The sequence below is a fragment of the Spea bombifrons genome, chromosome 6, assembly GCF_027358695.1.
Source record: "Spea bombifrons isolate aSpeBom1 chromosome 6, aSpeBom1.2.pri, whole genome shotgun sequence".
In the NCBI taxonomy this organism is placed as follows: Eukaryota; Metazoa; Chordata; class Amphibia; order Anura; family Pelobatidae; genus Spea; species Spea bombifrons.
The window spans coordinates 28,003,657-28,075,745 of NC_071092.1; the positions used below are offsets into that span (position 1 = coordinate 28,003,657).

At 36.5% G+C, this 72,089-nt stretch overlaps 1 protein-coding gene across 2 annotated transcripts; it reads right to left on the bottom strand.

The window, feature by feature from the left end:
* Positions 1 to 12,408: 12,408 nt before the first annotated feature.
* NR5A2 (nuclear receptor subfamily 5 group A member 2) lies at positions 12,409 to 58,600 on the bottom strand. 2 transcript variants are annotated; one of them, XM_053468936.1, is made up of 7 exons: positions 58,352 to 58,600; positions 45,180 to 45,298; positions 43,551 to 43,692; positions 40,113 to 40,759; positions 26,538 to 26,657; positions 24,355 to 24,502; positions 12,409 to 13,937 (listed from the first exon to the last, which is right to left on the bottom strand). In XM_053468936.1, exons 1-7 carry the CDS (start codon positions 58,413 to 58,415, stop codon positions 13,690 to 13,692), a joined length of 1,488 nt encoding a protein of 495 aa, XP_053324911.1. In that variant the 5' UTR covers positions 58,416 to 58,600; the 3' UTR covers positions 12,409 to 13,689. The 2 variants fall into 2 exon arrangements, with proteins under 2 accessions (XP_053324911.1, XP_053324910.1); XM_053468935.1 differs by lacking the exon at positions 58,352 to 58,600 and adding an exon at positions 49,390 to 49,888.
* Between the last annotated feature and the right edge of the window lie 13,489 nt (positions 58,601 to 72,089).

Below are 72,089 nucleotides of genomic sequence, written 5' to 3' on the forward strand. Positions count from 1 at the left end.
CTCATTTTTGTTGGCATCCTATAGTACTTTTGCTGACGAGTACCATGGAAATAACTAAGCACTGCTTGAATGGCTCATGCAGCTTTAGTTTGTGTTTCCTATAAACAGACCAAGAAACTGTTGAAGTGTGGTTGCTGTACCTATTGGATGTTCATTGTAATTCCTCCTTTGACTTATCTTTTACCACGACTGGACTGGGGAAGAAAAGACTTGGCACATTACGGCCAGCTGCAGCTAAGTGATGTACTGTATGTCCAGCTGCCGGCTAGACATGCACAGTTGTACGCTACATCTATATACGTCCACCGTTTTTATACTTTTGCAGCTTAGAAAGATAGGTGCGCTGCAATCTTGGAATTTGCCCTAATGTGTCAGATGACCAATCCGGGCCATCATTCCAGCTGCTGCTTCAAGTTGGAAAACAGAAAAGTGGCCACGGCAGCCATTTTCAAGTTCACATATACAATTCACATGGTGCTACCCCTGAGATGTATAAACTCACAAAAGTGTATCTGTAAATACACAGCTAACAAAGACAAAGTAAAGACAAAGGGATCTCATTATGTATAGCTTGGAGAATGAAGAGCAAGATGAAAAGTACAGGAGTGAAATATTAGAACTAGTGGGCAAGAAGCTTAGGTGTAACGTATGGAAATTTCACTTTACTGAGAGGAGGGTAGATAAATTGAACAGCCTCCCAGCAAAAATGGTAGAGGTTAGTACAGTAAGGGAATGTAAATATACACGGGGTAGGTATAAGGCTATCCTGAATATAAGATTAAGCTTTTATATCATGAAAAATGGACAGACTAGGGCCAAAAGGTTCCTCTCTGCCTACAAATTCTATGTTTGTTTATGATAAAAAGCAAGATAATACATCGTCAGAGAAGCAAAAACATATCTCAGGTGCTTAAGGTGCTGAAAATTTGTATCTTTTGCTTCATGTATTAACAACCTCTATAATAGCTACATAATGCTTTAATAAATATGTTGTGTTCCCAAGTGCCTTCATGTACCCATTTTGCAATTACTGCTTGTTATGAGATAAAATGACAATTGTCAAAGTTTACTTTAAAATATACAATAGTATCTGGGGAATGCACTAAAACTGCAATGTAGTCTGGCATTTAATTGTAACATCTTGACAAGCATGTTAAATATTTAGTCCACAATGAATTTCACTACTGTTACAATTCCTACTTGCCCCCATAGACTTAGCACTATAACTGAATGCCAATTCTCCAAGTCTGCCACTAGAGGGTGCACATTCACGAAACATGAATAATGTTTAGGTACGATAAGGCATTTTCATTGCTTGAGATTTAAAGGGTCATTGCCCCCACTGGAGGGTACATATAAAAATACTTTTGCAAAGGCTTAATTTTATAAGCAGGTGCTCAGACGTCGAATAAAAATATTTTATGAATGCAGACATTGTCTGCATCACAAATCCTTTTATTTGTTTTCAAAGAAACAGAATTGTGAAGTGTATAATGTAAAATACTCATACATAAATACTAGAAATTACTGCTAAAGTTCCACAAAAGATATATTCTGTCTCCGGACCTTCTCATAGCGCTCTATCATGGAGGGTTTGGAAGAAATAATACTTTCTTTATTGTATTCTGCTCAAGAGGTTACTCGGTCTTGTCAATAACACTATTACTGTAATCTAAACCAGAACCTTACTGGTGTTTATATTTAGGCTCTATATAAGTATTTACGTGTGCATTCTTCACATGAAATTATGTTTTTTGTTTCAAAGGGGAAGGGCTCATGTAATAAATCAAGGTGCAGGTTTTAACTTCTGTTAAACAGACACAAGTGCCAAAAGCTGGTCATCAGGGGACATCACTGTTTCTAACAGTAATATATGGGTCCTAATGGTATAACCCTTTGCATTTTGGCTTAGGGTGGCAGGTCCAGGGGAGCGGCAGACTTGGATGATCAAGCCCCCCAGTGTCCTACTGGACAATAGGCTGAATACAAGGGAGATCTCTCCAACCAGCCTATTCACCATTTTAGACTTCATTAAAACATGCTGCGGAACTTTAAGATACAACACACCAGGATATGATGTCATATGCTGGAGCTCCGTTTATTAAAGGCTTGCATCACCTTTTGATGTACAGGATACGTTGGCCATGGAGGTGGAGGAGACTGGGATTGCTACCCTAGGTCATGCCTACGGTGGCCTCAATGGTAAAAACAACACTAATAGTAGGCCCTAAATTTTTTTCACCTTTGATTTTTGGGGATATTCTGACAGCAAGCAGGAATCCTATCACGTGGCTACTTTCAACCTATGCTACTGCAGTGGGAATAGATCGCACTTTGGCACCTAGGTGAATGGAGATTCTTTTTCCTTTAACTGGCGTGAAGATAATGTCCATACCAGAGTCTGACATATAGCTTCTTGTTTTCTGTAAGCATGGGCAGATAATTACAGTTGCAAATTCATACTTCATGCTGAATTGGTAATCTACAATTGGGAGATTTATAATGAGCATTGTTACACTTGCCTCATGGGTATTCTACTGGAATATAGGGGAATTTGTTAAGGATATATTCATTGTATCTGTCAGCAACAATATATTGATCACAACCCAATTAACTGCCCCTCATTGTTCTGCTACCAATTAAAATAATCATGTAGTCCCATCTTACCCCTTCCTACAGATGCCCATAACCAAAAATGAAACTTGTGCCTTTTGGATTAGGAATTGAACTGGTTGCTGATGGCTGTCAAATCAAATGTTTCTGTTAGACTTGGGTGCTGGCGGAAAGTTCATGTTCGTTTTCGGGGGAACAAATTCTTCGTATTCCCTAATCTCTGTCTTTGTATTAGATGAAATTCGTCCAACATGTTCCTTTTCGAAAAGCCCATTTGTTTGTCTAGGTTGCCATGGAAACGTGTAGAAGAAGTTGAATTCAAATGTTGAGATTCTCCTCCTCTTAGTGTAGTTAAAATGGCGGCCGCAATGACGAACGGATGAATGGACGAGGATTTTTCTTTCATCCAATGTTGCATTAAATGCGTAAGTCTAGTTAACATATTTATGGGTTGTGCTCCCTCACACTACTTTAATCTTTGTCTTGTTGTAACAAACCTATAACCATTCCTTATATGTAACATTCTTAAAGGCTTTGTTGTTACTGGAGTCTAGCGTGGCTGCCAACTGACCCTTTTAAAACCTGAACATTTTCTAAAACTGGTCAAGCTGGTGTGGCCTTCAAATAGACCCAAACCCAACACTTGTCTTTGCCGGCTCTTCAGGAGGAGAGGTGCAAGCTGTGTCCTTGCAGACATTCACCTGTGTATCCAGAGTTATGAGTCAGGCTTAAGTGTGCTTGGGATTAGTTAATTGGTCTGACTCAGTTTGCGTCTTGGTACATTCAGCTAGCCCACCTCTAATAATAATAATAATACATGATGCCTAATAGGGTTTCTGGTGAAAGCTTCAGTGGAGTAAATATTTTTAATAACCATTATTGTTTACATTGGCCATAAGGGGCACAGGTCTATCTGGTATTCAGGCACATTTGGCCAATGCTCAACAACGCCTCTCACCTACTTTAAGAATCCAGCCCAAATCTGTAAATGTGTAGCGTGGAGCTGAATGCATGTGATTTACCTTTTATAATAATATATGCATGAACAGAAGGTTAACATATATGTCTCACATACTACATGACAGCACATTACATTTGCTTCTCAACTGCATGTGCAATGAATGCATGTCTTTTCTAACACAGCAAACAGAAGCCAGCAATATTGAAAAGTTCTGGGAAACATAATTTAATAATTGTATTTTTTTATGCATTATTACATTAATCATAGGTTGCTCTAATTAAAGCTAAGGTTGGAAACATACATCTTTCTGGGATGTATGTGTACTTCCAGTTTACTGATTTGGTCATTAAGAGGGGGCACATTAAAGAGGTGTGATTCTCCTTTCCTCTTTAAATCAAATAACACAATTCTCACACGGTTTGTAGTAAAATACTTGTGTTAGTAGAGTTTTCTTTTCCTGTATAAATGTGCTTAGAATGGCCGGTGTATCCCTTTAATGTTCTTAACTTTTTCCTTAATGTTCAGCAGGGGAAAAGCCCAGTATTCCTGGTATATCTCCGAGAGATGTTTCCTTACTGAAAGTACACAATACCCCCTCTTTTATGAATACAATACATTTTCTGAATGCCACAAGCATTTGGCTGCTGTCCAGAGAGGATGCAGCATGTCCCATATACTCCCCTAGGACCCCAAAGCACAGTAATCACTGCATGTGTGCTCTCTGTATATCAACAGTCACCAGGGCACACAATGAGGATGTCCCGCTGAGATCGACATGTCACTCAGATTGTTCACTGCGAGGGAAACCTGTTGTATCAACACTAAGGGTCTTGCTGCAGAGTTTACATAATGTCACATGTGTGAGATACGGATAATGGATGGTGATTCCAACCCCCCCTTCCTAAGTTGTCTTGTTCGAACATAATAGGGATTGCTTTTATAGTAGGCAGTAAGGTTAACCCATTTACTGACATTGGCAATTCAATATGTAATACAATGTAATACTGTAATTTATTGCTTGGCCAATTAGTGGCACATGTAGTGTGTAGTGTGCCTTTGACTGTCAACATACCTTTCTTTTCCATCTTAAAGTTTACATTTTCTGAGAAGGTTAGCAAGTTAGAAATTGAAGCATCTTTTCTAAACTGTTACTTTTCCCGTGATTTAACTATCGGTGGCAAAAGCTTCCTATCGCTATTGCGTGGGATGAGGATTGTTCTCTGTTAGGTATCTGCACAGATCTGGGCTTCCTTACGGCTTCCTCCCAAACTCTGCGTTGGAGGTGTTTCCTCTGGGGTCACGTTAGCTTTTTAAGCAAGGCACAGTATGCAGATATTGTGTGGCTGAATGTGGAATCCCATGGCTAATTGGTCATGTGGAAAAATAATGAGCTAGTGCCAAAAAGGGGTTTATTCACTAAAGCAGTTGGCAGGAGAGTTATGTTTTTTTACTCCTTGATGTGCAATGCATTATAAAGGGGTGATCTATGGCAGATTTCTCTGCAAGAAGAGCTAAGGTAACCCTGGATAATGTATAGTGCAATCAGTGAGTTGACTTTCAAGAAATCCCACTGATTTAAATATGCTTTATACAGAGCCATTCAAGCTATTTTAGTAGTAGAAGCTGTGGTTGGTCCTTCATAATAGAAAGGGAAGTCATTGAGATGAAACTGCAACTCTCCTGCCAACTCCCTCTTTAATGAATAAACCCCAAAGTGAATTAAGGGTCAAACACACGAGACAAATGCGATCGAATGACGATAACATTTCACAGTGTCAGTATGTAGGTTAGAGGCATTCTCATCATTGGCCATAATCTGTTTTTTAATATATGATTTTTTTTAACCAGTGACATACACCATAAGCACGATGCCACTAATTTGGTGTCTATAAACATAACAATTAAGGGTGTAATGGATGTGGAACATTGATTTAAGAAGCAATGTTCTAGCGGAGAATGAAAGGAAAGTGACCTTACCACCTCTGATCCCAATGTAAACATACTAGAACCATTGTCACACTTCAGTATATTTTTGTTTTGTGTTTTCTTTTTCTTTACCTGACATGGTGAGTGAACTCTGAGTTTGGCGGAGATGAGGCTTTGTGTGCCAGGTCGTCAGAGACACTTCACTCCGCTTCCTGTTTACTCTCAGGTCTGAGTAACACATCCTCGGCTTCCTGCAGGTTTTTCCCGCACCTCTGTAACCCATTTACTGCCAAGGGGCTTCTGTAGCACTGCTATGAAGGCCCTCTGGCAGCAAAGGATTCAAGTCTATATGAATAGGTTTTTAATCAGCGAACATATCCATCTTGCCAAGACATTGTAAAAAGCCAATTAAAATCTTTCCACCGTATGTTTCTCAAAGAGAATTATGCATTGTGTGTTTCCACCAAGCTGATGGGTTATGAGTAATGGCATGTAAATGAACCCTCCTAGGGGTCAATTCACTAAGCCCTGTGTTTTAGCTACTTGTTTAGCACGACCTGTGTTTGTGTGAACACAAAACCCTGGACTTGAGTGGGTAATTAATTTGCACCATATTTGCTAGGGGATGGTCATTTGAACTTAGAATGTTTAAAAATATATACATACATTTGTTCATTCTTATATAAAATTATTAGCAGCCAGGGTCAGGCAGCACGAAGGTCCCAGATGCCGAGTACTCACCAGAAGGAAAGTTGGGCACTCCCAACAGCTAATTCCATCTACAGGCGCACCAGTGATGCTCATCAGGAGGCAGGGTGTACCTGGCGCTGGATTTAAAAATCTTAAAATGCAGTTCCTAGTCACCCTGTTGTGGTCCTGTTATGCTGTGTTTGCTGTGAGACTGTTATTTGTTCAATCTACCTGTGTACCATTTCTGGCTTGTCTGACTACCTGCTCAGTGAACCAACGTTTGGCTTGTATGACAACCTAATTAGTGTACCGAACCCTGCAGTTTGCCTATACAGGTATCTGGATTAGACTTTGCCTATAACGCTCAGTACTGAACTTTTCCTGCCTATACCTGAGCTTCCTCACTGTTGGGACCTAAGTCCCTGTCCCCTTAGCTTTAGGCTCAACCCCTTGTCATGTGACACAAAAGCCAGCACTGATAGGTCATTGCCATTGAAAAAAATGGCTTCTTAAAAGCATATGTGTTATTTGTATGTGCTTAAATCTTCAGATTAAGTGACAGATCAGCTAAGCTCTTTGCTTAGTGTTAATTAATACTGTTTAATGGAAAGGCACCGTTAATAGCATAGAGCAATGGGAGCCTCAAGATCACATATATATATATATATATATATATATATATATACCAAGTGAGGCCTTTGTTTTCTAGCTGCGATCTGCGAGACTTCACCATCCTTCCATTTTCATCTTTTCAGAGACCTTTCAGCTTAAGGTCTCCTATAAATTAGAGCCCTGCACGGGACTGTTTTTTTTTAATCCTGCTCCTGCTGATTTTGTAACCACTCCCGCCCACTCCCGCAACATATGTGTCTAATCCCTCCCACTCCCGCCACATATGTGGTCAATCACGCCCACCTCCTTACCTGAACTGCAGATTTCACGTGCAGTCCCGCAAGGCTGCTTTCGCGTTGCTCCCTCACAGCGTCTCTTCTCTTGTTCCACCCAGGAACACAGTGGAGTCACGGGAAGTGACATAAAATCACATGACTCCACTGGGTTCCTGGGCGGAACAAGAGAAGAGCCTTGTGGGAGTGCGTGGGATTACCGGGACCCGCAAGGTGATCTCCATCCTGAAGGGGTAGTGAGGTGCACTAAGCTCCAGCCAGTTCAGGTAGATTAGTAAGTAAATAAATAACCCGCTTATCTTCATACAGTTACAACCCAACTTTTTGTAGGAGATAAGTTTGGCTAAATATTGGCTCCAGTACAGGTTTGTGCAAGAATTCCAGAAGGTCTAGCAAAATCTACTAAATGCATTCTACTTTTATACCAAGCGGACAAAACTGTTGCAAAAAGTGGACAAATGAAGGAGTGGGTTTCACCAGTTAATACTTTTTTTCTTACAGGCAAAGAATGCATATTAATGCATTTAACATAAGTTTTGTATCATTATGCACTTGAAAAGCAAAAACTACCCAACTTCAGACAATATAACCTTGCATAAGGAAAAACTTTCTTTAAAAAAAAAAATGGAAGGCATTTCCAAATTTACACAGAATATTGCAAAATGTTACGAGCCAATTCAAGCAGCAACAATGGAAAAAAAGATACGCTGAAATCGCTCTGCCTGAGCAACTCCAAAACATCCATTTAGGGTGAAAACATATAACTGAAGGATGTCATATAGCAGAGCAGGGGATCCCATCTGAAAAGCTTTCAGAAAATGTCTTCCTGTCATCCGCTTGTCGCATTGGAAAGAGAAATAGCCACAGATTCAGGGAGATGGCATGAATATACGGCCGATTCGACATTACTATGCTGGTTATTGTTTGATAAGTGGTTCAGATGTCCGCTCACTTTATGTCTCCAACTCTCCGGACGGAAAATTAAATGAATCTTTTTTATTTGAAGCGAGACGGACGGGTGAAGCTTTAGGGATAATGAAGTTTTGTGATAAATGATTTTTATTTTTTGAAGAGCAGAAGAAAAGAAGAAATGGCGGTCACATTTATGAGAAGATGGGAATGATGTATTTTTTTTGTGTCTTGTCCATAGTTGTTAGTATATATAACTCCTTAATTCCTGTGGAATTAAGGACAAAGGGAGCAAAAAGTGCCACTTATGCGATGGCTACCGAGGTATAAAGATAGCTGATGCTTTCATCTTAGTATGAAAATACCATTGTCTACATTCAAGAAGGCAAAATCCACACACGTACATGACGAAAGGATTCTGGGAAATAGCAACCATGACTGTACTTATATCTATATTTAATAAAGAAGTGTCTGTCTTATTTAGAAAAATAGAATTTGAAGGCAGATAAGGGCCATTCGGCACACAAGTTCATTCTCTCAGGTGTTTGAGCTTAAACGTTCCCTTTGTCCCTGGTGACATACCCAGCATTTCCCTGTCCATGCTGTTGGAATGGAAGCCTTTCAAACAGGCTTTGCCAACATAGCAATGGAGGGGGTACCTTTTTAAATGTTCCTCATGGAAACAAATATGGTACATGAAATATAGATGGCTATTTTATATTAAAAAATACATAAATAAAATGTAATGACTAGTTTTTTTAATGTCTATTATTCTATTTAGCTATTTTATTTTTGAATTTCTTACATCTTTAGATTCTGGTGGGGAAAATATCCAAACATCATTTCATCAGGGGTTCAGAAAACCTTTTTTATATCACTTGGTACATCTGACCCTCATGACAGCTAGTGGCCTGCCTTTAAGGCATCCCAACCATTCTACACGTAGGAAGATGACCTAAAGGATATCCACATCTCCTCTCATGTTTCCAATCTTTCCAGTCCACACAACCAAATATACGCTTTCTAGCTCACCCTTTCATTTTTTCTTATTTTTCTTGTTTTAGTTTTACTTCCCCTGAATTTGCCCCTTTTCCCATGCTGTCTTCCGTACTTACATGTTAACGGTTTGCCCTCCCTGCCGGTGGGCTGAAGCTAGATCAATGTGCTGCTCTCAGATTAAACTGTCTGTCTGATTTAAGTGTTTATACTGTATGTCATATGTTCCAAATTAAATGCCGGTATCTGGCATATTAAATTAAAAACAACAGTTGGTGTAATAATAATAATAATAATAATATTAGCAAATGGTCATTAATTCTAGGATCCATAGAAGGTCAATTCTTCTATTTCCCACAAATACCTATGTTTAGGAAAAAAACAGGAAACCCCCCCTTGGTCCTAGAAGTTTACAGAGTAATATGTAAGGGACCTAAATTTATTCCCATTTCAATTTTTTATTTATTTTTTTAAAGGACAGTAGCCTTGAACCAGAGAATCTTTGTAGAGAGATTGTCCCATAAATACATCAAGTTTGTGATTAAGTATCCCATATGGGACACGCACATAGGCCTTACCTTTCCACTATGAGCTGTTAGCTTAAAGATTTCCTGAAATGTAATACAAAATCACAAACCATTTGACCCCGCTCTGACCAGAACACAATCTCCAATTAAAAGTGGGAAACCACTAGTTTCACAAAGATCAATTTAAAAATGTACCATTTTGTTCTTAACGGTTTAGTGCCTGAACGAGACTGTTCAATATTTATTCATATAAATTGTCCTATTTCCTTTAAGGCTACAGGAGAGGCATTTTTTTTGCATATACATATATACTGTATGTTCAGAATAATCAAAACTTTCAGCAAGATGCTATTTTTTATGCCTCTTTTCCACCCAAGGCCATTTTTACCCGTGACAATATTAAAACAATTCTAGGGAACAACTATATGTAAAATAAAACATAGAAACCAATATAATATTTTCTCTGATTCTTCCTGATACATACCCCTTTGTTTATAAAGTCCCTAATGTTTTCTTGAATTGTGTATTGTGAATTTTAGGTCACTGTAATATCTTGACCTGGGCAAATAATGAAATTTAAAAAGAAAATGGGATGTTTTAAATATCTCATAGATGAAATACAAGATGAAACAAGAAACTTTATATCAATAAACATATGCAATACAAAGACATAAAACAACATTTATTTTGTACTTGTTGTATATTTCTACTCGCCTAGAGACAGACAATAAAGTGCCTAACACTATGTGCTTTAGAGAAGTGTTAGAGAATTTAAACATCCATCCTTAATCTAAGATGAGACCAACGGCTGATTAAAGTCAGTCTTTACAGTGTGTGTGTGTTGGGGGGGGAGCGATCTAGATGGGCCGAATGGTTCTTATCTGCTGTAAAATGTTATGTTTCTATGAGGCTTGTGCAGGCCATTGGTACCTTTTAGTCAGATGTCCTCTACACATCCTGGAACTGACTACCCCTTACCCTAGAGATTTCTTAACTGGTGTGACATCACACGGGAACGTAGAAAGTTTCTTAGTGTAGAAACATGTTGAAGTTACCGTACTTAATAGACCCATAATTAGATTGAGGTCTCCCCCCAAAATCATTACCAACCTAAAAAAAATGTTTTTAACAATAGGAACTACTATGACTACGACTAAAGACCACATCATTTTTCCATGCGGACCCCCTTGAAAGTAGTTATTTTTACACACATGAAAAGTATATGTACATAAGTAGATGTAAAAAAGATAAAACATACAGTAAGGTGGTGGCATTTTGGATTCTTTATTATATATCTTACAGGATGATGAAACCATGAGAACAATAAATTAAAATGTGTATTGTTTACAGTGGAACCACCAGTTCCTCAAAAATAATGTGAATGCACATTCTATCCAAATGGCTGTGTGTCTGAAGGACCCATCGCTGGTTTGTGGTGGGTGGCATTCTCTGCGTATTGTTCAACAAAAATATAACCATCTAATATTACTAGCTAATAACCTACTAGCTTGGTATAGGACTGGTTCATGTTGTACTACTGAGTTTAACTCTTTCAAAATCAGATCTGTGCAAATGGTTTCTAACCTTAACTATAAGTCTTGAACTATTTTGAGAAATGATATTGATAATATTGAGAGAGAAGTTTTAAAAAAATGATTTATCCTATTCATTTTTGGGTTTTGGGTTTTTCTACCCCACAGTATTGCTTGTAAAGTGTGCGAAAATAGTGATTGACAAGATCTATAAATATTCAGCCAACACAAGGCAACATCTAAGTTGGTCATATTCAATCTAAATGATTGGTTTTATTCACTAAACATTATTATGGCACATCACGGAGGCTGTACGGAGAACCGGACCCTTGACATTTTGGGGGTATATTTCAAGAAACTGCCATGACATGCTGAATTTGAAGATAACTTGCCAACAACTTGAATTTTTCCATTGGATGTTTCCATTAGTCAATGGAGATGTAGCTAGGATGACAGGAAAAGTCAGAGGTGTTTTCAAACAGTAGTCACAGATAAGCAATGTATGTGAGCTGCCAACTCAATGGAGCGACTGAATAGATAATACAAATTAATTAAAATTATTATATATGCATTACGATGTTACTGTCGTCTTTCTTGCACATCATAAATGTGTTATGATCTTCATACTAGTCAAAAAGTACTTAGTTGCCCTTTAAGTAATATTTTTTATATTAGTCTAATTAGTTTAAATTAAGATGTATAATTAAAGTGTCTGAGATAGACACAAATATAGTATTTCAATGACTAAATTTGGGCGTATTCCTGTTCATACTATACCATATTTACAAACAGCATTTTTCTGGCAAAGCGTTGGGTGCAGTGATACGCCAAATGAAAACTGTCGATTTCCGCCCACCTTTGTGTTCATTAACTTACCGCGGAAGTAGGCAAAATAGACAACTTGAATAGGTGGGGTTTTTTTAGTATTTCTCCCAAATTTAGTATTGGCAGATGGAAGACATGGTAAAAAGTTAGAAATGTATCAATTTCTGTAGTTTTATTTATACTTTTGTATATCATTACTAAGCACTTTATAATTTAACCAGTTTAATAAAAACTGTAGGATTTGAGACAATGTTCTCTGTTGTCTAGTTTCTGAACCAATGTGAAAGATATTTGTTTTTTTAACCCACGTGACCTGCTTTTCTTTCATGATAGCATTTTTATTTTCTCAGAATGGTGGAAAGGCACCTTTTGTAAGCAAGTGGTGTAGAGTGTTTCACAAACTCCCCGTTGAACTTCCCATGTGTTGAACATTGTCATTATTAATACACAACCACAGGAAAAAATACTAATTGGGGCTGTCACAAGTTGGAGTCAATAGTAAAGTTTTAGAAAGCCCTCAAAGCGGGGATTAAAAACAATTTTTATTCAGCAGGAGACATTGCTCTCATTAAAATCTTCCAAGATGGAGTTTTGGGATGTTCATATGCGACATCAAAGAAAGCATGTGCATAAACTGTATGGTCCTACAGAGCTGGGTACATAAGGGACCTCAATGTCATATTAACCCCTTAAGGACAATGGGCGGTCCCTAAACCCATTGAAAACAATGCATTTTGAGCCCGTACATGTACAGGCTTTGTCATTAAGGGGTTAACTTGGAAAAATTGCAGAGTTTAATTACAAAATAGCACTAGAACCTCCACCACAAAGCCCCCTGCAGAACCAATTTCCCTTCTGATGACTAAATAGTCCATTCTGAAAGTCAATTTCTATTTTTCCCATAAGCTCTAATACAAAAAATGGAAAGAATAAGAATTCTTCCTGTAGTGGTTTGGAACACATTAAAATTAGTGGTATTTCTAACCTTTAGTACCTTTTTATGTTTGTATTTAGAAAGTATCAGGTAAGCAGTCTTTAAGTAACATATCTGTGGTAACCAACAGCATGTAACAAATAGAAATTAACACAGTGCAAAAAACAAATAACAGATATTGTATTTTTCAATGGAAACAGAATGCTGCGGCCTGCGAGTCACAGTATCATAATTTAATTTGGTTATTTGTAGCCAGGGGCGGATTAATGACAGAGTTGGTGGGGGAAGGGGAGTAACCAGAGGATATATGTATTTTTGCAAATGGAGGTCTGTTGTCTTCATCATTGTATTGTAGCTTCCACAAAGAGATATTTGCCCAACAAATCGAGAAAGTACTTTACATGCAAATATATATATATTTATAAACATTTTTGGTTTGTATTTTGTGGGGTTTTTTTTGGCTGACCTCAACAAAAACCACATTTGGAAAAGCGTAAGGATACACAATGTGACAGTTCTGCATGTTAAGACAGTGAGGAATGATTGTTCTTGTATCCAGAATTCCTCTCTGATGCCACCCGTGTACCACTAGTTAGGTGTCCAGTCTCTTGTAAGCGAAGATAAACCCATTCTTCAGCATACACAGTAATGGAATCCATTCCCACCAGGTTGGCTGCTTTGAATTCAGTCAGCATGTTCCGTGCAAAATCCTTCAGGAATATGTAATGTCGTTCACAGTTTGAAATACAAATACCCTGATACATCACTTATTGACTATTAAGAATTTTGATTATTATACCTTTTTAATGTTTAAATGTCTTTTAAATAGTCTTTATATTTATCTGTGCACAGTTTTTTTTGTGTGTAAAAGTTAGGCCCTTTTTGCATGGAGCATTTCGATAAGGAGGTTATTACACGGAACGTCCCCATTGAGATGTTTGTAATATAGGTATTCTTCAGCCTGCAAACTTATGGCCCGGATTTCTGGTAATCGTAACAACAGTTGTCCATATTTGTCTGTCTGTTGGGGGTAGTTACATAAAGTATAGTCCAGAAGAGCAGCATTGACTTGTTCTTGAACTCCTTCCACCAGCTGAAAGTTTTCCAAGTTTTTGACATCTAAATATAAGAAAAAAAGAGATTTTATTAATGGCATCAATCAACTATGTTTTCCCTTTCGAAAATTCTATACATTTATGTAGTCTGCCTACCTCTAGCAATAGCCTGGCCAGTCTACATATTTGGGACAATTAAGTGGCTTCACTGGCAGTTTCACCTAGATAAATACATAAATGCATCCCTTTGACCACCGGAAATATTGGTCCTTGCATCAAAATACTAAGGTGTGTACCAAGAAAATGTATGCCTAACAGTGTTGTTTTGTTTTTTGATGGAAACCAAGCTGATTCCTTTATTGGCATGTCTTAAATAGCTTTGTTCTTCAAAAAGCATGCCATGTGTTTACCAAGGCTTTGTTGCACCACAGCGATACACTTTTTTACACCTAACAAACAGGAAATCATAAATCTAGATGAAATACATATTTATCAGATGCACTCTTGTGAGTTCCGATAAATGCAATTATTATTTTACTTCCATGGTTACAAATGCAGTCTCATCTCACTATTAACCTGGGGATACGTGAAATCTAAGGAAAATATTAATATTATTTTAATGATTAATTAAAATGTATTAATAGATATTAAATAAATATTGTATTTTAAAATTGTGAACTTTTTCAATACTTTAATCAAGCACAATCAAGGATAACTTTAATAGAACAAGGTCAAACCCTTTAGTAATATAAAGGTTGTAGATTCTCAGCTAGATGATAATATATAGTCTCCTAATGAGTCTCTGGGGTCCATCTTATCTTTAAACCAGAGTGCTACACAATTCATATCATTCTGTATTAATTTTTCTGACCCAAGGTGAATTTGGAGTCCAGCCTGCCACACCGTTAATTCTAATAAAATAAGACAAGAAGTCTTGTTTCCCTGAGACATTTTTCTAAATGATAGCGAAATCCTAGGACAGGCCAAGACTATGCTAATGAACCATCTGCTACACTCAGCTGGTGAACAGAATGATGTCCTGAAGAAGTCACCTCCTAAAATATGTCTCTGTGACTGATCATCGGTGGAAAATAGATGGACTGCTGGCCTTTGACCTTGCTGAAGATTCTCATGCATTTTTATTTTTATATCGAATAGACAATATATCCTCATCCGAGATATAAAGTGGAAGGTTAAAGTGTTACTCTCTCCTAGGACCAACATGAACCAAGGGCAATGTCATGTTTCATGGCTTAAATACAGTCGATTGGTACATAGTAAAAAGTCTATGGTGAAAAAATCCACTACGAAACAGTTTGATTATTTTAATCACTCATGTTTTGGCTTAATACTATAGTATGGTGGCCTTTGGTGCATTAATTACAATATGTTTACCACCCTGCTTGTCAGATGATTCCTGGAGCAGTCATTAATCAGACAGAAGCAGCTGATCTGGTGGAATTTAGTGTTCTCTCTGTAATGCAGTACATTAATGGCTGCCACGTGCCATTTTACATTTCTAAAGTGATCGCGCCTAATAATTTTTGTGATAAATGAGTAAATCTCATAGCCTTAGTATATCACACACATATCTTTCACCACATTACTGGAGATAGCGTCTACGCCTATGTATATGTGTGCAATATACATCTGTGTGTATATATATATATATATACACACACTGTATATCTAGTAAGACGCACTTGAGTAATGAAGTATATTGTTGCATTGTTTTCAAACAGAAGAACTCTGTCCAAAGCTGTCCAAACCCTGTCCAAAGCTAAATTAAGCTGATAACCTAGAGGCAATTTTATTGCCATTTTGTCCTTATGTCTTTGAGCCCATTTTACTGGCATTATCCTGCGATTAGCCCTTTAGGCTAAGAAACGTTCGCAATGAGAATAAACAAAAGTCAGGGTCAGGCTTAAAGTAAGGTTGGTATATATTTGTCCCAACCTGTATTTAGTCCAGAACAATTGTATGTCATTTTTTCTAGAGCTACAGCTGAACTAGTAGTCAGGGTGAAAATTCTTCATACTCGTACCCTCAAGTAAAACAGTTTATACCCCAAAATGTTGTTTACAAAAAGACTTTATTATCGAAAAGTATTTTGATATGTAAGAATTATAATCCTATCCACTGTGTCTGTGGAACGACAGGCTTTATTATCTAAAGGTATTTCAACCTTTAAGGATGTACAACAGTTTAGCCTTTAATACCTTAAAAGTGCTGTTCCTCTTAGATGAAGGATACGTTATCAGTTTCTATAGCAACACCCATCAGTGCCTGCATTTTGTTACCATAGTATTAAATTCAAAAGAGTATGTGAAATAGCATCTTTAAAGTCTAAAACAAACTGTTTAAAATGGTCAACCTTCACAAACTCTAGCCCTGGGTTTGTAAAGCTATAATTGCCCTTTGTTGTGTGATTTTCTGATGGACACCAAATCCACCTACAACGAGCTTTCAACATGAAATGTTTATTTACAAATAAAAACTTTACATGGTAACATCTTAAGCAAAATTATTCTCGCCCTACCATTTCCCCTCTAATCTATTCCCATTTATTCACTCTGGGATTAATTACCTCTTTTTTTATGAAACAACCTCAAACTCAGAGTGCAGAACGGGTACGTGCACTCCTCTATCGTTATTGAACAGTAGACCCTAAGGTCCTTTTGGATATATTAACATACAGCCAGACAGCGTAGTGATTCCCAACCCGAGCACTCAGGCCAAGCTGAATATTTTATTGTAATCAAGCCTTCAGCTTGCTAATTATACAGCATCAGGGCAGTGTTTAGCTCTCTTAATCGAGTAAAGAAAATAGCGTTATTTAGCAAAGAAGGTCACCAAGTAAATTACGCTAGTCACATATAATATTAACTTTTCAGCTCAATAAGCTCTATGGTTGGGGAAGAGAGACAATTTGTTAAATGTTGTATTATTGCTAAATTATTTTCTTGTTACATAGTCTTTTCCTGTCAAATATTTTAATCAGGGAAAAGAAAAGAAAAAATGTCTCAGGCTAGTCTCAGGCTCAAATAATAAAAATGTATAATATGAGGCCTACCAAACAGGTGTAAGCATGCTGCAAGTACAGTGTGTTGGCTGTACAATGTATACAAAAAACAAAAACTGTCTGCGCTTCTCACCCTAATAAAGTTGGCAACAAATATACAAACATAATATAAATGAGAGGTTTTGGTTATATGAATTGGCCAAAGCATAATTAAGCTCACCCGCAAAATATTTTATTCAACTTTCCATCCTAGGTAACCCTTGCAAGCTGACTCTCTTCCCATTCAACCTCCTATGTTTTACCTCTCATGCATTCTGCTTCCTTCTTTCATTGTTATAAAAGAGTGATCAGGCTCCCTGTTAAGCGGCTCCCTGCCACTCTAGGCCAAGGCGTCTAGGCTAGAATACACCCCTGACTAGGTCATCGCAATAGTGTTTAAATAGTGAGCAGGTCAACCCATAACTGAATTTTTCTGTGCATCTTCTATGCGGTTCATTCAGGTAAATGTATGTTGGACATTACTAGATACTGTATGGTGGTTGTGATGTCTACCAAAAGATTTGGGGCAGTTACATTACTCCATTGTTTGGCTAGGCTTGTCACCTGGGTGGAAAGTTGCCAGCCCTTCCATGATCCTAATTCCGCTCTCTTTTTTTTTGCCTGGCATTTTGACTGTGTCTAATCCAATCTAATCCAATATTGGCACAGCAAATGCACAAACATATAAAAGTTAGTAATGCTTCTAAAAATTGACGTCTGGTACTTGCTGGTAAGTTGGATAGGTCTGGCTAGCGTGCCAAGTACAATACCCTATGAGAAGACCATAGTATGTATATAGAAATGGTTCATTCAAAACAATTCCTTAAACAATGTACACTCGGTTTGAATGGTCCACTGCTTAATGTTAAGTGACTTTATTTGATAGGCCCGCTTCAAAGATCTCCAAATTATCACTCATGGCTGTGATTCTATTATATTGTCCCATTTTGTAAACCAGCCCCAGTGCTTTGACTGCAGCCTGCTTGAAATGCATGGTATCTCTTTTCATACACTCAACGGTAAGCGATCACAATAATACTCTGCTTTCTGATATCAAAGAAACAAACAGGAACATCCCAGTGAGGATAGATTAGTTAGTACTGAACATGCTTTTGGTGAATATACTGCTCTCTATCTGGCCTGAAGGTAAATTCAGAATTCTAGCTAATCAAATGAAGGAAAACTGCCCAGGGTACACCTTCAGGAATGTAGAACACATCCGACTTGTTAGCGGGAGCAGCTGAGGGGCAATGCTGGGCTCCATGGGAAGGAAGCAGCATTTCAATTTAATTGCATGTAATTATCTGGAATTATGACAATGGCTAAAGCTTCACTTTATGTTAAGGATTGTGTACATATTCATGATTTTGACAATTGAATAGCATACGCTTAAAAAACCTGATAAATGATCCTTGTAAAGTATTTTGTCGTTGTTAATGACTCCTAAAGCTCTGATAGAAATCATTTTTTTTAATTTCCCATTGAAATTTCCATAAAAACGATGCGAATCTACTGAGATACACCTTAGTTTCTATAGCTGTCCAACAGGCAACTGATGGGCTGTAGATGTGCGCCAATGACTTGAGACCAGGCACTGATGAAGCATTCTCCTCTCATTGCTCTTGCAGTAAGAATTGCAAGCTTACAATGTAGTTTTGGTTCAAGATCTAGAAAAAGCTGTGTGGCTGCTTGCAGGATCGTTGGCAATCAAATCGCAAAGCAGGCAATGCCAGCTGCCCTCAGAAAACAGCCTGTAACTTCTAAAGTGCAGGCTGCCTTCTGAAAAATGTGGAGGCCTTGAAAAAGTGACTTTGGCTTCTGTATCTATATAGTATATCTATATTTTAAACTCTGCTCTTTCAATTCCCCCGGGCGATTTGAGTGGAGAATTGAAATGAAATATAATGATTACAGAGAAATTAGGAGTAGTATCTAAATCATTCTAAGATAATTTGTGAGTTATTATATTGAAATGTTGGGTCTGGATCCACTATTACCATATTTGTATCATTATATTTGTAACACAACGTCATTCTTTAGGCTTTGTGATATCATGCTAATCAGAACTGTCCTTAATTTCCGCCCCAAAATGTATTACACTTCAATTACCAGGTATTGCATATTTACCAGATAGGAAGTGAAGCAGTTAATATGGTTCACTATGTTAACGCTCCGCAGACATTGAACTGGTAGAAACACAACAATCAATTATTATATCTGAACCGATACAACAAGGCCACCTATTTGCTGTCTATATCAATACTACACTAATATCATTACATGTAATAAACCATCCATTAGCCTGGATTTTGTATACTGTGTGAGGGAGACAGTAAATCCATATTGTAGAGAGGCCTTGTAATTTGGCTGGCTGGAGATGCAGCAAGTGCTGACTGAAGACTTTCTACGCTGCTTTTAACATTCCTTGATTGCACTATCCCAGGACAGTTACGTGTCTGAAACATGCACTACAACCATTGGAAATCCACATAGTTATATATGTGTATTTGAATCGTCATTATACATAACTAGGTGATATTAAAAATAATGGTAGATGTCCCCCCATTTCATCTCAGTGTCCACAGAATGGGTGGATAGGGATGCCAGGACAGCCCAAGCCGATGGAATCCCATAGTGAGATCCAGGTCTGCAATCCCACGCTGCACAGATCAATACTTTATCTGTGGGGCTGTGATGTCAATGTTACAGAGCGTAGACACGGCTTTTATATATACAGTCCCGGACTGGCCATCTGGCAAACTGGGCAAATGCTTGCTGGGCCGCTGACCGACATCACATCACAGCAGTCGGCCGCACTGATGTCATCGGGGCAGCGGCCAGTCAGGCCCTGTGTATATACATGCATTTATATATATATATATATATATACATACATGCCAACATTCTTAATAGTCAGAATGGGACACTAGTCATGATAGGTGGGCGAGATGTTATGTCTTATAGTGACATTATGAGTGTTTTATAAAACATAATCGTAACAATAATAATGATCTTCAGCGTTTCTAACGTATTTTTGATTTAGTATTTTATATATAGTTCTCACAGATGGCAATTACGCTTAAATACATTTCTATAAGACATATAATGTTCAACTTTTTAGGTGATGGCATAATCTAATATCTGTATTATTCATGGGAATATATGCATACATTTTTATTATAAGTACAGTTGTTTGGAGTTAAAGATGACTTTTTTTATCTTACAGTAAACAAAATGGGAAAAAAGTATTAAATCAGAGATTTCATGTTGTAAATATTGCATTTTTTTAATGGCTAGTTACTACTACTTGAATAATGATAATGTTTAATAATAATAACTCGTATATCAGAGACAGGTAAAGATGTTGCTGACCCTGAAGAAGGGTTTCCCTTGCTTGGATCATTAGATCTACAATGAGAGGTGGTCCACATGCCTGATCCTCCAAAGGTTGATGTGGCCCCCAGTAAAGCACCCACTTAGCTAGGTCTTTTAACCAGTATCCCTGGTAAACTAATGGGATAATCCCCATTGGACACTTCTACTAAAGGTTAACATAGTAAATTCTTAAGACACAGAATTTCTACTGTAGAAACATGACAGATCACACTGTTATGTCTAAATAAAAAGGAGACACGCGTAGACATCTTTTACCGAAAGTGGAATAACAGCAATTAATCGTGAGGCTAGCATGCGGCCCGGATGGCTCCACAAGCGGACACTAAATGAAAAGGCTCTATTGATTTTTCTACGGCCGCCTGTAAGTGTTACATCAATACAAAAAGAAAGCAAAATGTTTCACACAGGAGGAGAAAAGCAGGATTACTTGGTGTTTTAGACAGTAACTTATGGAGGGCGATGCCCGGTGTTTTACAACTACAGCTGGAAGAGAAGAGTCAAAGGAAAGGTGCAAATCGTGGAAACAAATATGGTTAGAAAATTTGGGGAGCACAAAGATCCATACAAATAATATACTCTTGCTCCGGGGATTCGAAGGGGACACATTTATCAAGGGGTTAAATTACTATAGAGCAGAACCAAATGTTAAAACTGATAAGATTTCGGGATAAAAAAAATCCCACTTATTTGATATGTCAGTTTGGTAATTGTGTTCAGTCGTTGAAATAGGGAACCGCTGTCATTATGGGGACTGTAAACAACAATTCCCATAGCCTGGATGTTAGTTGGCTTGAACTTTGTGGGGGCTTTTATTAGGGTTATCTCGGTTCATTTTTGGAGAACTGTATTACTCATTATAATTTCTAGATATTTTTTGTTCAGCATTTCTCATTGTGATCCTCATTATTCTCCTCCCCATGGGTGCCTCTACAAACAGGAAGTGTACTTAGGTATGCTTCCTACACGTGTTAAGTAGCACTCCCATTGAAACTAATAGGAGCAGTGGCAGCCACAACATTTTTTAGCTCCTCAGATGAGAACAAATGAATATATTTACAGCATTACATAATGTCTACACTGTATTTCTGATCCATTTTATGTTATTTTAATGAACACATTATGCTTCTCTTTCAAAAACAAGGACATTTCTAAGTCAACCCAAACTTTCGAATGTTAGTGTACTCGGTGATCAGAGTTGAAAACCCTACAGATACAATTCAACATAATTGAAGAATGAGCTTCCGAATAACATGGATTCTTCAGTTCATATTATTTTGGCAATTAACTGGGTTAATGGTAGAACTTGTTCCTCAGGGGTGGAAGACTCATGGAAAGCAGCAAAGAATGTAAACATACAAGGTTGTTTTCCAATCCTTGCTGCCCCATTAAACGATGAGTGGCCCTACCCCTGGGAGATTAAATGGTCAGTGCCCCCCCACATTTAACCGATAAAGGTATAGGTTAAAAACGCTAAAAAAGTTTCATATGGGGGATGTTTGGAAGGGGATACCTGCAGCTTTACATAGTGATTTACATGAAAATACTGTTCAGGGCACAAAAGAATGTTAGGTTAGTAATAAATTGTTAAATGTCTAACCTATTCTCTATCAGAGAACTGACAGGTGAATGATTGCACCTTCTGTTTGACCTCTGTAACACAGATCTGCAATTCTGTTTTCTCTCCCTCTCACTAGAGGTTAAAACGAATGAGTGGCAATCAAAATGTTTTTATTAAGCTAGTTAAAAATACTCATCCTTCTGCATATATTTTACATTAGTTTTCTCTCCTGCTAAACAAATAACTATTGATCTGAACATAAACCTCACAGTGACTTATGATCAATGATCTGCTTTTGCCACACAAAAAAAAATACTTATTATATTCAATTTAATAAAGATGCAAGTCATGCAGAGGAGATGTTAACCCCATCTCTCCCAGCTGTGGTCTGCATAGTTGGAAGTTTTAAAGCGTTGATCATCATATTTGTGTGTAACCGGTCAATTATGCAAAAGACTGGTTCGCTCTATATAGTTCTGTGCAAAACTATATTTGTGGGTTGCCTTTAAACAACCCCCCTCATATATATATATATATATATAATACATATATATATATATATATAATACATATATATATATATATATATATATATATATATATATATACATACATGCCAAAGGTAAATCGATCTCAATCAGCAGTGGTTGTTATAGTACATTTAAGATGTCGCAGATTATCATTTGGTCCCCCGACTGTCTCCTGATAAGTGACCGATCAATACCAACTGGGACTATTATTTGTTCATTGATAAAGGGTTTAAGAGCCCATCTGTCCTAGGTCTGTGAGGGGTCAGATCTTTGGTCATTTTCAATGTAAAAGCTCCTTAAAGAGACACATGCTCCATGTTCCGTTCTGTGCAAGTATAACAAAGTATTTTTAGCGTTGTTTCCAAAGTTTCAGGAAATATGACATATATCATATTTTGCACTAAAATACTTTGAACTGCCACGGTGCCAGGTTCATACAATATAGAATTATAATATTATTTTGTTATTTTACTGTGTTCTTGGTAGTGACTAAATTGTCTGGAGATGAACATGAAATTGCTGCTGCTTTTAATAGTGGAATTTTTATTTCTGTTCCAGATTTAGAGGGGGCATCTGACCTAGATAGACTAAACCGCTGACATCAATCCACAGGGTTAATAGATACAACACAATATACAGAATAGAAGCAGCACACCTTCCCACCCTTTGCAGTTAACGGCAGCAGGTTCAGGATAAGAAGCACAGCAGGCAGAACATCATGATCAGTTTTTTATACTAGACACCTATAAAGTGTACCCGTTGGGGGCCAATCTTTGACAAGCACTGCCCAGCAGTACACTGAATTCACACAGTGAATTCATCTAAAATTCTAGAATATGAATTTCTCATTCACTCTAATAGCACATGAAAATGCAATGCATTCTAAATAATTTATTAAAATAATGTAACCAGAAAAAGTGTAATTTTTCAGTTGAACAAATTAGAACATAATTCATTGCTTGAGTTGTTTCAATTGCATGCGTCTTGCAATCACAATCAACCCTTTTATGTGACACTACAGTGCCCCTTCTGGTCAAAACCTCAAACTGCAATCATGAACCTCATCCTAGGTGCTGAGGTAGAATGACAATTAATATGGGGGGGGTCTTCATTGCCAACCCCACAGAACTTATTCTACTCTGAGGCGAAACCAACCAGAGAACTTTAATCAGTTATGTTTGAGTCTTTCTAACTTCTGACTCGTCTGATGTGTTCACCAAATGTCCTGATACAGACCTTGACTTCTCATTTCTTTACACTTAATTGAGTCACCTGCATTCAAGCAGGCATTTCAAACATAACATACTACTAGCAAAAGCACCAACTGGTAGTATACGATCACAGCAATGTAGAATGGAAGGAGTCAGTTCCAGACTGTGTGACCCTGAGAATCTGCTCTGAATTGGGGGCAAGACTATGAGACTCAAGGGTCAAAACCTGAGAGTTCCCAGGTATGCTAATATGAAGCATAATACCGACAAAACATACTTCATAGGTATGTTCCTGTCAGGCTGTTGACAAATAGCATTATAGAATTTGTTTTAGTTTTCATTGGTGCCAGACTGGCAATGACAAGCTGGTCCTGGGGCTTTATGGCTGATGGCCACCTGATGACATAAGAGAGGCCAATGGATTGATATGTGCAGCTGTACATTACGTGTTAATGCTAATGCACCATGAGAGTGGCAAATCTAGCCTTCAACCACACACTGCAGCACATGGTATACATGGGGTATCGAGTATGGGGTGCCGATGGCCAGTGGCCACTTGCTCGATGGGCTAGATGGTCAGTCTAGGCCTGGTTTTCTTACTATTCCATTTAGACCTTTGTTGCAAAAAAACATTTGATTAAATGACCTTTTTCCTGCTAGGTCAATATTCTCTGTATCTTTTATAAATAGGAATGAAAACAAGTGATAACACATACAGGACTTACCAAGACTGAATAGAACTAGGAATTTCAGACACACAAATTCTCTTAAGTCAAACTGAAGTGAGCGTAGTTTGGCCACCAATTCTTGTGCGTGACTCATTAGGTTGTTTAAAGTGGCGCCTGCCTGTGTGACAATTACAGAGTAATCCACCTGTAAGAGATACAAAGCATTGCTCGATTAGAGATACATTAAATCTATGCGTATTGCTGGCAATTCAACTAGTTAGAGGAAATAAAAATACATTTAACATAAATGACTTATATGACAAAAAGAAGCACAGTGTGGATATATAATATTTGTATTTGTTTTTATATTTTATCATTTTTCCCCAGTTCTGTGGTTTGTTGCACAACCTCCACCCTAGGATATTGAAGGGACCATTGTGGGTTAACCCATCAAACCACCAGCAATCAGTCCAGTTAATATCTGCTGCCCCAGCAAAATATTCCTGGTATGCGTTTCCCCTTCTCTCACCTGCCACTCAGCCAGACGAAGTCAGATGAATTTTTTATACATATTGATGGCTAATTTCCATAATTATTTGCACAAGCCTCTCCCGGCAGCACAGATGAGAGCTGCCTGGAGATGCTCTCACAATTAGCAATTAAAAATAAGGATCACTCTAATTAATAGTTTAATTTTATTTTTAAATGAAGCCAGTATCAAGCATGCAATGCGTATCTGTACATGTTGGTTGGAGATTACTTTAAAGGGGAAAACAACATTTTCTACTTTAGCATGGATCTTTGGTGGGAGTTAAGACAATATCTCAGAACTTCCGAAGGTAGGTGCCCCAGAACTCTCCTTCTCCTTCAGGAAGAAGAAGTGTCTTGGTTAACGACGCAGGACGAGGCCACACTGCCCTGGAGAACAAGTAATCAAGAGTATGGGAATTGCTCTCGAGTCTCGAACATGTGTATCTACATCTGCAGTATCATCAAATATCTACAATGTTTGAGGTAGCTGCTAATATTTTATTATGGTCACACCAGAGGACTCTTTGGAATGACCAAAGCATGGTGGCCCTTGATCTCTGAGTGTGGGGGCTGGTGTCACTTAAACCTGCCTACTTCACACTTGGTATTGAAAACCTTCCAGCCCTTAATAATCTCACTTGCCATTAGCTGACCCCCCGTTAGTCTGGTTCCCCATGCTCCTGTTTTTGGAGGGGCTGTTCTCTCCATTAAATTGCTCTTGTAAATGAGGCTTAGAATAAGCTTTTTGTTTTGCTTTACTTAATTCATAAACTATTGCTTTAACTTATCACACTGTTTCTTAAAATCCAAAGGGAGTGTTGTCTGTGCTTCGACTTCTTTATGTTACAATTCATTCATTATTAATGCCAGACCAAACTGTGCTAACTTGTTAACCCACTGATCATTCTCTTTCACCCTGGCATTGTAGAGGCATTGTAGAACAGTATTGTTTGGCACGGTCACTTCACGTTTCAATAGCACTGACCTCTTCCCCCATTTTCATTAAGTCATATTGAGTTCTGCCTGAGAAATGCAGGCATGAAAACAGGTGACAGGTTGAGTGTATTAGTGACAGCTGTGACAATGTGCACCTGTTTCAGTGCACTGAGCGGTCCAAGAATAGCAATGGGGAGAAGCTCTTATCGTAGATTGTAACTTAACTCTGATGCATGTGAGTGAGTGTGTGTGCACACAGGACAAGGGACGGTGCTAATCTGAGTTTAGGTGGATGTCTGCGTTTGTGCCGTTAGTGTATCAGCATCCACTTGTGCCTCTGACATTTACATCTGCTCTTTGGTGTTGGTAGCTGCATCAGTTAATGAGCCAGATTTCTTTTTTAGGCATTACTAAAGCAAAAATGATTTGCTTCACTGGCACATTTAGCTAAACATGAAATGTTTGCTTCACTGATGACCATCATTAAGCTGAACAATCTTTTGCAGTTAATGTGACGGACATGATGCTGCCCAGCTTCTTCACTTGTGCATAGGGGCGCAGATGTTCCCACTCCAAATTCCCCTAACACCTGGGGACTAGGAGGACTGATATATGTAGTAGCCTTTAATTTAATTATTTAATTATTTGAGAAATACTGAGCAACAGTACAAATGTAATCATTGTTTCAGAGGTAATGGATTAAATAATATAAATGATTTTATGAATAAGTTCATACATGAAACCTTTGCTTCCTGAAATAGTTAAAAAATTACCTGTTGACCGGTAACCAGAAGAATGGAACCTTCTTTCCCGTGTAGAACTTGCCGAAATATGTGATCCAGAATCAGCAGTTCACTCCAGCAATTTTGCAGCAGTTTCATCTGATCATCCACCTGAATAAAATAAAATTAGATTATTATAAATATTACCTATGTATTAACTGTAAGATCCCAGGTATAATTTAAACCTATGTACAATAAATGGTTGCATTAGAACTTAGATACGGGTGATGATATTTGGTATTTGCAAAACACGCTCTAATTTGAATGAAAATTAGAATTTTTTTTAATTATACACAAGGTTTTACAGTATTCATTGCGTTGTACTCTAAAATACATTGATACAATCAATACAGTATGAATTATAATTTAGGGTCAAAAAAAGGAATGAGGAAGACATCTAAATAAATACATTGGAAATATATATTTTTTTAATGTTCTATTTGGTATATTGTCTGGAAAATAGCAAGCTAAAGATCGGTTAAACCAGCTGTGCTGTCCTCTGGGAAAACTAGCTGCTATCCCAACAGCCCCTGAATACATATCTCTCATTAATTACAGGAGGTAGGCAGAATTATCTTGGCTCACCGAGATGTGACAATTCTCGGCACTGATGTTGTGCGCAAGAACAAAAGTCAGACAGGAGTCGTATTGTTAGAGGGGTGAGTGTTCCCAGGGGCAAAATCGTTAATGATTAAAGATATGTCCTGATTTCGCGAAAGAGCAAAAACTTCGGTAAACAAACGAGAAAAATGCAATGTCAAAATATCTGTTTTTCTATAATCAACAGAAATACATTAATCATGATTTCAAATGGACAATTCTTTACATGTACAGCGTATTCATTGTTAATAAAATAGTTAAAATCCATGCAATAAGGAAAAGTCTAAAATATAGGGTTTTGGAAAGCGTCCTTTAAGAAACATCTCTAACTCGCGATTTATCCGGATAAAAAGACATCCATTAAATAAGGAGACCTGAAACCTGGGCTCATAAAATTAAGCATAAGACTTCGATGTCCATGAATGGATGGAAAACGTTTATTTTAGAAGTAGATTTCTACATCTCACTATCTGGAACAATTAAATACGTTATGATACATTTGCTCCAGGCTCAAAAAGCTGTATTGCTTATTTTTTGGCCAGGATTTCAAATTCGATATAGCAGGGGCTTGTCATGGGATACAGCGTCGGATATTTAGGATAAAGCAGGGCTATACGGAGGATGTAACAGCAGAGGACTAAGTCTATAATCGATGATGTTGAAGGGACAGAGCAGGTTCTTCCTGTATATTACAAGGTTTCCTTCCTGTGCTACAGGATCACAGGAGAAGGAATTCTCGTGCTGACACATTGGCTGCCCTCAGATCCAGATCCACATTTACAGAGATGAACAGTAGGAAAAAGACGTTAAACTACGGACTATAAAAGTTACAAAGAAAGAGCCTGATACACTGTACTCAATGATGAGGAGTGTACTTTAAAATGTGAATTTGGGAAAAAGTCATGTGGGGAAAAACACATTGGGTGTCTGTCTTGCATCTTGCTTTTCTGCAGATATTCTCATAAATTGTCCCAAAGACTGGCCTTAATTTAGCCTTTTCAAAACAAAACTTGATTCACTGAAACTATATGTGGGTAACTACTGCAGAAAACACAAACATATATAGGGTAGATGGGCCAAACATGATCCACAAAATTCAACAACCAAAAGACGGTACCCTAGCCAGATCCCATCACTTCCAATTTACCTTTCTCTGTCTTACATTATGTCATATTTAAAATAATTATTTGCATCATTAGAACAGTTTGATGTGGCAGAGAACTGCACCGATCTGGAACCTAATTGGTTAAATCAATTTCCTGTGTAGAAGCAAGAAGACCTAATGCCGTTGACCTGCTTGATGGGGTAAAGGGTCAACTGCATAAAAAATCCTACAGAATTCATGCCATTTAGAAAAAAAAGAGGGAAAATAGTATCTTGTCCTGTTGGACTTTTGAACCTGTGAATGTTCTCGCGTTCGTTTTCACCATTTTGGAATTCCAAAAGACACTGAAGCAGCTATATGAGAACATTTATCCCAATTACTTGTAATTAAGGCAGGAAATGGCATGGCTACTTTGTTTATAATATTGATTTTTTTGGAATGCTGAGAAGGATTGCCTTTTTGAAGCACCAGATCTGTGGTGGCCGTGTTCTGACCCAGAGACTTCTTGCCATAACTCCCTGCTTCTTATTTCATGCCCAGCGAACCGAATCACAATAACCGCCAACATTAGGCCCACAATAGATCAGGGCACCCTGTCACCCAATCTCTCTTTTATGATGTTCAGGGTCAGAAATTTACCCACCCCATATCACACACACGCCAATCAATCCAGCAAGAGCTATACCAATGGATGTGAGATCAATAGCCTAAAACAAGGAAATTGATCTAAGCCCTATGCTAGAACTGAGAAAAAAGGTTTTCATCACTGTGACCTTTGACCTTCCATCCTCCCTGACAACCTCATTCCTAGAACTGAAAATTATAACTTTCTTAATACGACATATATAGATTTTTGGTTGTCTTATATTAAGCATCCTAAGGCATGCCTACAGGGCACATTTTAATTGCTGAATATCAGCATGGTTAACAATTCAAAATATAATTTGAATCAAGCAGAATTAAATTCAATTGCTATTCACTTTTGTTTTGTATCTGCGTACCAAAAAGATAACAAAACACAAAAAAAACAAATTGAAGATGCTCCAAAGCTTTCAATGCTTGAGGCTATGCAATGCCTTCGCTTATCATTTTTCCATTTGCCTGATATACAGTATATATATATACTGATTGTAATTAGGCAGGGTCAAATTTGTTTGCCATAATCTTAGCAGGGCAAACATATTGGCAAACCACTCAGTGGGTTCCTGGGCCCTGTAGGGAGAAAAAACGAGGAACACTCTGATGGACGGCTAATTGGGCTAACAGTAGCCTGGAAGTTGGGGTGCTGGGGAACTTTTAGGGATTCACAAACAGAAGAATTTATCACATGTTCAGGCAGACATGATACTGACTGGCAAAACAGAACCCATAATGACTTTATTTGCCATGTAGATATTTACTAGTTGTAAATACTAAAGATCTAGTATGCTTTTTATTTTAAACATACAACACAACCTGTGTTCTTGCATGCATTATGTTAATGATTTACTTTTAAAGCAGCATCAGATACTCCCTAAAGCCATTTGACGTACATGTTATGGTGCAAAAGTTTTAACCCTATGATGTTCACTCAAAGTCCTGTGTGGCTGAAAAAAGTCACAAATTTGCCGTAACAATCCTCCATACCGGACATATTTGAAGGTGATCCATTGTTCCAGCCTGGCCAAGGTCCCGTTCATTGAGAATGTTGGCAGCTTTACACGCGCAGTGGCCTGAAATGTCCAAGTGCGGCCATGCCGCTGGCATCAAACCGAGCAAGAATTGCTTTTAAGGGTGCTGTTCCACTTTGACAAAACCCTCTCTAATATTTTAGTCATATAAACCTTAGCAAGTCTATTATTATATTTTTCCCTAATAAGGGTTTATCGTATGAAAATAACACCATTTTTTAAGAAGCTTTTCTTGAATTTTTAATGACAACAAGCTGCTTCTGGATCACATGATAATTAAATGTTCCCAGCAAGTATAATGAATGAGACAACTTGATTATCGATTATAGATTTTTTTCATATATATTGCCTCTTCAAAGTATATTTATGAAAATAAATGACTCAATGTTGTACTATGTTTATATGGTTTGCTGGAGCCAGTGTAGCTTAAGGAGTTAAAGCAAAGAAATATGTTAATATGCTAATATTAGCTCTCCCCAAAAATATAATTCCTGGGGTAAAATGTATGAGAATGTGAATACTCAGAAGCTTTGAGAAGCCAGATCTTTCCTTGTTCACACCACTGTAATCCTTAATTATCCCCCCGGAATAAATTAGAAAAGCTTTTCTGTTAACCTCTAGATATATTTCCCTTATATATATTACTAATAAATTAAATCAGCTCAGATACTGACAGGCTGCTGCTTCTACAGCATGTCTAGGAACTAATTATAAGCGTCTCATGATCCAATCAATTATTCAGACAAATATTAGGTACCTATTATCTATATAAACAGCAGTTTAGGATTGTCTGGAAGCAAAACAGAAATTGAACTATAAAGCCCGTATTCTGTAAAGTGTGTCTATGAAAAAGACAGATTAAAAGCATTAAGGCAGTCTGTCGGAGAAAAGCGTAGCACAAAATGGTTTGGGGCCACTATGTATCCTCTTGAGAGGGTGCTCCTTCCTCGTGCTTCTACTGAAAACCTGAAATAAGGGTTTTGCAGAACATCCCACCGCAGAAGATGGCAGCACACCAGAATTCTCCAGGACAGGACCACCATCTGGTCGTTGCCCTGGCCCATGTCCCATTTACCAGACCAGGTGGCAATTCCAGATGCAAAATACATCTGTAAAAGAGTCCGATAAGGAGAATTCTACATACAGAAAGCGTTTAAAAGTGATCTTATTGCCATAGTGATTATGGTCCTACTGGATAATTCCAGAAGTTACAATATTTATAAGACCAGTTTTCAGACCTTGCTCTACAATCAGCTTTTATACACAACCCCCATAGCCTCCGATGTGGAATGCTCCTGTGTCTATGTTCAGAACATTAGTCTATGTATTGTGACCAAAGTCATAGAATTACACACTGACAATAACCTCTTCCTGACAATAGAAATTCCTGTCCCAGAATAACTGATCTGTTATGAGTAACCTCACAGTAATGTCCTGTACTAACTTGACTTAACTCATTATTGCCTCAAGAGGAAAAATTAATATACTCAGTTAAGATCAGTACACGTACCCATCTGGGTATATGGGGTTTAATGTGATGTCATACCACAACAGGATGTTACGTGTTGAACCTCGTCTTCGCCACCAGCCCAGCGGTTTCTGGGCATAAAGAGTGAAGAACGGCACTCAGGTGGCAACCCTAAGTGAGTGTATCCACCAAGAGGTATATTTAGAGAATCAAGGGGCTTTCTGAAGACTATTAATAGTTCAATTAACCCATTCATAAGAAGAACACTATGCTTTATTTACACAATTTAATTTAAAAACATTTTCTGCAGTTTATATATACCGTATATATATATATATATATATATATATACATACAGACATTATTGTGACATTTAGAGTTGTAGAACACTATTAAAAAAATCATACTCAGCAAAAATTCTGATCTTTATAGAAAAGGAAAATTAGGGAGGAAAAACGGCACAGAAAGATTTGGGGGCACACTCTCCCTCTTAAACAGGGACAAGTATGACCGTGGAACATAGGTGCATTCTACATACATTAATAAAATAAGCGTAATATAATAGCTACATGGGTAGATGGGGCTACTGATGCATAATATTTGAATATACAAAATATTTATACTAGACGGTATATGTTTCATGTTTGTGTAGTGAAATAAAGTCAGTAACCTTTTTCTAAGCATATATCTATGAGATTCCAGTTCTGCGTATATTTGTAATAGACACAGAATCAAGGGATGGTGGTCCCCTGCTGTTATCCAATGACACGGTCCTGACCCCTGCTTACTCAGGATTTAATTAAGGGTTCTTATTCAGAGCAGACGAAGAGACACTAATGAGTGTTTTTACAAAGCTAATTACATAAAGTCAGAGCACTGAGAACAGAATGATTAATATTAACTGAATCAGGTATCAGGTGGGGCATTCGCAGCATGTCCCTCATCCCCTGGCACATATATGTCTGACATTAATACTTTACAATGCTTTGCAGGCATCTCTGTGGAGACAGTAAGTTGGACAGAAGAATATTGTAATTTACAAGAGAAGTGAATTGTAATGTATTATCACTGACAGCAATTCATTATTATTAATAATTACACAGCTCATTCAGCGCTGTGCAAAATATTTAATTTACAGAAAAAGAAAAGGTTTCACGTGCTCTATGTGTAATAGAGTGCGTAGGTACAAGAAAACATTACCCCACTTTGCAATAAGGAAATTAATATTATGTATATAATTAATGATTACAATGTACTGCCTGATAAAATAATTACTATTACTATTATTACTATTATTCCTGAATTAAGTAAATATATAAAGATGTGCCAATGTGACTAAATAACACCTGAAAGCATTTTTCCTTATAAATTAGTATTAGTTTAAATAAAATAGATAACGGACCCTGAATGGGTGCCACTAAATGCCACCTCACACTCCTAAACCGTATCTATGTGCAATGACGCTTAAACCTGTTTTCTGTGGAAATGGGAACTAAACATGTATTTTTTTCTATTACAGTAAATAGGACAGCTCCTTATCTCCCTTTATAGATGTATCTATACATTGTTGGGTGTTATTGCAGTTATCAAATAAGTTCCAGCTAATAAGCGTGGAGCTAGATCACTATTACGATACATTCCTTGTAGTCACGATACTCTTTTTTACCAAAACCTAGTATCTGTCAGCTTCTGGGGTCATTGGTGTTTTCCCCAAGGCAGAGAATATTTGCCTTAGTAATAACCGGAACATCAACTTTTTTTTTTACTGTAACCAATAAGGATTAACCATATGTATCTGTTGGACTTTGAATCTATAAAGTTAGGAAAGTAAAGAATTCTAATGAGATTGCACACTTAACTATATTCTGTGATATACTAACAAGAACCGATTTAACCCGTCTTTAAAAATATTCATAAATATCTGTGCTTGTTATATATAAGAAACAGATTACACTGAAGTTGAATGTAGGCTATGTATAAAAAGGAATCATGGTACAAAGTTTAAAAAGAGGTCTTAGCACCATAACAACCAATAGAAACACTGAATTGGCTGATATGCCAATAATACCCCAGAAGGGGCTTTAGGTAGTAGCATAAAATCTTGAAATCAGAGTAGCCCAGGGAGGACTTAAAGGACATCAGAGAAGGAGCTGGGTTTCGAGAATTTTGTCTTGTGGGCCATAGTTCGTATGGTAGGATGTTGAACTGCAAGTCTTCGAGACCATTTCTTTAGTGTAATTACAACTGAGATTCCTTGTCTCATCGGGCCCTTCAACAGGTGTCATAACATCTGAACAAGGGACCTCTGTGTTCTTGAGAGCTTCTGGCTCAACATCCTGCTCTAGGGATGTTGGGCCACTAAATGGTAACCCCAACTTTTCAGGACTTCTATAGACTGCAACAGCAATATCCATTATTTTGTTTGAGGAAACCTTAAATCTGTAACATTTCAGTTCTCTTCCAATATACAGCCACATAGCTGGTTATTACACCAACTATAAGAGCCTGCTTTTATTGATCTAGAATGCCTACAATTGGCTAAATTGATTGTATGACTCATTATGACTACAAAGCAACAACAAGAGGAGACCACGCTATCCACAAATAAAAGGGATACCAACCACAAAAGTCAAGAATAAAGATCTTCTTGAGAAGGCTTGGGAAGCATTGCCCATCCTGCCACCTAAACTAGTGTGTAGTTTTTATGCCATCATGCGTGGCCAGCCAGATACTTTCTTTTACCATTATCCCTCTCACAACTACATAACAGTAAAAAGGTAAAAAGTACATATAGATATATATTGTTATATGATTTGCCCGTAAACATCAACGCTTTCACAAACCAAAAGGAAATTAACTATCAAAGATATAGATGGCGTAGAATATTAATATGATAGTATATGGTTTAAACCAATACCCCTTACAATAGTTTAAATATAATATAATAAGTGTTTTCTTTTTTTTTTTTGCTTGATTAACCCCTTAATGACAAAGCCCGTACATGTACGGGCTCAAAATGCATTGTTTTCAATGGGTTAAGGGACCACCCATTGTCCTTAAGGGGTTAAGCTACTCTGCCAGACTTTTGCAGTCCTTCACATAACTACAGGGCTCATCATATCACTGGTGCTGTAGATCCATATCTACTTACCAGCTAATTCTACTATTTTGCTTGAACCTGTGACCTGAACGGTTAAAGGAAAGCCATGGGAAACTTCGAGAGCTCAGCACAATTTTTATGAGTTGCAGGAAAGGGCAGCAGAGAAAATCTCACACTCCATAACGGATTGTGGACACAGGATCATCTATCAGGACAAAAGCGCAGCCACTTTCGGACGGCTCCGCTCAAATGAAATAATATATCTTTGAAAAGCAATGCCGGCTTTAAGATGGGGACCCATATATCAAGAGAGTGGATGCGCTCCAGGTCCATTAACACTTCACCTGGTATACCCTAGTCCTTCAGAGGACGACCCTGCCCTTGTCCTCTTATTTGTAGTTCATCTATCGAGGGGAGGCGAGCAGGAGATGCAGAAGATGGGGAGGGTTCTGAGATAATTCAAAAGCAATGGAGCAAGGAAGCTTGTGACAGGTCTAAGCTACTGGAGCTGTGACTATACAGAAGGATAACCTCTAATGGGGGAAGACAGCATCCAAGATCAGCAACGCATATACAAAACTGTCTTCTCCCAGATGGAAACATAATTCAAAATACTGGAATAGACTCTCAGCTGAGGTGGTAGGGATAGCAATATAAGAAAAATAGATCAGGAAGTTTGTAAGGACCTAGTAGTGTAGCACAGGTTATTTTAATCATGGGCCTTATTAGCCGTAATCTGTCAAAACGCATTTACTTACTAAATAATTCACACTTCATGGATTAATATGCAAATGATAGTAAAATGCGGGGAAGATTCTTTTTTATTAATACTGAATTTTCATTCATGATAAATATGCATTATAATGATAACTATGAAACAAACACTAAAGACAAGTAGGAGAGAAATAAGGGGTTAAAGTGAACATTGCTTCTGATTTTATTAAATCAACTAATAGCTACATATTTAGCGGAGCCACAATTTGATTAATTTGTGACCAAGTCCAGCTAAAAGACTAAATGAAAGTACCACTCACTAGGGTTGTGTGTTTGAGTGTGTTCTTGTTAATGGTATTTATTATATTTGCTAGTCAGTGTCTTGCATAGACTGCTAGAATTGAAGGTGCCACAAATGCTGTAGCTCAGCAATGCTATACGTACAGTTGATGCTTTAAAGATGAACAGCAAACAACCTATCACAAAATAGGTTGTGATGTATAGTTTACCCAGTGACGTGTGTGTCCCAGACTTTGACTAGCATGTCAAGGTCTCAGACTTAACAGGTAGTTTCTTATGGTTCTCCAATGCTGATCCTCAAAGGAACCCTCCAAGCAGGTGTTTTTAGTCTTAGAACATAGAAATATATCACTTAATTGAACATCTGATCAAAGCAAATGTATGGCTTGGCTCATACAGGTCTATCAGAATATATTTGAGATCTAAGGGTTAACCTAATTTGTCAACTAATGCTGTATGTAAATATATGTCATGGGGCATTTATCATAAAGCCCTTAAGGTCAAAATCCCCACAAAGCACAAACACTTTCGGCAGGTAAATCCTTTACCTGCTTAATGTACGATTTTGGATTAATTAGCTGGAGTTTGTGCATTCTGCCCTCATCCCCTTGATACATGGGGAACCACGCATGATGCGTCTTCTGTACATAAAATAATAGATAAAACCTATGGAGTAATTGGGCTGAAGTGATAGAAACCCCAGTGGGTGGTAGATAAACACCCACAGCCTCCCACCAAGAGTGGTAGAGGCTAATACAGAAGTTAAACATGCATGGCCTAGTCATAAACTGATCCTGACGACAAGATCAAAAACTGATTAACCCCTTCGCGACGGAGACGTACCAGGGACATCATTAGAGAACATGCCTGGAGGACCAATGACGCCCCCCATGTCACCACAATCTTGGCTATCGCGTGTGCACGGCTACTGCTGTCAATACTTAGATACTGTACACACTGGGAAAACCTTACATGGCTGAAATATGATGTCAGGACACAGTCCGCCATCATGCATATCAATGGGATTGTTATATTGGTTATAATAAGTTTGATAAATATATAAACAGAATAGTGTAATTAATTATGGACACATATACACAAATACGAAATACAGATGCAGGTAAACTCTAGATATTGAACTCGTGTACCGAACTATAGTACCGGTAATTGCTTCATTATTAACCAATACAAATGAAAAATGTTTTGTTTTGTTCCAAAACTTTGGATTCAACGTCATAATTCTCAGAGCAAGCAATTATCATTTGGTAACAGATTTGATAAAGACGATACGTTTTTTGGTTTGCGGAATTCTACTAAAGGACAAACTACTTAGGTCTCATCTTCAGGCATTTAATTCTTGAAAGCATTCATTTAATGCAATTCATCAGCCAATCAAGTTATCATCTGTACCAGATTTGCTCATTTTCTTTCCACGGCTAACGCAGTACAACTCTGTCCCAGTTAAATGAACGTTACGCCATGAAATTCCAATGTTGCCCCAGGCAGAACGATTTGAAGAAATTAGTTAAAGGGCACTACAAATGATCCAGCATGGGGCCATCTGCTGTCTAGGTGAATGCCCCTGGGACTGACCCCGTCAATATGTCACTGACATTAAAACACATTCAATCTAGGAGGTGACTGAACACTTAAATATGTCACCACTATTAGCACACATCAGATCAAGGAGGAACTTCACACTTACTCATGTCACCAGGCATTAGATCGGGGACAGGCCAACCACTTAAACGTGTTACTGGTGCACTTGGGGTCTTTGAGGAAAAGACTAAAGGAGAAAAGCATAAACTGGCGACTCCATAGGACGGTCTGAGTCTTTAAATATGTCATTAGTATTTTTGCCTCAGAGAAGCCATTAACCCTTTAAACCTCGGATTCTGTCAGAGTCATTAATACACTTTAAAACAACGGCACTGAATTGATGCCCACACCAATAATAATAATAAGCATTCCCGACACTTGTAGCTGCCCTTTTGAATGCTCCTTGTGATGGGAACACTAGCTTAAGAATATCTATTATGCTGCTTCTATATTTAACACTCCTTTTGTTCCTGCTTGGCTCATATTACTGGAAGTGCTAAATATATATATGGACGGGGGGCCAGAAAGCTTTATTCATTTATATTTCCTCTGTTTATAATCAGCCTAAGCAGATCCTCACTCTCCTGTTTGTAGGAGTTTGTATTTATTTAAGGGTAAAAACAACATTGAAATAGTTAATTTTTAGCTTTTTAGTCCAAAGAACGTATTTTATCTTAAGAAACTTCGAGATTTCTCTAGTTTTGATGTCATTATTTTCAGAGAAGGAGCAAGTGCTTAATAGAAGGCAAAATAACACATTTAAGGAACATTTTTTTAAATATTACCAAAGAATATTAAAGCCAAAAATACCTAAATCATTAGCCCCCGGACCTTTATTGTGGCTCTCTAGGCGACTAATACATTGTGAGTAGTGAAAATTTTGTGTTTTTAGAGAATATATGCATTTTTGAGTAACACAGTAAGGTTATTTTTATATTATTTGGAATATATTAAAATTGTGTTACTTTAAAGTGTTACTATATAGCAAGTAAGAGTTCAGTATTTTCCCTAAATGGTTCAAACCACACTAATAATAAAAAGGTAATAAAAAGTCTATAAATATTTTAAGATGTGTGATGTTAGTGGCACATTCAAGGAGTTAATCTTGCCAAAAAAAAATCACAAAATCCACAAGTTCACTTTTATTGTGAAAATATAAAAAAATACTTGAATGTGCGATAGTATTAAAAACAACCTGACATGCAGAGGCTTGTATCTGTTAGGGAAAAAATACACACATCGACACACAGCAGATCTTCACTGTCCAAGGCAAGTGGCTGGAAAATTACTGCTGTTTTTTAACAACTGGCAGGGAAGTTGTACAATTCAGTCGCTTGTACAATAGGCACACTGCTGCGTCTGCTCTGTGTTCTCGGTAATTGAAAGAACAGACCTGAACGCTCCTTTCATCAAGTCCGTTAGAAACATTTCCTGCTTTTATAACTTAAAAAAAAACTTTAAAAAAAAAAAAAAGATAATTCAAGCTACCTAATTATATGTGACGTGTTAGCCTAAATAATTAAACATCCTTTCAACGCCGCTGCGGAAAATCTTGACCCATGGGGTCACCAAAGTGTATTTTCAATAACTCCGATGAGTTTATAAGTGTACTTTGGAAGAATGAGTCAAGGTGTAATTTGGGTTATGGAAACTAAAGGCACAGTTTGAGGTTGGACCTAATTTCAATGCTGTGACCTATGTGCTGGGACAGTGTAGTCTTGTTTGATGTACGCAGGGTAAAGTCACACTTTGAAGCTTGAGCTTGCTAAATCTGAGCAGGTAATATCTACATGTCTCAAAAACACCTTATCTATTCCCTTTATTGGTGCCTTTTAAAGATTTTTATGCAATATTATTTTGTTTTTTATTTGTTTATTCATGCTGATTCAAACATACATGTTTTTAAAGTCCCCCCCCATATTTCTTCACCTTTGTAAATCATTTTAAGATTGGTTGTATCATTTGCAATCGGAAACAGATAAAAAGTGCTCCATCAAGGGGAGTGCACATGGAAAAATAAATATTTTGTCTTTGAAAATGAAATATGGTGTTCTCTATAGTAATTAAATGTACTATTGAAGAACAGAGTGTTTTGTACATTATGGGTAAGCTGGTGTGAACTAGAAGCAAATAAATAGACCTCTTCCATGTCTGCACCCTTGCATGAGATAAGCCTATGGCTATCCTGAATACAAAAAAGATCAAGGACCAATTAAGGTAAGTTTTTACACCAAGAATAATAGTCTAGTTAGATGGGCCGAATGGTTCTGATCTGCCATCACATTTATGTTTTTGTAGGTTTACTCACGATGACCCTGGTATTTGCAGAGTAAGTCTGGCTCACCTCGTAGATAGACTAGACAATGAGGACAGGAGCTAGACTTGGCTTGACTTGCCTACCTGAAGTTTTGTATCTCACTTTTCCAATAAAGTTTGTTTATCCGCTGGCCTGCTGTCATGTGATATTTGGTTGATATTCCGTACTGAAACACCACAATGAGTTTACTGTTTATGGCAGGACCAATTAAATCCTGTTGATGCGAATCTAGTCCCTATATATCGTGATTAGGCAGACGGTCTATCTGAGAAGCTAATACTGAGACATTCCATTGTTCCCCACAAAGCTGTATGATAAGAAAGCAGTATTTGGGTCTAGTGAATTTGGATAAGATAAAATAACTAAATTAGATTTGCGTTGCAAATACATGGTTGGCACAAACATTATATTATATGAAAAATCTAACTTGTTTAACAGATAACATAATATTTTTAAAGTTTAAAAGTCATATTACCATTTTTATACTGGTACTATGACTTTTAAACTTTAAAAATATTATGTCAGATATCCTGACCTACAATACATACAGCTAGTAGTAAATGTTATACCAAAAAATGGTTTAACCCATATAAGCATATATTCTGCCGCATCACATTCTTAGAGGTATAAATGTTTTATCGGAAAACAGAAATGCAATAATATGAACAAGCTCTTGTGAGTTGTCTGTCCTACCTTAAGTTCTCTGAAGAAGATGCTACTCCTTGCCCATTCAACAATGGAAAACAGCGTTTGGTCGGCCATTTTGCACATGAGTCCAAATGTATTGAGTTTATCGTGTTTGCTTCTGTTGGCCTGCTCCTGCTGTAAATAAGACATGATCTTCCCTTGGACCTGGGGCTCATCTGGTTCACATTTCAACAGTTCCACAATAAGGTGCGGGATGTTTGAAGGAGAACTTGACTGATAACTGTCCATGTAGGAGTATCCCATGATGGACTCCGGGGAACTAGTATAAGGATCTGGGTACTCTGATTTAATTGCACGACTGGGGAAATGCCCATAGGTCTGATACCCCTGTAGGCTACCATGAGGTGGCATTGCCATGCTGATAGGTGAAGTTACGAAGGGGCTTCTGTCATAGTCTGATGGGGGCAGGGCAGCATGGTTTAGAGGTAGACCCTTGGAGGCTGAGTGGATGTTTTGAATAGCAGATGAAATGGTTAGGTCCGTGGGAATAGCTTGGATGACCTGACTCATTGCTTCTAATTTGAGTCCATTTGCTCTAATTAAAGCCTTTTTCTGCTGCTTGAGAGCACGATCCCTCTTGTACATTGGCCCAAACTTGTTTCGGCCTCCACGCATCCGATCTGCCCGTACGGCTGTGGAGCAAAGAAACATCTAAAATTAGAGTTGTCTCTAGAGTTTGTATTCCTTAAAGAACTTATATTGTAAAAATATTATTAAACGTCATTCCAAAAACTGTATTTCTGATATTTCAAAATCATTATTTGCATAATGATATATATAAAAGCCTATTAAAAATAGTTTTAACTAACATTGACACCTATGATTTCATGCTATTACATCTATGATGTTATGATGAACGGGAAAAAAAATGTTTATTCAAATGTTCATAAATTCAATTTAGGCATTTTGGTACACAGCATTAAGAATAGGAACCGAAGTAATTCTAAAAAGTAACGTGTTACAGTATTTTAATATAGCTTCAACGGTTTCCGTTTTTAATATTTTACAATTACCATATACAATCTCAAAAATACCTTTTTTTAAGATTTTATTTTTAAATTAACTGGTACAAAAATATCTTCCTAATTCATAAATTATTCTGCTACATTCTGGCTTGTGAAGCAGTATAGTTCAAGGGATATATATGTACTGTATATATGTATGCATACACCACTATTCTGTCTACTTGGCATTTTAACAGAAGAACAAATTTTAGTTTGTTATTGCCACAGCTTCTAAAAAAGAAAGATATTCAGTTTTAGGAATAATTAAAAATAAATGTGCTTCAGCTGCAGCCAGGGGGGTGATTTTAATGGGGATTGTCACAGCGGTGCGTTTTGTTGCGGTGCACTTTTAATGGGATAACTGGTGACACAGAGCCCACCTTGGCCACTGGCTCTTATGCAAAGGAGAGATGATAACTCTATTAAAAATGCATGGGGATATCGGATACATATCTAGCATAAAGAAATCTGCAATTAGTCACTAATTTATAGATGGCAACATATGTTTAATGGGGCTATAAGCTATGTATACAGAGTCATTTTATTATGAAATATATGCTACAGAGGTTAATTTAAAATTGCTGTACATATTACAATAATGTAAGAACTTGCAGAAGGATTGATATAAGAAAAATGTGGCTTAACACACACGACAAGCATTAAGTACTTGGGGGGAGTGAGATGTTTGTTCATATTGGTACATTAGGGTTCATACCTTAAATGTGACCATGAACAACCAAACCATATCAAAAGTCACAATACTGTCATAGCTGTCTTTTCATTGAACACAATACAAATTTCTAGGCAAACCCTGAGCACCAGAGCAAATTAGGTTCTACTTTCTTTGGGAAACCATAGGACCAGTTTGCTAGTCTTTATAAACCAGCATGTCTTAACGTGTTAATCTTATTGTTAATTTTGTATATGGACAGTTTTTTTAATTATAAACACCCATCAGGTAGAACCCTAAAGGGAAAGACCTTGTCCTGCTACCACCATGCTTTGTATCTGATTTCTCAGCCCTGAGCAGTTAGGTCCGTCCTGTGTTTGTCACTTGGTATTACTATATGGGTTGTAAGCGGTGCGGCTCCCATCTGTCCCTGAATCCCAAAAAGCCCCAGCTGGACTACAGATAAGAGGTGCGGAGGGTAGTTGTGTGCAGGAACGTTTGTGCCTTTGGCTTAACGTATCATAGCACGGTGCTCCTCGTGTCTCAATATTGACAGATCTCTACTCCTCTATCAACAGGTAAGTGTGGGAGCGCAGTGACATAAAGTGGCAGGATGCCACAGGTTTTTAAGACCACGGGCCCCACAACACCTAACTACATAGCAGCACACTAGCCAGTCTTCACAACATCTGTTTGACCCATATGTTGCTCTCTGCGTGCTTACACATTTCGTCACTACTATTATCAGTAGTCCAGTGTGTGTGCAAGCTTGTCACTTATTCCGCTTCTCGCATTCTGCTGTTTCTTTTCCTCTGACTACTGTTTAGCCTACACTTTTCCTGTCATATTCTCTCCTAACATAGTTGACCTCTATTCCTGCGCTGCCCCGTTCTTTCCTGCAGTTGTCTCATTTTCTTTTTTTTCACTACCTGTGTCTGCCAGCTCACCTCCCGCTGCCTTCTTTTCCTCTCGCTCCGAGAGAAGAGATTATACTCAAGACAAATTTACTTGGCAGGGTGAGCATTTTAAGGCCTACCACCAGCCAAAAAGCCTTCAGACATCTGCATCAACAAAATGTTGGATGTGATTTTATATATCATCCGAAGAATTAAAATACAGCACAAGGTTGTGTGTTAATTTTTACCATGATGTCTGAAATTCCTACATTAATTAGACGCAGAAAAAGATCGGCATGTTAAAAACAAAGTCCTAGAGAGAAAACCCAGTGCACTCTCACATTTCCCTGTCTGCCTCGTTTATTTTTCTTTTCATGCTTGCTATATGCTATTCTTTTCACATCTGGAAACTTAGAAATGTGTACTAAGCTTTTTAATTGCTAAAACCAGAAAAAAAAAGATAGACAACAAAAAGTAAAAGACTTTAAACTTCAGAAATTATCATCACAAAATATACAAGAGAGCCTTAATTGTAGCTCGAATAAATGCACACCATCCCTAAGAATGATTTCTGAACAGCTACAAAAATAAATTCAAAATAATATTTCCTGTAATCTGTGATTAACCCAAGTATAGGTGGCTGGTGACCGACTCTCTTCACCCAGCCTCTGCACTCCTTCTTTTTCTCCATGATGTCTTCCCAGAGTTCTTGTTAGGATGTTTTATAAGCAACAGTTCGAAGAATCGACTTCATGAACATACTTTGTTATGAAAATAAGGTGCTTATTTTAAGTCAATGAATCCAGAATCAATTGCTAAGGTTAGAGTCCTAACCCAACTGTTGTTCTCTTACCTTCTAGTTTCATTCCCACACTCAGACACTTCTGGAACCTGCAGTACGGACATCTCTTCCTCTGGGTTTTATCAATCTGGCAGGTCTGATTTTCAATACAAGTGTATCTTTTATTGTTCTGGACTGTACGCTTGAAGAAACCCTAAACAGATAACAAAGATTCAAAGCCGTCAGCAGACACGCTTAACCCATTGCAGTATGAAATGCTGAACCATGATTGTCGACAGGACACATTTCATAAGATAAACATGCACACTTTGGTCATAGGTGAGATTTAAACATGTTCCTCCTGTTAGTAAACACTGGATCAAGCATAGTCAGTTCTGTTTTGGTTGCCATTTGTGCATTTTGATCCTAGCATACCCTGACCTCAGAGACATGGCACAGTCATAAGAACACGTTGGTCCTACAGGAGAAAGAGCCTTTCAGGAAACAGTACAGGCACAACTAGTGAAAGTACAGATTTTAGTTCTCCTAAAGTCCCTTTTGATATTAGCGGAGCTTACTTTAGGTTTTGTAATCACTGTTTACCTTCTGTACCAAAGAGCTGAGCACTGAATTGTTTGCATTACATTTCATAACCGTACCTTTGAACTTTCCAAAATATTAACCCACAAAATGTCTATGGAGAAAATCATCACGGCAGAGAAGTTATGATGGAAGCTTTGGTTTGCAGGGACAAAAGCATTCTCAAATGAGTGACATTTTCGCAAGCAAGTTGACTATAAAATATTGCAAAAAAAACCCACAAGCTAAGTATAATATTAAAAAAATAATTGCAGGGCACAGAGGTGCACCTACACAATAAGTGTATTTGAAAATGGGGTTGAAATAAGAGCATGCTTCTGAATGTATAACTCATCGCGCACATACTTAGACAACTTAGTGTTTTATATAATAATATATTTAAAAGGGTGATTATTTCATATACAATATAACTCGTTTGTGATAGGGAGGTGTTATGCCATCTACCATCATGACTTATGCAAAACAACAATTGTGACTAACAACTTCTATCCACTTAATACTTTATACTAATTATAATGGATTTGCAAAAACGCAAGGTGACAATGATAAAATAAGCAAATCATAAAAATGCATTTTGGGGGAAAAAAATATTTTAGCAGGTAGAATATATCTATTAATATATTTTAATTATTCACATAAAATGTAGCTTTGTTCCATTTGTCTTTATTTTGTCCAGAAAATGATAGATCAGATATGTGCATTCAGAGTACACCGATGGAATTTATAAAATGAAAGAAATCGATATTAGACATGTTTAAAAAAAAAAACCTACAAAATTATAAAATAAATGTATTACTTCTATAAATATTTTGGCAATTTTTATAGACTAAAATAAGCTTATGCCTATATTCACATACATTGTGTGTCATAAAATATCTCTTATTTCAATAGTAAAGTACCTTAAAAAAATAAAGACTTGGGTTTAAATGGTAAAAATACAATGTGTGTATATATATATATATATATATATATATATATATAAAAAAGATTTATATATATATATATATATATATATTACACACCTTGATTATAATAGTTTGAAATTCCAGTATTACTAAAGAATACAACTGGCCAAAGCACTGGATAGTATCAGTTACCCACCTTACAGCTCTCGCAGGTAAGCAGCCCATAGTGATATCCAGACACCTTGTCCCCACAGACAGGACACAGCTCCTCCAGGTCTTCATCATAAGAGTAACCCATCATCTTAAATTGGTTAACTGCAGAAAGAGGTAAAAAGATCAAAACAGTGGGTTATGATTACAACAATACCAGCAACAAAGAGTACTACTTGCTCCCAAGTAGACTAATAATGCAAAGAATCCACATATGTATATCTATCTATCTATCTATCTATCTATCTATCTATCTATCTATCTATCTATCTATCGATCTATCTATCTATCTATCTGTCTATCTATCTATAATATGTATCACTAAAGGCTTCATTGGGAATTATTTATATGAAATACTTATGCACTGGAAAAACTGTTATTTTATTTTAAAAAAATCTGTAATTTTTTTTAATTAGGAACTGTACAAACTTAAACATTTATTTCGTATGCACAGTGTAAACATATATTCTTTCTTCTATCTTGCTAGTCATTTATTATAATCATTATTTATTCTTCCTCACTTAGTACAATATTTTCCACTTTTTTTTATAACAAATTAAAAAAAGCTCACCTAAAGCATATAAACATAACGACGATCCTAAGTCATTTTTTTTTTAAAACTGTATTTTCCACAGAAACCCAAAACCATTTACGTGTTAAATGTAGGTAGGGATCAATTCAAGTTAGCCTTACATGTCAGTCCCTTTTCACACAAAGTTCAGTATAAACATTTTCATGCTTGGCACAGACAGCTATATTGGTTATCACCATCAGCATTACATACTTGCGGCATTAATATAAATTCCCATAACTTTAACTTTGGGTTGTCTATTAAAGGCTCCTTCTAAACAGTCCATCACATTTGCTATACAATGACCTCAAATTGTCACATAACAAATATAGGAGAATTACTGTTAACCAGAAAACGTTAATTAATGTGTCCTCTGCCCCGGTCTGATGGATATATATATATATATTTATACATAAAAAAAAGTTTGCCATCTGCCTAATGGACAACAACAAATCAGAGGTCATATATATATATATATATATAATCAGTTGCTATATGTAAACATAATCCATATATATTTGTATGGATTATGTTTACATATAGCAAGTGATTTTCTTACATATATATATATATATATATATATAATCAGTTGCTATATGTAAACGTAATCCACATATATTTATATGGATTAAGGTTGCATATAGCAAGTGATTTTCTTATATATATATATATATATATATATGTATTTATATAAGTATATATATATATATGTAAAATTTAAATGAGGACAGATAGGCAGATATACAGACAAGATGGAAATAACAATGTTTAAAGCGAGAGAATACACCTATGTATTATATGTTTGCATTACTTGGACATAAAGCTGCAGTAGAACATCACATGTAATATTTCTTCATGTATGGATTCATTATAAATTGTGCAGATAGTTAAAAGGTTAATCATACATATGGTTTCATTAGGGTATAAAATCTATTTTTGCTACACTAAACTATATAGGATTTCTCATTGAAGAGTTCCTGTCTTCAGCATTAATAGTCTGTTTACTTCCCGATGATCTGCTGGTAGAAAATCATTTAAAAGCCCTGCAAGCTTAGCCGGTTCAGAAATGAATATGGCTATAAGAGAAGTCTGTGCCCCGCACAAATTAACTTTACCTTTTACGGCTGTTCTTTTTTATATGGCATATGCTGCATTCACATAATATTTTTCTTTTAATTTCTACTTTATCAACAATAAATACAAACAATGAAACCTTTGCTTCCAAACATATATCAACATAAAAAATATTGCTTTATAGCACTAGTAAACAAGATATTTAAGAGTAAATAAACTGTGACTACTCGTAGGGTTAATAGTCTGGACATACTCCCGGAATAACCCATCTCTATTCATATATTACAAACTTATACTAAAAAGAACTTCATCCAGAGTTGGATAACATCCATTTACTAATGCATACTTTGATTTCTTTCCATGCGCACGTCAAACTCCAGTGTCTGTCAGTCTCTCTATAGCCTTAATAGACTGTAAGCTTTTGAGACAAATGCATGTTAACGTTTCTCATCAAAGCTATATTTCCACTGTCTGGTTTTGTGTTACGTATTCTCAGGAATGTACTGCCTTCCAAAAACGTGTAAAGTCTTCTCTACTTTTATAAATCTTTCCACTGAATTATATATATATACACACACACATATATATATATTTATATACATATATATATATATATATATATATAACAAGAAAATATATGTTGTAAATATATATTTAAGGCATAAAACTTAATCTATGTTGACTGCATCTATACCAAGTTCAAGGGTATATCTTTTGGTTAATCTATACTTTTATAACTACATGTCCATACTAATGTACGTGTTTGTATTTATCAAAAAAGTTAAGTGTACCAGCGAATATTTAAACTTAGTATTCTTAACTTATTGTTAAGTAGCATACACCATTTTACCAAAAGAGTATTTTTATTTTCAAATTTTATTTATCACATAATGCCACCAATTGAAATTACCTATCGTTTTTAAAGTACTCAAAATAAAAATAATAGATAATTCCCATAGAAAATCCGCTGAATTTGGTATTAGCTTAAGGCACCGCATTAACTTTGTAATATAAAGTAGAAATACTTTAGTTTTATTTTTCAGTTGGTTTATCCAACTAAAAAAACAATATATTTGATATATTGATGTAAGGGTAATAAATATGTTTAATTTGTAGTATAATAAAAAAAAACAAATTAACTTTTTTGCAGTCCAAAAGAAAGAAAGTTAATTTTAAACTTTAATTAGAAGCAGTACCTTGACTGAATACTTTACTGTGGCTAACAAGTCAGAGTGAATTGACTTGATTGCAAATTCTACATTAGTTTCTATAAAAATTGTATTTTTCGTTTTAATTTTGCTCAAAGTCTCCTTCAATTACATATTTAATTTCCCCCCCAAAATTGTTTTAAAATCACAAAAATTTGATCTGATTATTTTGCGTCTTAGCACACAGCTCTTCAAAAAAGTAATAGAAACCAGATTTGGAACTGCTGTTCCTGAAGTTAAAAAAAATTAAATAAAACCTAAAAATCCAGTTACTTTGATATATTTGTTTTAGCAAGTAATCAAGACTACAGAAAATGTTGGCTTTAATTCTCTTTTCTCTGATTCAAGATATCGCCTGCTACTTGTATATATACACTACATATATCTATGTATATATATGCAATACTTTTTTTACAAAATTGGTTGATTTTAAAAATTAAGGCAATGTTTTTAACAAAGTAGAAGTAAAAAATACTGTATATTCTACAGAGTACTGAAATACTGGCCATTTATCTTCAATATATTTTTTTACAGTTCTCCACAGACAAAAAGCCAACAAGCAAGTATATATTTCAGAAAAGAAACAACCTAAAGAGCACTTATATATAACAACATATACTTAATATTACAATATTAAAGTACACTGCATTAATTATGCACACAAAAAATAATGTATATTGTATATAATGTACTTCTATGTGTCTGATTTCAATATACAATGCGTGTGTAAATGTACACGTCTATAGATAAAACCCAAAATACATTAATCTGATGTGAAAAAAAAACATCTAGAATTGAGGCAGATGCACTTTGCAGGCTCCCTTGTATTTAGGAATAGAGTGGCTTCTCCTTGTGCAGGCGCTATGTATGACAGATGTGTGACCCCTGAGATCATCCGCTGGAATACGCTGTCATCTTCCTATATATCCCCATATACTGGAACATCCTGCAAATCCTCTATAGGAAGTGGGGATGGGGAGGCAGAGAGATCGCACGTGTGCGCTATACATTCTACATACATACCAGTCACCTGCATGTGTACATATGTGCTGTCACAAGAATACATTTCGTCCCCTATGCAAAATATATGTAGTAGACATATGTGGTAAATTCAGTTATACAGGTATATATATGTATATATATATATATATTAGTGGTTTTCCATATGAAGTTTGAAGCATATAGCCATCTCGCAATGTTTACGTTGAAAGTATAATATATATATATATATATTAGACTTTATATAGCAGCCGGGATCTTACAGGAGATTTTTGCGGCAGCACAGCTCGTATAGGGATGGTAAAGGAGCCAGTAAAGCGCATAGGGGCAAATCTGTCACTTACCCTGCATGTTCTCCGGCATTTGCCCCTGCTCTCCGTGCGACCTCGATAGTCCCAGGGATTCCGACTCCACTTTTGGCAGCATGGCTCGGGCAGGAAGAGGCTCCCGGGTACCTCCACCTGGGGTACACAGAAGGACTAGGATCAGACCCCAGCACTGAGGGTAACAGGGCGCCTTCTAGGGAGGGGTAAATGTTCTGGGTGGGTATGGATTGGGGTTTTTGCGGGATAAAGTAAGCGGCTCTTCTTGAAGTTCGGTTGGGGCTTCCTCTGAACCTATGCAGTGGTACCTAATCTCGCAGAAAGTCTACTTGGTGCTTAAACGGGACTGAGATGGTCCATTCGTGTCGGATCAGAGCTCCTCTTGGGGGGTTAGTGTGATGGACTGGTGTGCAAGGTTCTTCTCGCTTTGAGATACTCAGTACCACTATCTGTGCCAGGGAGGAGCTGAAGGGTCAGGGGGTAATTCTCTGGCCAGTACCTCCTGCCTCTCCTCCCAGTCCGTCTATGATCGCGGCTGACACTGTGAAGGCTCTCTCTTCTCTGATCTCTACACTGGAGAGCACTGGGGGCTGGCTCTGGTCTCCGGCCCGCCCACTCTGGGCCACACCTCCCCCTCCACTCGCCTGTTGTGTCTATCGCTCTCCAAAGTGTTGAGTTGCGAACTTCATGCTCCGCTCCTTGCTGTTTACCCGGAGCAGCGATAGACATTATCTCACATGGATCAAGACTGGAGCTTTACATCACTCATCCCGGCAGCCAATCCGCAACACAAACTCCAATTACAGCGATCTCCCCTTCTATAAACCGAATGCTAGAAAGACCTTCTTCAAGCCATCACTTGATGGCCCCTGCACAGGAGTACAGAGGGTCCTCAAATGATCTCTTAAAGAAGTCAAAGGGTTAACCCCACCATAGGAACATCCTCAGAATGCGTTAGATAAAAAGTATCGCTTTATAAAATAACTTTTATAAAGGGATATTCATTAAGAACAGCAGCACCCGATTTATGACCTCTTGACTTAATAATAATTCAATAAATTGAATTGTATTTTTTTTAAATAAATAATAATATATTTGCTGGATTTCCAGTGACTTTGTTAGATATTTGCACGCATCGTCTTGTGTATTCATTGCAGAATGTGACATACCTTTAACATCAATGTGTGTTATGGCACCTATGTACCGATTGTAAAATACCCTATAAAAACACCCTCTCTTCATACCGATCCAGCCTCAAACATAATAAACCTGTGCAGGTGGTGATCCAATATGTCGTGCTATATTTGCTTTAAAAAATCATATGGATCACACTGAGTTCCCCTAGTGTCAATAGTGCTTTTAAATGTCTATAAAAAAATACATCCAGGAAAACAGGATACGGCTAGTGTATAGAGGTGAAGGTTACGAGCACTATAGACGTTAGCTTTATGAATGAAATTTAGCTAAATCGTACTGAATTGGTTACCAATATACCCCAAATATATAAATCAATTTACAGTATAAAGACATATAGGTTTAAATCTGTCGGGGTTAAGAGCACTAAACATATAATGCATACATATAGCATTCACCTAAATAATAATAGTTACACATTATTACTAATATGATATTACATATATATATATTATATGTCTAGAACACAGGTATTGGCTATACAATCATGTTTTTAACAACTATTGATTGTTATTTTTATTACTATTGATTATATTTTGGTTTTCTTACCATCTAGTATATAATTAGATGCCAAAATCTGGTATGATTATACGAGAAAGAAAAACTTTTAAACTTTGAATATTTGTATTTATAAATTATATAATAATAAATTGTATTTATTATTATATAGTGGCGAATTGCCACTCCCAGAATATATGCAGACTGGCTAAGGAAATATATAAATTAGTTATCCTCATTGAAACATAGAATTATATTGAACCCATCTAGCGCCAGAGAGTTGAGGAATACATTAGTGTTTATGAATAGAAACTGGTACATTTAATTTTAAGTTTAGTTTTGGAGAATCTGGAAAAAATGGCCACTTTTTTTTTTCTTGGCTTAAGGTTTTTGCAAAGTTGTCATTTCCCTTAGTGCAAATAATGTATCTTTACACAATGCAACATCACAGTTTAATTAAAAATTAACCTTATCACCATGTAACTGCAGGAGTCAAGAGGTTGTGCAAACAGATATATTATTTCTACCGACATTCCAGAGCAAAAGGGAAATAAAATCTGTATTTTTCCCATTGAAATTAAATCTTTTTTTTCACAATTAAACGTTCTTTCCCCTAAAATACTAAATATACATATATATATATATATATAATTTTAATGCGATTTTATAACATAATGAATTCAACAATAAACTTTATTTTTTTTGGATTGTTTAACAACACAGTTACAATTTTACAAACCTCAGACGATTTATGACTCTGGCATGGAACATATATGGGGCAGGTATTTAACAGTTAAATGAGTATCATCGTTTATATTCACAATAAAACATTTCATTTTAACAATTTTTGCACTTTTAGTAAATTAGATACTTTTGATAAATAAAAATGCTCAAAATGGGTTTTTTTTAATTTCGATTGTTTTTTATGTATATCTCGAAAATTGATTATTTCTGAATAGATATTTAAGTTGTGTCTACATTTGTGTTTGTTTATTAACAATACTATTTATCTAAAGATGGTTAATAGTCCCCCAATCAGCCGAATCTACAACAATACCCTAATTAAGGGCAATATAATTTACACCATTGTGTTGCTCAAACTTTAAAGCTTTATATTAAGAAAACTTTTTGTAGCACTAATCTAAAGGATTTCGTATGTAAATCCCCCGCACCCCTTTAAATTTACTTTGGTACCAGATCTGGCCAGTTTACGTCACAATAGTTGTATAAAGTATTATCTAAATAAATGCTTGTGATGTCATATTTAAACAATCCCTTTTTTTTGCAACAAGGTTTAAAATGTCAGGAACTTAGAAACATACTGTGGAGTATATTTTTCTCTGTCTACTATTGTAATAGTGCTCTGGAATCTGTGAGCGCTAAATAAATAAATGTAATAGAATACAATAGAATATAATTTACAATTAAATAAATGTTTAAAATCCCATTTGTAGAATTAATTTTGACAAAACAAAATTAACTGATATTTTTAAAGATTTCTGTTCCGATTATGTTTTAAAGTGTATAATTGTATATTTTTTGGTATTCAACTACATAGATCTTGTCAGATTTATTTAAAAAAATCCCAAGAGAGATAAGAAATCTTTCATACCTCGTAGCAAAACATTTGACTTGAAGGGTATTAAACTGTCAGCCAAACCCAGTTTACTGTACCTAAAGAATTCTAGATGACATTTCCTCCACTGCTGTGCTTGACATCCATCATAAAGATTTTCCTTAATGAGCTTAGAAGAGCTTTATAGATGTATACAAACACTGCAAATAGATTTTTATTAAGAGCCTTAGGGTCAAATCTACATCATATATACATTTACAGTGTATTTTCACAGCTAAAAATATATTTGAGCTCCTAAGAAAACCAGCAAGGAAACTTCAAACTAGGTGTTCTGAGGACTCTTATAAGATCGTCCATGCAATTTATGCCTAGCCTATCACTAAATGTATTAATTATTATTTTCAGTTATTGCAATATTACCATATTTTTAAAGATTACTATGAACATGCCTTTTAAATAAAAAAAATCAAATTAATATTTTCTCATAAATTGCTTTATTACTTGCATTATTTATGTTTCAATACTTTATCAAATACTTATTCTGCATGCCTAATGCAGACTTTGCTTATAACATGGGTTATGATGATGGACACTTTATCTTGTTTATAATCCACCTCTTACCAGAAACCCTTTCTATGCCAGAAATAATAACACACAAAATGTATATGCTCTCTATGTTACATGCTTTAAACTTGCAACTATTTTAAAAGTGACAGCTGCCCAGAAACAAACTATCCTCAGAGCCCCACTGACTGCTCCAGAGAAAGAAAGAAAACTGGGATAAAGTGATTGCAAGCTCTTCAGAGTAAGTCTAGATCTGACAATATGCTCTTGATCTGTTAAGGTGTTTGCAGAGTACACAGTAGCAGCAAAGGTGGCACTGATAAGGAATGTTAGACAGCAAATAAATAAATGTATAGTATACACACATCTATAATAAATCTAATCAAGTACAGAAATCACAGTAAAGTTAAATCCATACGATACGCATACTGTATATATCCTATAGTAAACCAGATATAAGATGTGCTATTAGCAGATATTTATTGTTTTTTACAAATTACTATACCGTTGTATGCAATTTTGTTTTAATATGGGAAAGAAAGAAAACTTTTTCTTTGTTATCCAGACTGAATCCAGGGTCTCATATTTTATTGATAACAATGGTAAAATTGTTCTGTTACACCCATGGCACCTGCAGAAGTGGTAGAGGTTAACAGAGTAAGGGAGTTTAAACTGTCCCTGGGTAGGCACATGTCTATCCTAAATCTAGGTAAGACGAGACCAATGACTGATTAATGTTTGAGCCATAATATTAAGAAAAAGACATACTAGATGGGTAAATGGTTCTGCTGTCAAATTCTATGTTTCACATAGTAAAATCACATGCAAAAAATAATACCTACATGCCTATTGTATGCTTATTTATTTTGTGATGGAGAAATGTGTCCATTGAGGGAGCAACATCCTAGGTAGATGAATGCTGTCAAGCTGTTGCTGAACTACAGCTTCCATGATTCAGTTAGTGCTGGGTGGGTTTACGTGGGCTTGAGCCCATCTCCAGGCTAATGCTTGGCTATAATGAGTTGTCATTCTGGAGCCATAATAAAATCTGACAATAGGTCATCACTTGTGTCTAGACCTGTTTATCCAGAGCTCGTCTTGTGTATAGGGTGGATGGCCCAAACCATTATATGTGATGTCTGGCATCTGTTCTTATGTAAGATTTACACAGATAGAGGCCACCTAATGGCCATGACAGTTTAGAAAAAAGCTGTAAAGCTACTTTTTGGTTATTCAGGTTTGACCATATCTACAACATATGAATAAGAAATTAATTGGATTGGTGAAATCTCCCTCTGTTGCTGTAGGTGAGTCCAACAGGCAACAGGGACAGCTACCCCAAAGGTTGCACTAACTGGAAGATTTTTGGGCCTCTGCCAAAAGCTTTTTGCCTTTCTAGTGTTGATTGCATTTCCAGGCTAGCTATTAGAGTGCTTAGGCTAAAAGGTTCTTCACAGAGGAAGTGGTTCCCTTCTGTGATCATTAATGGATTTTCTTTACAGTGTCTTGGGTCACTTGGGTGGGCTTGCCTCTTGGATTGCCTCTGTTCCTTTCAAAAATTTGACACAAATCCCTGGACCCAGTGTATGAAAGGCATTTATGGATAGTAATCTGCTAACCTTTAGGACAATAACAGTGAATCAGAGTATGGCAATGCTTAATATAACTCACATATTACAGCCAGAAATGGAAATGCCATGATAGTATCATAATAATCTAGTGGAACAAAATAACATATACCTATGTAACTCATTTAATGTCAATGTATGAATGTCACACACTTGTGTTGGATGTGGTAATGAGAGCTCTCCTCTCTACATATGAGGATTGGGTAGTCAGAAACCATCTGATAGCACCAAAGGGAAAAGTCTAGTAAAATGTATATGGCGGTTGTGTAGATGGAAAAACAGCTGATAAAAGCAGGAGAACCACAAGATGTTCAGCTCTGGTTGACAGTTACAGTTAATAAGAACTTTATCATTGTATCAGTATGTGATCTGTGTGTATCCACGTAGATTACACTAACTCCTGCACACACACACCTTAAACAATGAAAGAGAGATCAGACACTTGTGTATAAACATATCAAAATAAATAGTTCAAAATGATCAGGGCTAAAACTGACTGAAATAGCAAATGGGGATCCACTTTGTGTTCTTTGTACTTATGCCCTAGAAGAATAACTAATAGATTGTTTCCTGCATCTCTGTGACATTTTAATTGGAGAAACGTTGTGGGTACTTTTCTCCAGTAAGTATTGTTTTGATATATATACTATATTTTATTTTAAAAAGTATAGTCAAGTATATAAAAGTAGAAAGTGTTCATTGTAGAGAAATAGGGAATTTAGACCACTTAGATTTCAATCAATAAAAAGGTTGGCAGATTTCCAACAGACACTGCACGTTATCAAATGTGAGTAAATTAATGGTGCCCCCCTGTCTTCTGTATTAGAGAACATCTAATCTACTTGGAATAAACTGCATATGGTGGCAATCATATAACTGATTAACAAGAATCAATCTACAATGTATTTATTAGAACCTTAATATTGAGTATTTTGCTTTGTAGCTATCACTCACCATATACACCATATACATTAGACACCATATCTTTCCCTTCTGCAATGTACAGTAGACATCATGTTAGTACATTCAGAGGGAGAACACAAAACATGTCATGCTGTGAGAAGAGCAAGTAAAAAATAATTAATGGAGTGAACATTCCTCTTTTATGATATTCTACCCACAAAGGCAATGGTGGTTATGTATAAGGAGCAATTCTGGTGCAAAGTTTCAAAAGAGGAGCAAAACCCATAGCAACTAGTCCTTGCTGATTATTCCAAGTTTACAACTTCTCCATGGAAATAACTATTTATACTCCCAATATGTCCTAATTAAGGCAAACATTTGTACTATATGTACAATGTAGTGCAAGGATGAGGCTTGTAGCCTAGTGGAGAAACTGGTACACATCCTTTGTTTTGAACCAATATTCCTAGGATCACAACCATTAACATAAGGGGGTGTCTCAGATCCTGCACTTTTGTTATGCAGATCTTTAGTTTCAAGATTTCTATAATTCACATTCAATTAATATTATGGTGTCAAACAATATTACATGTACTATTAATTTTGTATTTTTGGAAGCAAGGGTTGAGCACCACTGATTTAGATATTGACTACCACAGAAAGATATCTGTCTGTGCATGCCTAAGCTATTGCCTTACATGTGCCATAGCTCTAACAATAAGAGTTGTCCCTAGTATATAGACATAGAACTCTAGAGAGATACCTTGCTCAGGCCATACGCGAGGGCAGACCCAACACAATTGCCGCATCTTTTCCTTTTAGCACATCTTGTCAGTCACACCAATGATGCAGTGTGTTAGTAAGCAAGACTTTGGGTGATGGAGGCTGCCACATAAATATATTGCTGGATACCACTATATCTGTAAAGCTTGTTTTACACTGTAAGTATATCCTGAATATAAAAGAGCAAATATCTCAACTTAGACTTAGACTCTAGTTAAGAGAGACTGGGTGGGCTCTGTGGTTTATATTTCCCATTAAATTGTATATTTCTAGGTGCTCTGTGTATTTTAGGATGTATATACCATTCCATATAACTCTGTGGCATGTGGCCCCATAAGACAATTTTAAAATTCCTTAGAAACCCAAAATATTGAAAATTATAGGTTAGTGCCCTTATCTCTCCCTTGTCCCCCTACACATTTCCAGATGTTCTCTTGTCAAGCAGTAGGTCTGCAACACAGGAGGCCCAAGTGAGATTGACAGCCACTCACTCTGTTCAGCATACAACATGGAAATTAATTTACGAGGGGTTAACAGGAAGATTTTTTTGCTTTCTGGATAGCATGCTCTTTAAAACATCATCATCTTAAACATATGTTGGTAGCAATTTCTGGGGTGTGACCTTGCTTTCAAATTCACACTTGGATGACATTTCAGCAAGGCATAAGACAAGGTCTGGAATCATTACCTAATTAAGACAGCATAAATGAATGGAAACAGCTATAGTGACCTAAAGGTGACACACTCCAGACATTTAAATTAAATGACATTTAAATTTCTCACTTGTAGAACTATCTCATTTACTTTAATGCTTCATTGGGAGTAGGACAAACTTTAAACAACTTTAAATGAACCATTTTTTCTTTGTGTTTGAGAACATTTTGGTTATCGGTAAAAAAAAGTATACAGTACAGCTTCAAATCAATCCTATTCCTGTGCTGACATAAGGCAGGTTCTTTGAGCACGGAAGGATCTGCAGGTGAACATGGGAGAAAGCAGTAGTCTACGGATAATGGGGAGGTTGAGCCCACCACTGCTGGTCCTATTCTGATGTCCCCCTAACCTCATTATAAGTGATTGAAGGGGAAGTCAGAGAACATCTGGATTATATCAGAAGGAAATCCAGCACATATTATGAAACATATGTCATAACCATCAATGCAACGCCACGTGAGACATCTCTATTAAATATACAGTAAGCGTCGTCAGTATATACCTTGATACATTTTCTTGTACTCTAACTGCTCCATGTGTGTATTTGCATTGTTCATAGAACTCCTCCTATTCTAGATAATCACACCCACCCACCACATATAACGCCATATATCTGTAACCCTCCCCGCACAACTTTTCTTTATGCTCCATTTATCCAGTCTCTATGTCTTTTTTATTAGTTCATATAATGATTACCTATAGCTCCACCTGCATGTCTATATAACCAACCCTACAAATTGTTCATTCCTGCTGCATGCAATGCTTCCTACTATACATATGTGTGAATAAATCGCAGAAATACATATACTTAATTTAACTTATTGAATAAGGTGATATCCCCAGTGGCTATTAAAGATGTATCAGAACACTCAAAATACCAAATATCTGTATCAAATCTTGTTTATTTTTCCTTTTAAAGAAACTCAATACATAAAACTTTTGGGGTCTACCATCATAGCTAATACTGACAAACATTCATAGCTGCTGTGTAACAATGTAAGATATCCTAAAAAAAATAAATAATGAAATGAAAAAAGTGGATAGGACATTCTGTGCTGCCAATCAAATAAATTCCTCTTAGCGTATTCAGACTAACCCTATACATTCCAGGAGATAGACTCACCCTGTGTGCTACATCCATGTTTCATGGTATCCTGCATTATGACACTTTCATGTCTTACAGCCATGATCAGTTCCAGGTAAAGCGTAATGCCAATGTCCTTGGAAGTTGCATCGATTGTGGCAATGGGTGACTCGAAAATGTTGCTGGCCTTGGGACAAGATGACTTTGGATACTCCAGAGAAAGTTAGCATACAGCTTTAAAAACACTAATGCCTAGTATGGAAAGTAATAGGTATTTCTCAGCCTGGACTCTGTACTCTTCTGAGCATTACTGACCTGTTGTAAACCATCCGTCCCATTTAGAGATGGGATGTAATAAGAAGGATGAGGGCCTCCATTGGCTGCTTTGCGTCACATGCTTTTTGCCTGGGCGATAAGAGGACCCAGGTTGTAAAGTGACAGGAGAAGAGATAAGAAGTTCTAGTAGATAGCAGCAAACAAATGATTAACTCCAAAGTAGAGAAGCAGAGAGCTCTAACTTATAATAGTCTGTTAAGCATGCGTGGAGGGAGATTCAGCTATAATTTTATAAAGATGCTCTTGTGTTTTGACGGTAACTGGGATTGTTTAAAAGTATAAAAAGCTTTAACACTAGGACCCACATTTAGAACATCTGGGTACATCAGAAAACAGTGTTAATTTTGACAAAAAAAAATTTGTCTTTGGCAGGGTTTGGAGATGGCTAGCTATGTTTGTGACAGACGGTAAACGGTTTTCAAAGATAAAGCCTTCACAGTTCTTAACAAAATGACATCCAACCCAAGAGACATCCTTGGACGGTGTCCTCTCTGATGCTCCTAACAACGGTCTTGTGATCAGTATCTTGGGGTGAAACAAATAAAAAGGCTCAGGTTAAAACCTGGATTTCCTGAAGAAACAAATACCCTCAGATGCAAAAACAGTAAGCATGACAGAAAAAAACATTAATTATGTCTATGTTCCTTTTTAGGGAATTGAGCTGACATGGACCTCTGGAATTCTGATGCACTTCCTGTGAGCATGATTTACGGTCTGACATTTTTTGTCTATGCCAATCCTAACATTCCCTCTTATCTGTCTTACCTCATTCAATGTACTAACCCCACAAACCACTTCATCTTTCATCTGCATTTCTACATAATATATATAATACACATTGATTGTTAGTACACTTTATGTTTTACACTCCTGTGCTAAATCATTTGCTTCTCCTCATCTTGGCAACTCATATCCAGACCAAGTTGTCTTTGGCTTCAAGTTCTTTCCCCTTACGCACCAGGCAAATGATTTCATAGACTTGAAATTAACAAGCAGTTGTAAACATATTTTAGATTGAGGTGGAGGGGAGGTAAGGGTAAGAAGGGTGTTAGCCCCTCTGTAGTGCTGTCAGACCCACATCTTGAACTTATTTCCTTTCGCAAGGGGTTGAGCTGTAAGAGTCGATAAGAATTTATACAGAGCTGTGTTATACTCAGTGATATTGGGTGGTCTGAGAATTCAAGGATCCTGAGTATTGGTCGTCAGTATACGGACAATCATGTGTCATAATGAACTATTATGAACACCAAATTAAGATTTTACGTTTAGTAACCAATACTGCAAAGTTTTGTCTCAAATTTAGCTTAAAAAGAATATAATGTACTTGAGGTGGGAGCAAAATGCTGTTGTAATATGTTCTGCCTAATAATATCTTATTATCCTTTATTTATTACCTGCTAGCATGTCCCGTATATTAAATATAACCAAATTTAAAACTAGATCCACATCGATTGATTTGCAGGCCTAGTATTATTGATATAACAAAGAAGGGAACAATCTAATTGGCTTTATTAATGTTGATTTGGCATCCTTTCAACACCAAAAGCATCATCTTTTCAGTCAAATCCTTCACATTTTAGACCAGGTGGCCAAATAGAGAATATAATTTAAATTCCGTTTAAATCACATGGGATACATTTCAGGACATATTACATAAAGAAAAGTATGCTATGTAGTTGGAAATTTAGAGGGGTTGGAATGTTCATTTTTCTTGGGACAAATAATTTGACTATGCTACTTTTTCTGTATAGTGATGAGTTAACGTTGTAGAGAAATATATTGTTTTTTTGTACTTGAAGTAATTGATATGTGTAATAATCTGATGCACAGGCTTTACACCATGTCCAGAGATAACAATTGTTTTTGAGAACATTGAAGCGTGATTATAATTTGAATTATTATTTTTATTATTATTGTTTTTAGAATGTACTTTGATAAGATTACAGAACTGGATATGATTCGGATTAGTATCATTGTTTCGGAGACACAACCATATTTTCTATCCCTTTATATCTAGAAATATCTAATAAATGTTTATTTAGGGTCCTTTGGACGCTCATCTATATTCAAAAAACATTTGAGGTTTTCAATGACTTACATGATGCATGTAGAAGTAATAAAAAACTATTTTTTGTACCAAAAACACCAGAATACCAAAAATGGAAGATTTAGGAACAAAACATATATTTCATCGAACGAGAGAACTATTTGCCTATGGAGTCGCTTTTCACCCAGTACATAGACACTTAGACACATAGTACATTTCTTTGGGGAGGCAAATACCCCATATGGACAGCCATTGTTTGTGCAAACTTATCAAACGCTTACTACAGCGGAAAAAAACTGCAGCTGTTAAAGTAATATAAAAGGCTTCTGAAAATGTTTTCCCTTTTTCAGACAAGTGTCGCTACTATTAACCATTTTACTATTAACCTTTATTTAGCATACTTCGGCTATTAAATATAACCAAATTTCAGGCTGCAACCACAACGACTAATTTGTAGGCCTCAAAAGAAATTCAATGATAATCTAGTATTTGACATAGGCCCAATTTGGGGGACAAAGTTTTGTGTGTGCTCAATAGTTTGGCCACTTCCTGGGCAGATTCTGAAAATATTACCCAAAAGGGAACAGGAAATGCAACTTTACCCCCCCCCCAATTTATCAAAATATTGTACATAAAGCATGATTTTTACCTAAAACCTTTTCGCATATATACATATTTGCAAACCTAATTAGCCCTGTCCCATAGGAGAATTTTCTGTTTTATTTTTAGTGTTTCATTAATCAAGACATTATTATTTTTTACCAGCCGAGCAAAAAGAGCTTTTGTATGAATCCTCCCTTTCGGAAATAACTCAGGGTAGTAGGGTTTGTCCCACATCTCTACAACTACTACTTTAAAGGATTTTAAATGAAGAACAAAAAAAAAGGCAATTTTACATGTCAGTTTTTTTTTAAAAATGCATTATTGCTTTTTAAGTGAGTCCAATATAAATGTATCCCATGAAACTCACTTGTTAAATCTGACTTTCAACAGATATTTATATTTTTGCATTCCCTTGTCATCATCCTGAAAGAATAAGAAAATGAGCTATGCCAGACACAGCTTCATTAATTTATAACAGACGTTGTTCTGATTCAGAAACGTGCTGGATTAGATCCTAAGGGAATGCTCTTGCCCTCTTGCTAACACCTATGATTTGCCATTCACCAGTCAGACTTGCTTATTGACATTTTAAAGAAATATTATACTAACGAGTTCTACGGCTCTTTTGAAGCTTTATCTGGATAGCTAATTTCGCTTAGAGAGTTGAAACCTGCTATTTTGCAGTGTGAGAAACAGACCAGGTTTCTTTCGGCGCAGGTAAAACAGCAGAGTTGGCATTGTGACAAATAACAGGTGGTGTGAATTTGTAGTTTGTGTTGCAATATTAACAGTTTCAGTACCTTATTCTATAAACTGTGAAAAAGGTTATCAATTCACGTTACAGCGATAAATCATAATATGGAATATTGTAGTGCTTTCAGCCTTTTGGAAGAAACATTTAAACATGTTTAAATTCAAATATTGCAAAAAATAATTTTATTTTGCATTTAGTTTTTTGGAAAAATATATTATTTTGCCTATACTGAGACATTTGATCTTTTCCTTTTTTTAATGAAGAAACAGAGAAGCCATTTTTATGCAAAATCCTGGTAGTTCCATGTGCCGGCAACTTCTTTCAAGAAAATATGTGTTCTAACATGACCAATATCAGTACTTGGAGGTTACATTTTGGCATCATTATTAACTTTAGTTTGGTTAATCTATACTATATGAACCATGTAATGAAAGGGTTCCAGATGGTAAATACCAAAAAAGTAACATATTCTGTAGCATTCTGTCTATCCAATCCGATCTCCCCCAGAATCCTGCTCTCCTGCTGAGAGTCGTTAATTACCCATTAAAAATAGGTGCATAAAAGTAAATATTTAATATTAAATATTTAATAAAGATTTAAAAGTAAATATCTTTAGGATGTGTCTTAACTGATTTAAATAGAGAATATTATAATTTCATTGTACAAGCAAAATACATTTTTAGAAAAATATCAATTTTCATACGAAATACCCCCTCCTCCTTCTAGGATATCGAAAACACTGTCTGATGGAATAAGGCAGGATATTATCCACAGCTTGGAAAAGTCTCATATAAAAACAGAAAATAAAGTGAAAAATCTATAGTTTGCATCCATTCTATGGTTTTAATTATTTGTATTGTAAACAGGTAAGTTACATTTATAGCTCCCTTTTTCTAGGGATTCATATTTTGTTTTACTATTATCTTGATGGTGTTTTACCTGGGATTGCTGCAATATATTAAACCTTAAACGTATCACAGAATATAAGATTTATTGTACAAGGTATTGTATGAATTAGGGCCAGACTGGGAATGACTAAGCAGCCATGGCACTTTAAGGCCAGTGGCCACAAAATGATGTAAGTGCAGCTACTGACTAGATACACATGGCTATACGTTATGTTAATATTCTAAAGCATAGGCTGTACTCTTTAACTAGATCGGCATTTGTAATAAGTACGGGATACTGTTGGTCGTTACCTTTAACGTTAGAGCGTTTGTATTAACAATGCACCCTGTATAAATTGTGACAAAATATCGCTTTTCCTAGTTTAGGATATTTTGCCAGTGGGTGCTTTATATACATGTTTATAAAATAACATGACTTTGAATAGATTTTCCTGGAACTTTAGTGATACATTTAGTCTGTCGATTATATATAAGTGTCTATTATACCAATGATTATAGTTTCTTATGGCTGTCCTTTTATATTTGGGGCCACTATTGTAAAACTACATAGGGGTATGTGTTGTTATTAAATGGAAATCTCTTTGTTATTGCCTTATAGTTGTAATAACTAAAAAAGTGCCATACACAGCTACTTAATTGTCCATGATATCCTGCTACTATATGAGATAATTCAAGTACAGCGACCAATGTATGTATATACTGCTAGGAAAACCAGGAAGTAAAGAAACACCTATACAAACTTTTATTCTTCTGCTTTAAGTAATCAAAACCTACATAGCACACATACTAGGAAACCTACTGACAATTTAGCTATGTCACATGCAGAAAAAGTGTGGGAGTTCCGCTTTAAGATGAGATGAAAGATCCTCGATTGAAATGTCTTCAGACTCAATCAAGTGACATAGTGAAGAAGAGACATGGCTAGTGATCCCATTGCCACTAAGACCACACAGTATTGTGCAACCTGAGAGAGCCACAAGCACCCAGGGGATTCCTCCCTTGTTCAATCTTTGGCTCTTTGAAGTGGAAGAGAGGGGCTGATAGCTAATGACTGAAATAAAAGATGTCTTATCTGCCCCTAAGTGTAGAAAAGAGAGGCGAAACACTAAACCCTGTGGTTGTATTTGTACTTCAATTCTATTGTAAATGTATTTGTAGTTAAACATTTAAAACGAGCCAACAGTTATGTTATTCATAAGTGCAATTTTACATACAAAGGGACTCCAAATGTTATGTATCTTCTTCACATGTATGGACCATTCAAAAACCCTGCACGTCTCTTCTGCACAAATGCCATCTTCACATACTGGAAATGACATACTGGAAATGAATATTGCAACCTGTAAACATAGATTAATACAGTCAGGGAATTTAAAAATGCTTGGAATAGGCATACGGTTATCCCGAATATAAGGCAAAAACTAGGACTTAATAAGTATTGAGGTTTTTACAGTATAATACAATGGGTAGACTGTAGATGAACTGAATTGTTTGCTGATGTACTATTAGAGGGAAACACATTTGTATATGTGTCACAAAAGTGGCAATATAAATTTAACATCTTAAAAGGTCTTTTCTTTTTGTTTAGGTATTACTAGAAAGAGTACTCCTATATTGCTTCTGACTCAACCCTTTACACTAGTTTCTTATCCTAAGGTATTAGGTTGACAATGTCTGGTACTAAATGCCCATTTGCAGGTGGCTAAAATATGCAAATAAAGCCCATGAAAAGATTTGGAAGCTCTACACCTAAACAACGTAAAAGCGACACAGGATAGGAGAACCTAATAAAGAAAAGATTTAGGGAGTGCTCATCTCAAACACAAAGAATCAACCTAAATGCACAAAACGGAATTGTGGTATTATATACTTTTTTTATCCTTCATGCTTATTTTGAGGAATTATTTTTGTTATATCCATGATATCTCATAGCAGCTGTATGTTTTTTATGGTATAAGGAATTAATGTGGGGCGATTTCCCAGGGACAAAGTGCTGTTGACATTTTTTAACAGGACAGTCAAGCCTTTCTGTGCCAGGTTTAACCTCTTTTCTATTGAGGGCATGCAATCCTTTTCCGAAGGCTAGCAGGAGCAGATCGGGACAGAATTCAACTAGACTGTTATAGGGTATTGGCCTTGTCACCAGTAAGGTAGGTTTCTTACAGAAACCCAACTTGTTCAACTCAGAAGGGCATCAGTGAAGCAAATGCTGTTTGCTTTCTTAATTCCTGAGGGGAAAAATTGTTTCTTTTTGTTGAAAAATAATTTATTTCAACAAAGCTCCAATATCAAATGAAAACTCTAATATCAACAAGACATAATACATTCTTAAGTACACACTGTGCAGAACAGTTTTATGATCAAATCAGATTAATAATAATAGCATTTCCAGACAAAGCACAAAAAGATATGATTTTACACATGAAGACCCAGGGAAATGAGGTGGCGGTGGCATAGGGGTTGGTCCAGGGTATTACCAAGGGGTGAGGTGGGGTAAATGGTGGAGGTTGAAAATCTGGATCCTAACCTCGCTGTTTGCCCGCAGCAGGGCTAAATGAAAAAACAAACAAAAAACATCTGCCCAGTGCAAAACCCCTATTATAGGCCGCACCCCCACTTTAAAGACTTAAAGAAAAAGTGCGGCCTATAATCGGGCAAATACGGTATACTAAGTTGACCACATCTGGTGCAAACCCACTATATTTCTCGGAAGACTTTCCCAATCAAAAACTGAAAAAAATAAACCATTCCTATCATTGCTTTTATGATATTAGTCATGTTTTTTCTTCTAAAAACCTTAGTATTACAGAAAATACAATAGATTGCCAACAAGACTGCTAATGCCTCATAACTCCTAGAATGTTTTGAAGAATATGCGTTCCCTGTTAAAGTAGTCCTGTAATAAAAGTCCTGTATTGTTCAGCTTCATTTTGAATACTCCAAATGAAAACAGACTAAAATGCTCTTAATCTATATTGCTGATCAGCTGCAAAACCTTTAAAACCTATTGGATATGCAACACAACTACTCTGGACCAATAGCATTCATTTAATCTTTAAATGCCTTCTAACATTTCAGACATGGCATATCTTAAGAGTTAAAAAAGTAATTTCAAGAACAAAGGGATAATTTGGACAATCTCTTCATTATCTTTTGTGTTCAATTCAAACACTATTCACCAAGAAAGCAACAAGTTGAGGATCTGAACAGCCCGAAGATAGATAGACATTCTGTTTAATTATTAGTGCCGTTAAGACAAAGTCATATTTACCTATCTATAATAGTATTATGTCAGATGCTATCTACCTAGCCACATGCTGCATTCTCAGAGGTAAGCAGCAGCTTTAACAGGGCAGGCTACATGTATGTATGTGTATATGTACAGGTATACAGTTCGTACATATTAACCAAATTGCAAGTTGCAAGTAAGTTAAGGGGACATTAAATATTTTATCTCACCAAGTGATTTATATGTTATACAGGGTCTGGCTTTAAAATATTCTTAATTCTGCTTTACTTTCACTATTTTGACCGCATCTGACTATGCTGTGACATTAAAGATGAAAGATAGGTATTATATATCCTTTCTACAGTTTACCAAATTAAGAAACCAAAACAGCTGGGTTAATATTATTAAGCGGAGAGTGAGGATGATAGTACTAGTCCCTGGGAACGCCGCCAGATTCCCAGTGGAAAAAAACATTAAGGTGATGAACTTGTCATTAAAAGGCATAGGGTCAACTATGTAGGCTGATGTTCATGGAAGATGCATTGTTAAAGCACAGGATCACATAAAATGAAGATGAAAATGGGCAATATGACAAACATAAGAAGTGTTTCAATGTAAAATTACTTGATCTATTTCATGGGACAGGATAGATTTTTGCTCGGCCCATGTCTGTGGATGCTGATGGTGTCCAAACTCTTAAAAGCATAACATAAAACATCATTCTTAACTTAATTTTGAAATAGATTCAAACCCCGGACCCTTGTTGCTGCTGTCGAAAAAAGGTAAAACCCAACATTGTTCTAATTCCAACTATAAGTTCAAAAGCCTTCAAAAGGCAAAAACCAATTAAATAAATTCCCATTTCTAGCATAGTAGGTAAGCTGGAGAGCCACCTGTTACCAGCCATTTGATTGCAGACAAGATTTATAAAATAATGTCATACAAAATGGGATTACAACAGGTACTACAGAAAACAGAATATTCTACCTTCTTCCCAGAATAACAATCCTTCCAAATTTAAAAAGAGACTTTTTTACAAAGCATGAAAGAATATGTAATTGAAAGATCATTAAGGAAGCACAACATTACTTTAGAGGGAGAGGCGATAGTCACCTACATTGGTGATTTACAGTAACCTGAGGACTACCTTATAAAACTTGAGTCAATATACCAGATACTTTACTGTAATAGTTTGGCACATTGACAGATCTCAGCCTGCTTCACTGGAAAATTCTGCATTAATATCAGGCAACAATCTCACTAAATATATATATATTTAAATATTTGTTAATGAGTTGCCAGCAAAATAGTTAATATTTGGCTTTTTTCCTGTTAACTCTTTGGCCGCCTTTGAGAAGACATGTGGAAGGTTAAAAGGTTAACTTGCTTTGGCCTGTGCTTGAAAGCAATAAACCTTATCATAGCAAATAAAATAAAACATACTAATGATGTTTAACAAGATTTCTTCTTGTCTTTGCAATTCCTTCTTTGTAAAAACTATGTTTACCTTCCCTTTTGAAAATTCACTCACTCAACATTCTTCATACCCCATTGGAGGTTAGACAATGTCCCCTCGGAAATATTCTGCCACTTGGGGATATAACAAGATTCCATAAGAAGAAGATTTTTCCTCAAGGCTCAAAATGTGATATCCCACTCACTGCACTTCATCCTTGATAGATGAGGCTTCTAAAGCCAGAATATTTTTTTCTGATGTATAAGAAGTGCCAAGAATGTTTCCAGAACAGTTTAGGGCCATTCCTAGCATGGTGAAGGCATCAACCGCAGGCCAAAGGACATATGTAACTAAAGTGATACGAAGAATTATCTAAATGTGCTCTGAAATGTGTTAATACTCAAATTCACACAAAAGCTGTGCAACCGAATGCAAAATAATATTCTACTATGGTTTTTTAATGCAATTTAAGTCATTTGTCTACCAGTATGTGGACAATATGGTGAAAATAGTCACATATTTTGACAGATAAATGGTTATGCTGTTGGCTTAATAACTCATTTCTTAGTACCTCCATGTATTATTAAGCCATGATGTTGCATACAAGATTTTCAGGCATCATTGATTTTCTGGATTACATTAGATTTTGTCTCATTGACCAACTGACCCAATAGCAGTATTTCTTTGGAACACACACATGCACACACACAAACACGCTATAACACTCTGTCACTAACACATATATACACAGACCATCTCTTTCCCAACATGGACAAGCACGCTCCTGCAAATACCATACACGAACACGTACCCTCTAAACAACATACACACACACATACATACATAAATACACCCACTCTAACACCATACAGGTACTCACGCATAGAAGCACCCACTCTAACACCATACAATGATATATGTATATATTTCTATATGCTATTCATTATGAAGGGCTGTTGGAAGAGCTTTGCCGGCCTGTATAATATATAGTTTACAAAAAACAAAATACTGTCTGCGCTTCTCACCCTAATAAAGTTGGCAACAAATATATAAACATAATATAAATGTTTATATTACCGTATTTGCTCGATTATAAGACGAGGTTTTTTTCAGAGCAAATGCTCTGAAAAATACCCCTCATCTTATAATCGAGGTCGTCTTCTAATCAGACCTCAAAAAAATGTCCGCTGGGGCCAGGCTGCTTACCGGTGCTTTGGTCGCGAGCAGCGTCTCTTCTAGCAGCAGGAGAACAGGAAGCTAGTAGAGTGTCACATAATTCTGCCTCCCCCCTCCTTCCTCTGGGGACGGGGCCAGAGAAGTTGCTCGCACGGCCGGGCCCCTGCAGAAGTCTTCGAGTGAGAGATCTGCAGTTCAGGTAAGGGGGTGGGGAGGGTTTTTGTGATTAATGTGTGAAGTATGTGTGATTAATGGAATGAATGAGTATTTAAATGTTTGTGAATGAGTGTGTGATAGCATGGATGTGTAAGGGGGGTGGTGGTGGTAGCATGGCATAGGGAGGCTGTACTCACACTCCCATCATCCCCAGGTTCCAGCATGTACTGGCTGCCTTGGCTTGATAGGAGTGTGATTGCTGTTAGCAGTTATCTATACCTCCAGAAATGCCTTTTTACCCCCTATATGCCACTCTGCCCCATGATATGCCTTTTAATCCCCTATATGCCACTCTGACATATAGGGGGTTAAAAGGCATATCATGGGGCAAAGTGGCATATAGGAGGGTATAAGACATTTCTGGAGGCAGAGTGGCATATAGAGGGTTAAAAGGCACATCATGGGGCAGAGTGGCAAATAGGGGATATAAGGCATTTCTGGGGCAGAGTGGCAACCCTGGGGGCAGATGTGCATAACTGGGGGGGCAGGTTGGCAAATAAAAGGAAATAAAAAAATATATATTTTTCTCAATCATAGCTTTTATTAAATATGAAAAAATTGTTTACATGAATTAATATTTACTAGTAAAACCTTTTTTCCTATAGGGCAGTCTTATATTCAGGCTTTTTGTTTTTTCCTAAATTAATATTTAGATTTTGGGGGGTGGTCTAATAATCGAGCAAATACGGTATGTTTATATATTTGTTGCCAATTTTATTAGGGTGAGAAGCGCAGACAGTATTTTGTTTTTTGTATACATTGTACAGCCAACACACTGTATTTACAGTATGCTCACACTGTTTGGTAGGCCTCATATTATACATTTGTATTATTTGAGCCTGAGACTAGCTTTGCACACCGACATTTTTTCTTTTCCCTAATATATAGTTTAATCAGAGAGATGCCTGCTTACTGATGAAGTTATGAATTATGCTAGGCCAGCAAAGCCCTTTTTGGAGAAACTATGCAGTGTTGCCCTTCATAACAAATAATAAAGTGAGAATAAAATTTGCCACTCTTCTGCAAACTCTCTTACCATCTCTCCTTTTACTGTATAAACCCCAAGGTTATCAGTGTTAAGGACAAGGTATGTGGAAGTCATTGATGTCTAGACTTCAGGTCAAGGTAGCTGAGTAGGACTTGAGTTTGAATTAGGGCTGGTTTTAGGTAATGAAGTTAAGTGTCGTGAATGCTTGACTGTCACTTTAAAAAAGTCCTTTTTATTAAACAGGACCTTTTATTAAAATGTTAAAACTAGATTCCAAACCTATGGTTTAAATCAACTTCTGTTGGCAGAAAATGTAACATGCATTTTTGTATGCAGCAGATCACATATTTAGGTATGCCTATATGCCGTGTAAATAATAATACAATCAGTTATTTCTCATATGAAATGTAGACCGCGAAGACTGTTCACCTGAACTAATAAGTAGGAGTGCCAAGGTAGTTAAAGCATCTGTCTAAGAAGGAAAGACTGTTCCTCAACAGTAAACTATCAGATTTTATGAACTATGTTATCACTCATTGCTTTTACAGCTATTAAATATGTTTAGTGAAGAGTTTATGACTTAGTGTCCAAGCAACGATCCTGATATAAATTTTTATTTGTCCTTTATAATTATGTATATATTATGTCTTTATATTTTGTAGCTTCATGTAATACTTAAATAACTAAATGATATTGCATTTCTGATAAACTGATTCGAAGCATTCAAAGATATATACAATATATATTATATGGACATTGCATTCTAAATACATATACATTAATATATAGTTAATAAAAGCTTCCCCTCTTCAAGGCAGCGTTTCCACAAGATTTTGGAGTGTTTCTGTGGGAATCTCTTCCCATTCATCAAGTAGAGTATTTAAAAGGTCAGATGTTGGACGAGAAAGCCTGACCCACAATCTCCAGTGTCCCATGCAGCCTCACCAACGATGCATGCATATTAAAATACATTGTTTATGTTCAGACAAAAAATACATTGTTTACCTTTCAGCTCCAGGGCTACAGTATAATGCCCTCTCCATGGTCCTGTTTTCATGACACTTATTAGTATCACAAAAGTGTTTCTATTGAAATCATTAGGAGAGCTTTCTGTGCATTCATAGGTGGGGTCTCCTTAGACCCCCTCCAAACTCTTTGCTGACTGGCGTTAATTATACCAAATGGGCACAGGCAACAGGAGATGTGTTTGGCAAAGGACATCTCCTACAAGCCAAGTACCTTCTGGCAGGGAAAAGGGAACATTAAAGGGACCACTCTTAAAGGGACCTTTCAGCTATCATTTACTTTAGCATCACTTCTATACATAATAAAGTTTATAGTTTGCATTACTCTTACTTTAAGTTCTTCTATATTACGTTTACCACTCAGGTTATGGCAGCCTCTTTTTAAGGGAAGGTAATAAAAAAAAAACCAACAACAACAGTGGACTTGAGTCCATATCAGTAAGATGACAGAGAATTGACATACTTGCTTTGGTCCTAAGTGCATCTTGAAAAACACAAATAAAGATAATGATAAATGAGGGTGGTAGAGAGTGAATTGCAAGAGCCTCAGATTTATGACGAATGAAAAGCTGATTAGATATCTTTTCCAGATGGGGCTCGGGATGACGATGACAGGATGACATCTAGTTATTAAGACCGATCAGATTTATGAGTGAAATAGAACCTAGAATAACAGAAGTCTCCTTACAGGTGGGGATATGCTGTAAGTGTTTAACGGATGCCAGTTCTTGGACGTTTATATGGTGAACATTGACTTTCTGCACGTCTTACAAATTATTCTTTACACCATTCCATTAAAGCTCCAAATGAGAAGCCAGGAACATTTAGGGCACAAAGTTATGAATCTTGAAAATATGTTTTGAAAAAGCTAAGGTTAAGTAGAAGAAAAAGAAGCATTGCCTAAAAACATAGGGTCTATATAGGAAACAAACTCCTTAAAGAGTGTGACTATACATACAGTTGAATTAGGTATATGGAATCATGTGGGGGAAAACTACTAGCTTGTACTTGTTTTGCAAGATCACACTTGGAAAGGGAT

Coding starts and splice junctions, on each gene's coding strand:
- NR5A2 (XM_053468935.1), bottom strand. CDS start 49,471: ATGCTGCCAAAAGTGGAGTCGGAATCCCTGGGACTATCGAGGTCGCAC. Junction 45,299..49,389: donor AATGCCGGAGAACATGCAGG/GTAAGTGACAGA, acceptor CTCTTTCTGCAG/TTAACCAATTTAAGATGATG. Junction 24,503..26,537: donor TTCTGGTTACCGGTCAACAG/GTAATTTTTTAA, acceptor TATCTCTTACAG/GTGGATTACTCTGTAATTGT.